Genomic DNA, 69,417 nt, shown 5'->3' on the forward strand with positions numbered 1-69,417 from the left:
TTCGCCTTAGCTGGGGCAGGGTTCGTAGGCGGGGCGGGTGGGCTTGAAGCCTGAGCGGGAGGGCTGGGTTTCCAGCTCGGCTACCTGGCTCGGGGTGCGCTCCTTCTGCTCGCCTCTGAGCCGCCACATCACCCGCGCCCCACCCCCACCCGGACGGACGGCCCAGGCCCCACGAACCATCTGCCTGGGAGCCCGTGCTACCTGGAGGAAGGGGTCACAGAGCCACCCGAACGCCCCCGCCCGGCAGCCCGTGGGGTCAGTGACTCAGGGACGGGGTGTTCATCTGCCTTCCAAGTGTCGTAGGTCAAACAAACTTGGCCGCTCCTGGGGAGAAGCCCCGAATCCCACCCCGTGCCCCGCACCTTCGCTTGCACCTGAGCCCAGGGCGGCGACAGCGGCGGGTACCCGCGGAGGGGTGAGTTGGGAGCCCCTCGGGGCGCTCACCTGTTGCAGGAAGAGGCTTAGATCACCCGGACGTCCGCGGGCCGGCCTGAGCTGGAGCGCGCGCACCGAAGCCGCGGGCCGCCCGTGCGTCTTGTTGGCTGGACGCCGCACCTGCTGCGGGGCGGGCCGCACGAGGGCACCGCCCAGCCGCGCAGGGGAGACCCCACCTCCAAGCCTCGCACGGCGCGCCTCCGGGTGTCCGGGGCCCGGGTCAAAGGCAGGGCCCCAGGGGAGGCGCCCGGCTTCCCGCGACGTCCTCCGCCAAGACCGTAGAGGATGTTCGGCGCCCACGTGATGGGGGCTCCAAATGGGTCACGTCTCTGTCCCCAAGTCTCCGAGACTTCACCGCGACGACAGGCCCGCTTCCCCACCCTGTGGAGGGCTGACCCCAGCTCCCTTGAAGTCTGTCTTGCTGGGTTTCTCTTCCGGCTGCCTCACCGCATTAGGTGGCAGTCGTTAAGAGCTGGGCTCTGGCTCCAGGGGCATCAGGTCCCTGTCATCGGCGAAGGCTGTGGAGGCCCCATGTCCACCGTTCCGCAGCCAGGCTTGCAGGCCTGTAGGGCTTTTCCCAGTCCCCTGGAGCCCTCTGCAGCTGTGACGCACCCTCCCTCCCTGCTGCTCAGGGGTTGGACCCACCTGCCTTCCGTGTGCAGTAGTCACTGTCCTAGACCCTCACCCCAGCCAGAGGACCCAGCTCTGTACCTTCCTGTAGGAAGGTACTGGTGCTGGAGCTCTCCCTCCAGAGGGATGCCCCTGCAGTCAGCCATGCTTGCGCGGGCCCTCGCGGACACACGGACACACACACACACACACAGGCGGCAGCAGTCCAGGAACACACTATCAGACCACGTCCCCTCCCCAGCAGTGCCCAGGCAAGGACACGAAGACCACGGCACAGGTACATTTTATTACTTAGTTTCCACAATCGATTGTCCTCAAGAAATTCAGACCCCTTCTACTCATTGATAATTTATATAGAACCAGCTAATGGGTTCCAGGTGCTTCGGCCGGGACCACCAGCCTTCCCAAAACGCCTGGGCATTCTGTCCCCCACCCCCAACATTCCTCCTCCTGACCCCTAAGCTCAGGGAAAGAACAAGGGCGGCCAAGAGGCTGTCCCACCTGGGTCTCCTTCTGAAAAAGGAAATGGGGGTCCTTCCCAAGGCCCCGCCTCCAGAGGCCAGATCCACTTGAAGACAACAAGGCACAGGTGTGAAGAGGAAGCAATGTCAAAAACCTGAGCTGAAGATGGGGCCCCTCACCTTTCCTTTCTCACAGACTCAGCCCCAGGCGGTTAGGTCTGGGGTCGGGGGGAAGGTGAGGAGCCGGGTGGTCCTAGCAAGAAGAGGCACACAGGGTCCCAGACCGAGCATCAGGGTTAAGGCCTCGTGGCTCCTGCCTCCTTCGCGGTGGTCCACAGGCCGGTCTGGCCCCTGAGCGGGGCGCCCCTGGGCCCTGCATCACGGTTCAGCTCCGGTAGGCTCTGAGCAGGTGCCCGGCGATCACCAGCCTCTGGATCTCGCTGGTGCCTTCGTAAATCTCGGTGATGCGCGCGTCGCGGTAGTGGCGCTCCGCTGGCATCTCTGTCACATAGCCCATGCCTCCCAGGATCTGGATGGCCTACCGGGGGCAGCGGGGTGTCAGGGGCAAGATCGGCCACACGGGGGACCAGCAGGGGAGGGGCCGCTGGCCCACTTCTTACCACTTAACCTTGGAGGCCCCCTTCACGCCCCCTTCGCGCACCAGGACGCTCACCTGGTGGCTGATGGCGGTTGCGGCCTCCGATGCAGCCAGTTTGGCCATGGCCGCTTCCTAAGCACAGGGGATGGTGGGGTCAGAAACGTCACTTCGGGGAGGAGCTGCCAGCACATGGCCCTACTGCAGGGCCTCCCCCTGCGGCAATAAACCCACAGGCCCAAGGAACTGGAACCCCAGCCACACTTCCCCCTCCGCACACCAAAGCTCCCGGCCGCACCTGAGGAGACCCTTCCCCACAGGCACCTTGGTGAAAGGCTTCTTATTATCCTTCAGCATTGCAGCACGCCAGGTCAGCAGCCGGGCACTCTCCAGGGCCAGGGCCATGTCCGCCAACTTGAACTGCAATGCCCCAAACCCCCGTGGCAGTCAGTGGCTGTCCCTCCCTCCCAGGAGAGGAGGGAAGAGGATGGAGAACCCAGGAGATCCAGAGAGGAAAGGGCGAGCTGCCCCCCTTCCAGCATCCGCGCAAGGCTCCCCTTGTTACCTGGATGCCTTGGAGCTTGGTGAGAGGCGCCCCAAAGGCCCTGCGATTCTCAGCGTAGTTCACGGCACAATCGAGGGCAGCCTGGGCGATGCCCAGGGCCTGGGAGGCGATGCCAATGCGCCCCATGTCCAGGGTTTGCTGTGCAGAAGGCCCCGGTCAGTGGCTGGCCAGCTGGGCCCCAGGGCCCAGGCCCCACTGCCAGGCTCACCATGGCTATCTTGAAGCCCATCCCAGGCTCGCCCAGCAGGCTGTCCTTGGGGATGCGACAGTCCTCAAAGATGAGGTTGGCCGTGGATGAGGCCCGGATGCCCAGCTTGTCCTCCTTCTTCCCCAGCGTGAGCCCAGGTGTCGGCATGGGGACCAGGAAGGCACTGATGCCCTAAAGGCCCAGACACGGGCAGTGACGTTATCAGAGACCAGCCTCGGTCACGCCCCTTACTCAAGGGCATCAGACCCAAACTAGACCCTTCCCACCACCTCCCTCAGCCCTCAGCCCAGGGCATCCTCTGCTGGCTGCCCGGGGGGAAGGTACAGATGGGCCTCAGACCACCAGCAGGCTAGAGAGGGAAAGGGGCAGCCCCAAGGGGTGTGAGAGCAGGAACAGCTCCCCTGAGCCATGGTGGGATTCACATCGAGAAACTTCGAAATGTCTACAGCCCAGAAGTCTCACCGACCCTCTCCCCAGGGACCCCACCTTGTTCTGCAAGGATCTGTCTGTGCTGGCGAAGACCACGGCGGCGGAGGCCTCCCAGGAATTGGTGATCCAGGCCTTGGTACCGTTCAGGACCCAAGAGTCCCCGTCTGCTCGGGCAGTGGTGGAGGCGGCTCCCGCGTCGCTGCCGTTCCCTGCCCCACAGCCAGATTCAGAATCCACTGCTTCCGCTCCCAAAGGGCGCTACTGCCCGCGAGCAGAGGACCAGCCCTCGCCCTCAACTACAGCACAAAGACCTTCTGACCTGGCCTCCAAGGAATGTGGCTCCCAAGAGCGAGCTCCTGGGCCACACCAGCTGCCAGAGCTCTGAGACTAGTCCAGTGGTGGGGGCGGGGGGGGGATATGCCACAGCGGGGCATCTTCACACCCAAGGGATCCCAGAGTCTTGAGGGGACCACGTGATCCTGGGTGCCACCGCCCCCATCGAGGGCCTGTGCCCTCATGTCACATGGCCCAGCTCCTGCCTCTGCCCCAGCTCCAACCCAGTCTGTCACTTTGATTCTGTGCTGGGGACAGGGGCCAACCATGGTTCCACGTGGTACCTGGTTCACTCAGTGCAAAGCAGCCAATTTTGTCGCCACCGGTAAAAGGGGTGATCCACTGTTGCTTCTGCTCCTTGGAGCCAAACTTCAGGATAGGCCCCAAGTAGAGGGACTGTGGAGGTGGGAGAAGGGGTAGGTGGCTGTTCAGAGGGGGCCTGCGGACCCCACTCCAAGACCTGTTCTCTCCAGGGCCCGACCTGAAAGAACTGAGCCCAGAGAGGTCGGGTCTAGGTGCCGTGCCTGAGACGCCGGGACACATGGCCTGAGTGCCCATCTGTCCCTGGGACCCTCCCTTCCACCTGTGAGTCCCGGGACCCAGGAGTGGGGACTCACGTTATTGACGCTCATGATGACTCCTGTCGAGGCACAGCCCCGGCTGATCTCCTCCATGGCAATGGCATAGGCCAGGTAATCGAGGCCGGCACCACTGAACTCCTCAGGCACATCCATGGCCAGAAGCCCCAGCTCGCCCATCTTCTTCACCTGGCCACAAGGACATCATGGCAAGGGTAGTTGGGGGCCAGTGTCCACCCCTCCCAAATCCAAACCCTCCTGCTCCTGAGCCAGTGCCTGCAGAAACTCAGGCCATGTAGCCCCATCCACCCACACCCTGAACCTCATGCAGACGCTGAAGCCCAGCCTCAGCTCAGGTCTGCATGATGCAGTGGGTATCCAAGCTGTTCTGGCACCACACTCCACACTGGCTCACCTCTGTGTCCACAGCCACAGCCAGCAAGCAGGCAGAAGTCACAGGAAAACTTCAGGGGCCCCCAGGGTAAGGAGCAGGACAGCACAACGTCATATACACCTTCTCTCAGCTCTACACACATACTCCTGCCTCCCCACCACAGGGCCTTTACACGTGCCATTTCCTGTCAATAATGCCCTTTATCAGCTAGTTGTGGTCTCCTTCCCTCCAGATCTCAGCTCAAACCTCACTTCTTGCAGCTGCTGTGTCCCTTAACCAGGCATTCTCCCAGAACCTGTGCCTTTCCAGCGCGGGGCTTATGTGACTGGAAGTTCACACCTATCACCCTGCTGGGTTTGGTTAAGATTCTCCTCCCTGACCATGAGGGCAGAGACTGGTTTTTGCTTGCTGCGATACTTGCAGTGCCCATGACTGAGTGAACAAATGCTAAAAGCTTGGAGTCTCTGATGTGGAATAGTAATAGTAATGGCCAGCCAGCAAGTGCCTACTGTGCACCCAGATCTGCATCGGAGTCTCTCCAGAGCCCAGACACATGGAGCAACCTGCTTGGGGCCAGAGCCTATGAATAACACCGCCAGACCGCAGCCCAGGCAGTGACTCTGGGGTCGCAACCAGCTCCGTCTCTCCAACCTGGGACAGCCTGCCTTCTGGGGGCCTGACACGGACCACCCAGAACATCCTGAGCTTCACAAAGAAGCAACTAAAACCAGCTGCCTTTGGGGAGCAGCAGGGGGCAGGGGGAGAAGGGTGCCGCAGCTCTCCGTGAGCCCCTCGTTGTCACTGGATTGCTGTCACTGTGTTCTTTCTTTTTTTTTTTTTAGATTTTATTTATTTATTTGACAGAGAGAGAAAGAGATCACAAGTAGGCAAAGAGGCAGGCAGAGGGAGAGGAGGAAGCAGGCTCCCCACTGAGCAGAGAGCCCGATGCCGGGCTCGATCCCAGGACCCCAGGATCATGACTAGAGCCGAAGGCAGAGGCTTAACCCACTGAGCCACCCAGGTGCCCCCTGGAACCGTGTTCTGACACAAGTTGACTTAAAAGAAACTAACATAAGAATGTTTGCAATATTTTCCATGCTTGCTGAAGGACGGAGAAAATATGTGCCGTGCAGAGCCCGGATGCCAGCGCAGTTGGGGTGGTCGGTGAGTCGCTCACGGTCAGTAAACGGCTGACCAGGGCTCACCGGGAAGACACTGACCGTGACAAGGAGCATGTCCATCGTGGTGTGCAGGCCCCTCTATGAAATTCTGAAATTCTTACCCTTAGCATCTCGGGGGGCGGGGCGTGGTACAGCCACCAACTGGCCAGGCCCGCAAGTGCCATGGCACCCTGCGGCCACAAGAGGGCAGATCCGGGTGCCTCTGCGGGGGAGATTAAGTTAAAGATCGGGGATTATCCAGGGGGACCCAGGGTCATCTCAAGGGTCCTTATGAGGGGAAGAGGGAGACAAGAGGAACGAGAGGTGACAATGGAAGCAGGGCTCAGAGCGACCAGAGTGCTGGCTGGAGGGGGGTCATGGGTGGGTAGCCCCGCAGGCCTCCACATGCTGGAAGGGGGAAGGCCTGGACCCTTCTCCAGGGCCGCCAGCACGCTAATTTCGGCCCCTCAAGACCCACTCTGGATTTCCAACCTCCAGGAATTGTTGGATAATACGCTCGTGTTTTAAGCCGCTAGTCTCTCGTCTGTGGTCATTTGTCACAACAGCAAGAGGAAACTGACAGAAATCGGCTGAGGTGGGACACCCGAGTGACTCAGTTGGTGAAGCGTCAGACTCTTGGTTTCAGCTCAGGTCATGATCTCAGGGTCATGGGATCAAGCCCTGAGTTGGGCCCCATGGTGGGCAAGGAGCCTGCTTAAGAATCTCCCCCCAAACTGGACCCCACCACCGGTCCCTAACACTCACGCTCTCTTAAAGAAAAAAGGCGGGGGACTCAGAGGTACCCCAGATGTGTCATTCTGAGGATCTCTAAAAAGCCAAACACTCCGTGGTGACCACAGCTGCAGCCGGAGAGGGTGGGCCTGCCAGAGACACGGCAGCGCCATGGGCAGAAAGCAACCCGGCCTGCAGGGGAGCCAAAATTCGAGTGGTCTACACAGCACCCTATCTCAGTCCACGCAGGGGTGCTCACGGGGCCCGGTGCCAGCAGGAGCATGGCCTCAAACCAGAACGGTCAGACCCACCCTTCAAGGCAGCCCACAAACACAGGCCAGGGAGACACAGCGTCTCCTCAGGGACTAGATGTAAAGCAGCAGAAACAGAAAGAACATGCGTGTCCCTCCCGTCGGGGGAATGTTGAGCAGGCACTTCGCAGAGAAATGCGTCTGTAAGGCACTTCCAGCGCTCACGCCGTCACAAAATCAAATTTATCCAGAGTTTGCGTAAGCTCAGCAGAGACAAAACTGATTCCCTTCAGAGACTCCAGTGCCCTCACTTACGGGAGACTTGCCTCTTATTCAAGGGAAAGAAGCCCCATCTGCAGCCGCCTCCAGTGTCCACTGGTGGCCAGCAAGTGCTACGTGTTGGGCCAGACCCGCCACGCAGGGCCACCTCGCCCCCCTGTTCAGTCAGCAACCCGCTGTTGACTGTTGGGCCACTTCCCAAGGGCACTGTATGTGCAGACAGGGACGTGCGGCAGGAACAGGAAGCTGAGTGCCAGTAACAGCACACAGCGACCTGCTGGGCACATAGCCACTGGGTCGTGGGTGAGGAACGGGCTGCTCCCGGGGCACACACAGATGAATTCGCTTGGGACAAATGGGAGGTGGCATTTGGATACATTTCCAGGGAGTAGTTAACAAGATTCAGCGGGTAGGAAGAAGAAAATGGGGTATGGTTCTAGAAGTTTCTATGCGGCTAACTGGATCAGGTAAGCACTATCACCAAAGAGAGGACATGAGGAGGAAGAGCAGGTCTTGCACCTGATCTAGGAAAGCTATTCAATAAACAGTCACTGAATGAAGAAACGTGGCTCAGTGTTTTGTTTTGTTTCGTTTTTAAAGTAGGCTCCACACCCAGGATGGGGCTCGAACTCATGACCCTGAGATCAAGAGTCGCATGCTCTACTAACTGAGCCAGCCCGAAGAAACGTGGCTCAGTGTTTTGTTTTGTTTCGTTTTTAAAGTAGGCTCCACACCCAGGATGGGGCTTGAACTCATGACCCTGAGATCAAGAGTCTCATGCTCTACTAACTGAGCCAGCCCCTCATGGGGCTCAGTTTTATACAGTAAATATACAGCCCCCACGTACTGAAGGCTGGTGAGTACAAGCTCAGTTGAATCACCATTTTATTTCTTATTTCCCTTTATTTATTTATTTATTTATTTTTTATTTATTTGACAGACAGATATCACAAGTAGGCAGAGAGGCAGGCAGAGAGAGAGAGAGGAGGAAGCAGGCTCTCCACCAAGCGGAGAGTCCGATGCGGGGCTCGATCCCAGGACCCTGGGATCATGACCTGAGCCAAAGGCAGAGGCTTTAACCCACTGAGCCACCCAGGCGCCCCTCTTATTTCCCTTTATAATAAAATAATATTATACACTTTCCGTAGTTTCCTTTCTTCTTTTTTTTTCTTTCTTTCTTTTTTTTTTTTTTTTTGTTTGAATACAGAAAAACTGAAGCTCAACTGAGGTCTCCAAACCAGCCAAGCAAGCAGAAATTGGTACTAGCCTTCCACCTAATTCTTGGCCTGCCTCCCTCAATTCTTCTCCCCTTGAATATTCCCCCCAAAACCCGCTTTTTCTGGGAGGAAGGGGTAGATAAAAAATTCTTCAGGGACGGGGCGCCTGGGTGACTCAGTGGGTTAAGCCTCTGCCTTTGGCTCAGGTCATGATCTCAGGGTCCTGGGATCGAGCCCATTGGGCTCTCTGCTCAGCGGGAGCCTGCTTCCCTCTCTCTCTCTCTCTCTCTCTCTCTGCCTGCCTCTCTGCCTACTTGTGATCTCTGTCAAATTAATAAATAAAATCTAAAAAAAAAAAAAATTCTTCAGGGAAGACTACTAGAAATCACTAACCAAGCACCTACTCTAGCCCAGGCAGGCCAACTAGGTGGCTATTGCACAAGAAACTTAACCTCTAGCTTCAGTTTCTTCATCTGAACACAGAAGATACTCTAACCTCCCCGAAGTGTAGTGCTAAAGACGGGATATTCGAGCACCCAGAATACAGCAGCCCCCAAATGACAGCTAGTCCTGTTCTTACTACCGCTGCACTGGGAAACCTAGGTGGTCTTATTATCGAGTTTGACGACCTGCCACATTAGCTGGTGTCGAGTTCTCTGACCCCTGTGCCAGCCGGAGCCCTGGACTCCCTTCTGAGCCTGGGCGCTCAGCTGCTACAAAGGAGGAACGGAGGCCAGGGTAAAAGCACAAACCCAGCAGGTTTCAGTCTGCTGGAAGGGACGAGGATTAACCTCTGGATCCCATCAGCCACTGAGACAAGAGTCCCGCGGTGGTGACAGGGATGGTGACAAGCTCAGAAGATGAGGCACGACTCCTCCCTAGGTCTACAGCCCAGGCAGTTCAAACAGGAGCTGCCTAAGGAAATGGGAAAGAAAAGCCAGAGGAGCAATCCCATCCCACAGGAAGAGGGGGTCGGGGGGCTGTCGCCACAGCCTTCGCCCTCCACACCTGTGTCTGCCATGGCTCCAAGGGGTAGCCTGCAAGTTCCCAAGCCCCAGGAAGCCCGAAGGAGAATATAAAGCCAAAGGACCAGTTCAAAGGAGCTTGGGGGAAGAAATATGCTTCTACTGCCAGCGTTCCTGCCCAGAGCAAATCTACGTCTGTCATCTGAGTAAGAATTTCAGGAAACACAGGAATAGCACAGGAAAAGTAAGTCAAGCCATCTGTCTTTTGGTAGGCAAGCCCCAACACACAGCCATGTCTCAGGCAACTGCTCCAGGGGCAACGTCTCGAAACTCATCCTGCTTTTCCATGGCCGCTCTGCTTAGTCCCATCCTCTGCTCACAAAGAGACCGAGTTTGGTCACATCTCCCTTAACGCACTGAACGATGATGGGAACGTGCCAGGTGGGGTCACGGAGGGTGGAAGGGCAGTTTAAGCCCTTGATGGGAAAATTCCCAACTAGAAGAGGCCTTCCCTGCCCACCAGCCGGGCTACTGGGCCAACCACGTGGAGAGTGGATGGAGAAGATGGTTCTGGAACCAGCCAGGCTTGGGATGTGCATGGGGATCAGATGTGCAGGTGAGGATGTCCTCAGGACCAGCCAGGATGATGCGTGGGGATAAGTGCTCCACACCCGGAAGGTACCAGCCGGTGTCAGTGCCCAGAGCGCCACCTGCCCACCTCACTCTGAGCTCCCCGTGTGTTGCCACACTCCCGGCACAGTCCCCAAGATGCTGTGAAACAACGCAGTATTTTCTAAGCTGGAAAAGGGGCCCCAGAGCCCAGGAGACATGAAATGGCAACCAGAAAATTCTGGAACTCCTTAGAAGGCAAGCAACTTGTAAGCTTAACCATGGCCACCAGCACGATGCCCAGCCACCCTTATTACTGTTATCGTGGAAATTAAAGCCCGGGCTATGGGCCTCATGCAGGATGAAGGAAACCTCCAGAGCATCTTCTGGGTTCCAGGACCCGCCTTAGGATTCCTGGCTGGGAGTCTCAGGGCCTCTAGCGGTGACTGTCACCGCCAATCCAGCAGCAGCAGGCAGACCACCCTAGGGGGCTGCTGCGGTTGGAACTCTCACCTGGGCCGTCGGGAAGCGATGCTCCTTGTCCACCTGGGCCGCAATGGGAACCAGCTCCTTCTCAGCAAATTCCCGGCAGGTCTGACGCAGCATCTGGTGCGTCTCAGGCAGCTCCACGGACTGGTAGATAGTATGTAACCGACGGCAGGCCCGAGGACGCAGGGCTGCCGGCAAGAAGAGCAGGTAGTAGTGAGAGGGGGATGCTGGAGGCCCTGCTGCATGATCAACATAATGGCCATCCCGTGACTCGGTGGGCCTCCCCCAGGGATGCTTTTGCTCCCCCCCCGCACTGGCCCCCACCCCCAGGACATCTGGCAGTGTCTGGAAACATTTCTGGTAGTTGCAGCTGAAGGGTGGAGTGCTGCTACTGTGGAGGGGGTAGAGGACAGGGATATTGCCTAACACCCTACAACGTACAGGGCAGACCCCACAACGAAGAATTATCGGTCCAAAATGTCAAGCACGCTATTTAGAAACCCACACCAGCTGAATGCTTCCTCGAATTGCAACACGCTTGCTCCACAACTCTCCCAACCCCATCTTCACACCCATGGTACTAAGACCACAGCTTTGCCACTTAGGCAAAGATCTTAACTTCACCGAGCCTCTGTGCCTAGAAAACCTGGCCGCCAGCAGTACTGAGCTCCTGGGGGTGGGTGGGTGGGTGGGAGATGCTGACCGAGGCACTCAGCACGGGGCCTGGCTGAGTGGGGGTCCCCTTACTGTTGTCCTGCAGGCAAAGGAAGCCCTGGCCACATGTGTCACTGCTGCTACCGCGGGAGAGAAATAAACGGGAAAGGTGTGACGGGAAATAACCAACGAGGCTTCACAGTTCTGAGCGCCATCTGACAAGCGCTGTGCTGAGTGTTTTACACAGTCTGGTCCTTGTAACAAGTCCACGAAAAGAGTGACACATCCTGGGACCATTTTACACACGGGCTAAATGAGGCGGACGGGCCGAGCGTCTCGCCCAAGGTCACAGACACCAAGTCTGGGTTCAGTCCCAGGCCTGGCTCAGGAGGAGGGGCGCCCCTGAGCCTCCAAGGGCCGGGAACTTGCAGGGGTGGGGTGTGAGGGGGCAGTGTGGATGCCTAGGAGAGAGCGGGGCGGTGGGCGCGAGTGGAGCGGGAGCCGGGGCCGCGCAAGCGTCAGCAGCGGCCCAAGTGGGGCAAAGGCCGCGCGTGCTCCAGGAAGGGGTGCCGCCCTGCCGCCGCTGCCGCCGCTGCCGCCGCAGGGGAGAACCCGGCCGCGGGGACTCGCTCCCGCTCGGCCAGCCCGGGCTGCCGCCGCCCCCCCAACCCCGGCTCTGCGGAGCCGGAGCGCACTCACCTCCGCGGCTAGGGCCGCAGGCCCGGGCGAGCAGCGCGGCGGCCATGGACGCGGACAAGGCGCGGGGATTCTGCTCGCCGACCTCCCGCGGGAGCGCACCCGTTCCGGGCCGCGGGGGCGGGGCAGGGGCGTGCCGTCACGCCCCCTAGCCCCGGGGGCGGGGCCCACCGCCGCTCCTCCCGGCCCTGCCTCCTTCCCGGGAGGGCAAACCGCGTTCTCCCCAGTTCGCTAGGTCTCCGCGGTCCGCCTTCATCCTTTCTCAAAACCCGCGGACGGTGGCCCATCTCTCCTAAAATCCAATTCCGCGACCTAAAATATGATCATATGACCAACTCGCACCTACCTCTCTTGCCCCAAGCCCACCGTCCCCTCGCTTTGCTCCAGCCGCAGAAGGCAGCTCCAACACCCTGGCTTGTTCCTGCCTCCGCGTCCGCGCAATCCCTGTTCTTCTACCTGGAATGCTCCTTCCCTCCATCCAGGTCTCACTCACTCTCGCTGAGGCCTGCCCTGACCACACATTCTCCATCCCAGCGTCTTACTTGTTCCAGCGTCTCACATCTTCTCGACTGCTCCCTGTAGTCTGTGAGCTCCAAGAAGTACAAGGTCTGCCCTGATGCTCACTATTCAGGCCCAGGGAACTGGGTTGCCTGGGATGGGATATCTTTCTCCAGAAGTTGTGCAGGTGGGGTGGAAGTGTCACCCTCATTCCACTGGAGTCCCATCTGTCCCCCCACCTGTGGGATAGAGCCTATTTGGAAGCACCAGGCACTGCCCCCAAGCATTTGGTCCTTGGCATCCTTGTCAAGACCCCTTCACCCTCCCCAGGAAACTGGAAACTCCGGTGCCCTGACAAGGGTCTTTCCTCAGCACAAGCCTGAGTCAGACTTCCCCACCCTAACAGGCATCCCTCTATCTCTGTCTTTATGCCTCTGTAGCTCAGCAACGCTCCTGTCCCCAGCACTGACACCCACGCCAAAATTTGTCTTCCAAGACCTTGCTCTCCTCCCCGAGATCAATAAAAAGATGCAGCAAAGCCCTTAATATGTTACCTCTCATTTTAAAAGAAAGCCTCTAAATCCACAGTACTTAAGACCCAAACAGATGGCTGTGGTTGGCTAATGCTCCCAAGGCTTTCCTTACCTCTCTGCTGCCCTGCCCCAAGCCCTGCAAGAAGGAAAAGGCAGAAGGGGAAATCAGGGAAAGGACACCAGCCAATGATTGCTTCCGCTGCCACAGACCATCCAAACCAGACTTACTTTAACAGTGTATTGTCACCCTACACAACAGTGTTAGTTTTATATTAAAAGTATGCCAATTTCCCCGTAGAGACAGAAACCAGATAATGGTTTCAAGGGAACTGGCCTTTGAGGGAACTTTGGGGGGTGAAACAACAGCCCTGGATCATGACCGTGATGGGGTAATAAAGCTGCATGCTTGTCCCGATGTAGCTTAAGCCAGGGGAGTTCTACCAGTAAATGGACACCTCAATAAACCTGTTAAAATTACGTATTTCTCAAAGCCCCCCGGCAAAACAAAGCAAAAAGGGGCACCTGGGTGGCTCAGTTGGTTAAGTGTCTGCCTTTGGCTCAGGTCATGGTCTCAGAGTCCTGGGATGGAGCCCCACATTGGGTTCCCTGCTCAGAGTAGGTCTGCTTCTCCCTCTCCCTCTCCCTCTGCCTGCTGTTCCCCTTGCTTGTGCTTACTTTCTCTCTGTCAAATAAATTTAAAAAAAAAAAAAAAACCAACAATATTAAACCTAGAGCCCAATACTGTTCCCTGATGATCCTACAAATCAGCTATATTCCTGATTTACAGAAAGGTCGTGTAAAGAAACTCGGAGCCCACCTCCACCCCACACCTGCTCCCCCCAGCAACCCACAGGGCCCAGATGACAAGAGAAGATGCACGTACTGTGAAAATCTTTTATTACTATCTCTTGTGGCAAAATAACATTTTGTACAAATAAGTCACCTAGTTTACTCTGGACACAAAGACAATACAAACTGGAATGAAGATCTTAGGTGAAGGGGAAAGAGGAGGGAGGACAGATCTGGTCATTGACATTTCTTATATTCTGTGAAAAATAGATTTACAGGGGAAAAAAATAGACTTTCACAACTTCAATGACTTTACATGATCCTTTGTAAAACAAGGGGTTAAATCCGCCTCCACCAGACCCTTCTTAGGGCACAGATGTTCTGTAACACGGAATGTGAAGAAACGATGAGCCGAGACGAGCAGGCACTCAGCAGGGACCGCAGCAGCCTCTGCATCCGGAATGCTCGGGCCCCGGCAAGGAATCCGTGCTGTGGTTCTGGGGACAGACTGTCTCCAGTCCCCAGACCTCACTGCCATCATGGTGACAAGAGCCACCAAAAGAAAGTGACTTGACAGAGAAAAAAAAGAGTACCCTGGCAGCCTCCTGGGGATGGCAGGACACACTAAGGCAAGACCCCCCCATCTTGTCTGTTACACACAGCCTCTTAAATCCAACCCAGAAACCAAATCCACTTCAACTGGAAAAGCTGACGATTTCCCGTCAATGCCATTTCAAAAATCACCAGTCTACGGTTAGCCCCACCTTCCCTAAATCACTGCCCCTGCTGGAGAACCAGACGTCCCGAAGGCTGGAGGTGTCTTCCTGGAGTTCTGTAGGCCCCCCAATGCTGCTTTCTCTCCAGGTACCACTGAGCTAACACATAAGGACAGGATGGCCTACTTTAGCCCACAACTACTTTTACTGGTTATTTCTTCTGTCAGCTCTTTAGGACAAAATGAAATCAACAGGGATCTTCTTTGGAGAAGCAAGAAGGGCATCACAGCCCAAAGGCTCCACAGGAAAAGAGAGATGCTCTTCCTGGAGATTCCAAGGCAGAGGGACAGGAGCAGGACCGCGGAACAAGAGGTGCAGGCACCCGGCCCCGTGGCACCGGGAGGGCCTGCCAGGCTGCTGGAACGTGTCCCTCCAGGACCTGCCCTCCAGGAGCTGCCACTCAGATGCCAGCTCCAAACAGGAGGCACGGTGTCCTGTGCAGTTCACCTTTCCCCTTCCCCCTGTAGCATCCCCAGACAACTACTCTCAACAGGCCCAATTCCTTACTAACATGGCCTCCGGATTCAACTTGTGACTGCTTCAGCTACTTTCAGAGAAAGGAGGACTTCCAAGTCTCTCCCCAGGTCAGGTCCAAAAGCTTGAATTCCAAACTCACCCTGGTTAACACCCCAGAGCAGTGATGCTTCTCGAGATTTCTTGAATACTGAGACACAAGAACCCAGACTACCAGGTACAGAACACCAGACAGACCTCCTGGACCCGAGGGCATATCACTGTCCTCCTGGGCAGAGAGGGAGCGCAAGGCCTCAAGATGGTCTCCAGGGAGACCAAGGCAAGCTAATGGGGAAGAGGACAGAGCACCGCTCAAGCCAGAATGCCTGTCTCCCCTGCCCTCCCCATAGCAACGGCGAACACTGCATGTAAGAGATGGCCCACTAGTCCACAAGACCGTGGTCTGCCCTGGGACACATTTCCAAAATACACGCTTATTGAGCAGAGCTCTGGACAGATCCGGAAACCACATCCTAGATAATTAAATGTCAAAGAGTAGCAAATCTCCCAATGAGGCTACTGTCCCACAGAGAGGGGGTGACTCTTAAGCTCAGTAAGCACAGACAAATCGGCTAGAGAAGAAGCCACAGGGAGACCCAGGGAAGGAGGCAATACTGATGTCCATCCATAGACGGGGAGGGAGGGAGGACAAGGCAGCTCTTCCCAGCAGCAAGCGGGGCAGAGCCACAGTAAGGCACCTGGATTTGTAGTTGACTCCAGTTCTGAGAGTCACCTGGTCTGGCGATGAGGAAAGCGTGCGCAGGGTGCCTGGTCTCTTCCCTCCCTCAGTGGCTGGATCCAGTGCCAGCACACAGGGGGAAGGGTTTTCCCAGCGAGAGAGCCGCCAGCACCTGGCACAGCCCAGACTCTGGCTGGGACACAGCACTGGGCCCAGGTTCAAGGCCACTCACACTCTAGAATCCAAAGAGGGAGCAACACTGGTTAGTGAATGCACGGGAGGCTTCTGCGGCCGAGCGCCGGCCCTTCTACCCTGGGCCCCGTGTGGCCTTTGTCCCCAGCACCTTGGGAGACTGCTCCCCTTCGGCTACTCTGATGCTTCACAGGGACTAGGACCACACACGCGGGCCCCTCCTATCAATGTGAAGCCCCGGCCACAGCAACAATCTTATCAGAGGGTCAGCCCCCCAGTCAGACAACTGGGAGGCGCGGAGGCGGTAAGAAGCCATCCAGGAAGGATATGAGGACAAAAGCAGCCCACAAGGAAGTGCGAGGAAGGTTTTCTGAGAACTCCTTCTGAGAGCCACCTTGGGCTATGTCGTCCACCCTTTCCAAACACCCGAAAGCATTCCCAGCTAGCAGTAGGAAGGATCGGAATATGCGTTACTGAGATCTGACCTGTCAGGATGGTCCCAGAAATTACTTCAGGAGAATGGCAGACAGGAAAATCCTCCTAAATAAGAAATCTACAGAGTTTCAGAGGCAAGTCTGCATCGAAAGCCAATCCTGGAGGCTCTCCTGTGTAGGGAAAATCAAATCCCTTCTTTAAGCAGCTGCTGGTCTGTAACTATCCCGGGCCCCAACATGAGCCAGATTAGCCCAGGAGCCTCTTTAATACTATCGGAAGTCTAACCACACAACACATATGCTGGGAACACCATGGTCCTCTTATAAAACCTCCCCAAAAGATGATTGGGGAAAAAACCAAAACACAAAATACAAGGCCTGCTGCGGCCTCAAAAGATCCTATTGTTCTAAGAGCACAAAACCGACGGTCTATTTCAGGAGATACTCGGAAGTTAGAGCCAGGACTAGCAGAGCAAACTCATCTGTCCTCCAAGATGGGCAACAGGAAGGCATGGCCAGGCTAAAACCTCGGCATGTCCCTAGGAGGGCTGGTAGAGGATCCTGGAAGTCCGACAGAGAAGCAGGCCTCACCACGACACAGACCTTTCAGTTTGGCACCCTAGCGGCCCCCAGCGCCCCCACTCTTGGTGCCCCTCCACCACCCTCTTTCTTTCCAGGTGCTGTAGAACTACACACAAGCTGAGGTCAGACTATGCTGACAGCAGCACTGTGAGAGGAGGAAGCGCCTAGAAGAGGCCCGGTTTCAGATTCTCGCTGAGCCCAGGATCCTAGAGAAGCTGCTGAGCCAGGAGGCGGCCAGAGCCTCCTCACCCTGACACAGCTACACCACAGGGACCCAGGCTCACCAGCACAACCAGCAGGCAGCTAGGACAACAGGAAAACAAACTTGCTTTTTTCTCTGGACTCCAGGAGACTGACCTTAATTCTTTACTCTAGTACCTCTGTGACCTATAGGGCAGGGAAAAGGGAAGAAAAAATACTGGGGAAGAAAACACAGCACTGCTTGGCACCTCTCTTGAGCGCAGGAAACTACCACCCCAGTCCTGGCTTCCTGGGACCAGGCTCCAGACGTGTGTTGAGGAACAGCAGGTTCAACCGCCTCCGTGTGCCAGGACCTTGGGCCACAGCAAAGCACCTCCCCGTCTGTTCCTGCAGCGGTCACTGGCCTCCGTTATAAGCATAGTCGGCCTTGTTGTGCATTATCAGCTTGTTGTCGACAAAGTAGAAGCTGTCAGAGCGGGTCTCATAGGGGTTTTCAATCATCAGACGAACTGCAAATCAAAGAAAGGGAAACAGCAAGAACACACGTGTGAGTCCGCCCCCTGGGCTAGGTGGAAAAACCAGAGTAATAATTCATGAGCCCGCCTTGGACAGCTGCAGAGAGCCACAGAGGCCCCCAAATGAAACACGATACCCACCTCAATGTAAGGATGCAAGCAACCCTGATGTGGCACTCCCGGGGCATCTCCGGCCCTTCGTCAGAACCCCAGGGAAACAGGATCGTGCTTTTGCCAACACGCACCATCGAAGACTGTTTACTCAGTACTTTGGTCTGTCCCCCACCTCTAGACATTCTGGTCCAAATTCCACAAGCTGTGCCTCATGGGGCCCCCTTCCTGGGGCTCTGCTGACAACCAAAGGAAGCCTAGGTGTGCATGAGTGTGGGGGGACCACAGGCAAGGAGCCTTTAACAGGCATGGCTCAGCATACTAAATCACAAATGATCCCTCGAAAGACCTGCTATCTTGGGATCCAGATTTAAATCTTCTGTTTGCTTAGGCAACTACCCAGACGTCTTCAGGCATAACAGATAGTCAAGACAATGAACAGTCACTACCTCTGATCGTTCTGAGTTAATGATCACGTGCTATTCTGGTTCCTCTGGAGGAAACACGCTTGTTTACCACAATTCTCAAAAGATGAAACAGATTGTTTAAAGTCCTTTGAACCCACTCAGGCTGATGTTATTTGGTTTATATCCAGATTATTGACCTCCACACTTTTTCAGCATATTTGGTTTCAAGAAGAAAAGTTCTACTGCCTTGGATAAAAACTGGAAACAATATACACGATCCTTTCTTGCAAGCTGTCTACAGCTCCTGGCCCAGTGTGGGGAGCAGGGTCAGCTGCAGTCATAAACAGCCGGCCCCACATCGGCAATCCTTGTTTTATCTGGAAACAGCACCATCAGTATGAGTGAAGAACATTCTGGTTCTCGAAATGTAACTGTTTTAAGGTTCTGGGATTCTGAGAAAACCAGTCAGTGTGTGTAGATCCTTCCCTACAACTCAGCCAAACTCCCCCCACTAATCACAGGATCCCGCTCACAGTCTCATTGTTCTGCAGCCATTTTCGCTGGTTACCAACGAGAATGCTGAGTGCGCTCCACCAGTCACAGGAATGATAAAGCCTGATCTTTCTCTCCATGAGTCCACCTCTTCCCTTTCTTCAGCTTCTCACTCTGATGCATCCCCAGTTTTTCCTCCCCAGAGCTACAGGATTAACTCTTCCTAAGACACAGCTTCCATCCGGTCACTCCTGCTGCTCCAAACTCCGTAATAATTCCCCATTCCCTGCAAATCTATTCTGACAGCAGAGGATGAGGAAGCCCTCTGATTCTGGTTAGCGCCCGGCTTCACTTCTCCCCCTGACGAAGGAGGAAGGGGAGGGCAAACAAAGAGTGCCAGGCAGGAGCGAATGACCAGAACACAGTGAAAAACCAGAGGCTTGGAGAGGTGCTCCAGCTAACCCTAGGCCCAGGGATGGTCAGGGGCCTCCCCTCCTCTCCCTCAGTCACCCCCTTTCCTGCAGCAGGCACCTAAAGCAAACAGCCTCCATTATTATTTTTTTTTTTCCACAGACAGTCCTTTTGATTCAGTGAATAATGTTTTCCCCTTTGGGGGCACGTATAAATGGATTTCCAACTGTTTTTTTTTTTAATTTTTTATTAACATGTACTATATTATTAGCCCCAGGGGTACAGGTCTGTGAATCGTCAGGCATACACACTTCACAGCACTCACCATAGCACATACCCACCCCAATGTCCACAACCCAACCGCCCTCTCCCTACCTGCCTCCCCTGGAAACCCTCAGTTTGTTTTATGAGATTAAGAGTTTCTTATGGTTTGTCTCCCTCCCGATCCCATCCTGTTTCATTTTTTCCTTCCCACCCCCCAACCCCCCACATTGCCTTTCAAATTCCTCATATCAGGAAGATCATATGATAACTGTCTTTCTCTCATTGACTTATTTCGCTCAGCACAATACCCTCTAGTTCCATCCACATCATTGCAAATGACAGCCTGCATTATTAAAACCCTCGACGCTCCCATACAGGCAGAGTTTGAAACCCTAGACAGGAGTGCTAGGGAATGAGAAGCCTGAGGTCAAATGCCTAGAGAGGCGTCTTGTCACCGCCTCCCTCCTCTGCCAAATGAGGACATTGGACCAGCTAGGACTCCAAGGTTTGTTCCTTCCAGCCCTAAGACTCTAGAATAATACAGAAATCAAGGGATACATACTGACATCCTCCGAAAGCTGGGGAAACTCATAGATATGTTCACAAGTGTTCCTACTGCTGGGGATGCAGAAGCCAAAATCGAAGTCAAAGTTTTTCAGCAAGTGTTCCCGGAAATAGTGCCGCTCGATCATCCGGAAGTTCGACACAGGTTTGTCTCCCACTGTGAACTCCACTCTGCAAAATACAACTTTGTGAGCCCCGCTTGGCCTCCTCCCTCCTTTCTCTAAAGCCAATCCAGAACCCATCCGAGAACATTCTTTGTGGAAAAGCAAGAGTTCTCCCCTCCAGAAATACTGGTACTCACGTCGCCCCAACTGTCCGGAGGCGGAGAAAGGCTGGTGTGAACTGATAGCGGACAAAACGTCCTGCGCTGATATCCACGTCTCTACCTTCGTCGTCCTCCTCCTCCTCTTGGTCTGAAAGAGAACACAGTGACTTGAGTGTACGGTCTCAGCACCACTGGTCCCAACAGCACAACCAACGGACGGAACTAACACCCACACCAGGACGGCCAATATCGACTGCGCCTTTGCTACAGACCAGGCCTTGTGCTGATCACTTCCCAGGATCCTCAGAACAACCCTGTGGGGTGTCATCATCATCTCCATGTTACAGATCAGGACGCAGAAGCTCAGAGACGTTAAGTCATATGTCCACAGTCTCCCAAATAGTAAAGGGAGGAAGCAGGGATTTGAACCCAGGGACTCGAAGCTTGATCTCTAACACTAAACTATTTACCTTTTATGTAGCTTAGGGGCCTGGGCCATATCCTAAGGCAGCCAGCCTGAAATACAAGCCAGGGGCTAGGCCCCTGGCATGGTGGACAGCATACAGATAGGTCTGCTGGTGACGAGGGGCACTGCTAGCTGCCAACCAGAAGAATAAGACTATAAAGGTTGAAACTCATCAAAAGGCCAATTCAAAGAATGCAAAAATTTCTGACAGGCAGCAAACAACCCCTAGAAATACTCTTGTCATTTAAGTGCAAGAAACTGGCCTCCAGACTTGGGATATCGTAAAGCCTGCTACAGGCCACGCCAGGTCTAACACCAACTACCTGGGAAAGAGCGAGGCTGATGGGCAATGGACCGAAATGCGGGACCTGAATGAGGGTGACTCTAGCCCATTCCGGATCCCAGAAACTGGGATACAGAACCAGAGAACCATTCTAATGTGAAAAACAAGTAGCAGCCATCCAGTGTCCAGCAAAAGTATTTTCTCCAGGTATAGGCTGAACGTGGGTGCAACTTATCTCTCTTTTAGTCCCAAACATCTCCGCCTATGACAACCCCAAGAGCATATGGGCAACACTGAGCAGGGGTTCAGAGCCAGCCCCTGGAGCATCCTAGTTCCAACAATGTGATTTGGAGAAAATCAGACCAAATCTTCTCAGGGATTCAAACTCCTCAGAATGAGTGCAGCAGGAGGTTACAATTTGGTGGGAGCATACTCTAAGTGAATCAAGTTCTTAAAGGTAAAGACTGGAAAAGTTGAAAATCAAGGATCTGTAGCTGACTGTCTTGAGACAGTTCAATTTTGTACTGAAATGACCACTATGGGCCCCGTCTAATCCAAGTCTACACACCTGAAGCGGCCCTGGGGTCCTTGAAACGTCCAAAGTGCTGAGACGTGTCACCCAGAGATGTGAACGCCACATCACCAGAACGAAGCTGGCTGGCCCTGATCCTCCCAACACCAGCTAAGTCCCCACCAGCTGGAGTCGTGGGGTGCCTTGGTCAGCTCTAGATTATGAGAGCATAAAGGATGCCAGATGGGGCTGGGGCTGCAGCCTTGGCTGTACAATGAACCTGAGCTGAGACCTTCCCAGGAAAGCCTTTTGACCCACGCAGGATACTAATACCTGCTTCACCAAATTTACAGGCTCTTTCTGAGCAGCAAGTCAGATGAGAAGAGCTTCACAAAAAAAATTATGAATACAGACTTCAGTGAATACTGAGTCATCTGTGCTGGTGTTCTAACAACGAACACCAGAGGGTGCTCCGTCTCTGGTGATGAGCTCTAAGACAAGACATGAGGTCCCTTGGCCAGGAATGAGTCACCCTGGGGCTACATCACAAGCACCGGAAGCATCTATTCAAAGCTAATTTAAGGAATCCCAAGTAGTTCATAGGTCTGGGCTTTCTAGTCATCCAGAAAATGGTGAAGATTAAAACCCAAACTATGGGTGGGAAGTTGGGGTACCAGGTGGTGGGTATTATAGAGGGCACAGCTTGCATGGAGCACTGGGTGTGGTGCAAAAATAATGAATAATGTTTTTCTGAAAATAAATAAATTGGAAATAAAACCCAAACTATACTTACAGGGAAACAGGAGGAAAGCGATGGAGAAGACGGGGAGCCTGGCCTGGGACTCTCAACATCATCCTTCCAGCATCCCCAGGAACCAAGGTTCAGGGGAATCTTTCCTCATTCTACTTTAATTCCAACGTTTCCTTTGCTAAGTGGAGGCAACATGGTAAGATGAACAAGCACAGGACCTTAGGAAAGTCACTTGGAAATTCTGGGCCTCAGTTTCCTTACCTGTAAAATGGGGAAAATAGCTCCTCCCAGAAATGGGAGGATTAGAGAGCCCAATGCAAACAGAAACACATGTACAACCAGCAGAGGGTACATACTCAACAAATACCAGCCTCTCAGTGCTTCTGATCAGCAGGGCCGATAGGCCAGGCTTCAGGAGGAGGCCTGGCAGCAGACATGCTGGAGTCCAAGCCGCTGGATGCAATGGCTCTCACAGATGGAAGCCGAGAGCCTCGGAGACATTCTCAAGGTGGGGCAACCATACTGAGGCCTACCTGAAACACAGGGTTTGGCGATCTCAAAGAGCACTGTCCCTGTCTCCAAGTCTCGAATTTTGAAACGAGTGAAATCAATACTGTAGATGTTATCCTCGGGTTTACATAAATAATCTGAAAATAAGAGACAAACGCTGTTAAATAACCTTCCAAAACTACCATTTCCTTCTTTCTTAAGTTTTGAAGCAAACTCAGGGTTTTTCTTCTTACACAATTCACTTAAAATACACCCCAAAGGGGCGCCTGGGTGGCTCAGTGGGTTAAGCCGCTGCCTTCGGCTCAGGTCATGATCTCAGGGTCCTGGGATCGAGTCCCGCATCGGGCTCTCTGCTCAGCAGGGAGCCTGCTTCCTCCTCTCTCTCTCTGCCTGCCTCTCTGCCTACTTGTGATCTCTATCTGTCAAATAAATAAATAAAATCTTTAAAAAAAAAAAAAATACACCCCAAAACTTCCTCTTATGTTATTAGCAAAAGTTGTGTGACAAGAGTAAGGGGACTGAAGAAAGAATAAAAGAGCATGGATTTGGATGGGATGAAAGAGTATCATAACACTTTCAGAGACAGGGACATTTAAGGGGGCTTCCTTTGGAAACACCCCCAAAAATGGCCTACAAAGCTTCCATGATCTATTAACTTTTTTTTAAGGACAGAATTTTTTTACAATTCCATTTGAAAACTTTATGCTGATCTAATGGCCAATATAGTGCCTGTCTGCCAGCTGCGAGTATCGCACAGCAGGTATCAGCAAAGTTTTCTGTAAAGGGCCACATCATAAATAATTTAGACCTTAGGGCCACACCGTCTCAGTCACAAGCACTGAACTCTGTCACTGTAGCAAAAAGCAGTTGCAGACAACCTGCAAATATAAATGAGTAGGGCTGTAGTCCAATAAAACTATTTATAGAAGCTGGAATATAAATTGCATATAACCACGTGTGCTGAGATCTTTTTTCCCCCTCTACTATTTAAAAATGTAAAAACCATTCTTAGCCTGTGGACTGCACAAAATCAGGCAGTGGACCATACCTACACGGGTGACAGGGCAGATCTGCTGGGAGGGCACTGGGCCAAAGTGCAGTGGAGCCCGTGACAACCTGAGCAGCTTATCAATATGATACCCATCATAGAAAACTTCCCTGATTTCTTTCTAAGACAACTCCTGATAGCATCTTCTCCACAACTCATATGAGCACTTTTTCTTACATTGTTCGCTTGTGTTAGCTGTTCCACATTTTACAAGCTGTCTCTACAGTAATATGGCAAACTTAAAAGCCGCTGATGATCTGTAAATCCTAAAAAGACTGAGATGGATACTGCACCTTTCGAGGGTATTCAATAAATAACTTGTTGAATGGAACAGACATGAACAAAATCCAGAGGTCACCGACTCTGACCTGTGGCTTTCTCCAGTAGGCTTCTGGGGTGAGTCTGAGCAAAAGTACCAACCCCAAGCTCCTACACCTGAGTGTCCACTGAGAATGCCACATAGGGCCAGGCATTAGAATGGCCTGATTCACCCTTGGTATCAGGAGAAAGCAGGAGGCTAGAATGCTGAGGCGCTGAGCACTTCCGGACCTTCAGAGCCCCAAATGAAAATGGGGACAGAACAGAATTAGCGTTTTCACAATGTTTCAATAAACTGATTAGCAAGACCTTCTAAAGATATACTCAGGCATGCAAAGGACAGGCCAAATCACAGGAACTGCCACCAGCTACCCCCGCCCCCCGCCCCAACAGCTAAAGCAAGCTGGGTTTAACCAGGGAGGGGGGAAATGGCAGCAAGGAAAAGGGCGGTAAGTCAGGGTTGGCTTGGGAGAGAACACGAATAGGGAGGAGAGCCCAGACAGGGGGTGGGCAATGTATTTCTTCCCAGCCTTCCTTATTATCAGTGAAACCCTGTGGGATGGTTGCATTTCGGGCAAGAAATGCATTTCTTAAACCCTGACACGTTCTTAATTTACTAGAACAGGTGTCAAAAGCCGGAGTCACACTTTGGACTGGGTACATAAACTGAAACTTCATTACATATTTTCTAATGTGGCAGTTTTCACTTTGCATGAAAGGCCATGGCAATATATTTGAGGAAGGAAAGGGCCCCCCACCCCTGCACACAAAGGGACAAGACTTGGGACCAAAGGAGTAAGGGGGCCAAGGAAGGCTGGAGAGGGGCCTGTCAGGGGACGGGGTGAAGGGAAAGGCAGAGAAAGCAGGTAGAGGTCTGGGCCGGCAGAGGCTGCACAGGCTGGGAGTGGGCAGGCTGAGGGAGCCTGGCTGAGCAGGAAGTTCGCTGGTACCTGTGGGTCTCCCAGGACGAGGGGGCAGCGGTCCCACTTAACCAGGTTCAGGAGGCTCCCCTTAAGCTAAGGGGGCTCCCTACCCAAAGGGATCCAGCTTAGGAGGAGAACGGCCCGGCCTGGAGGCCCAGCTGGGGCCCGCCCATGAGGAGCCTGGCGTGGTCGGACACAGGAGAGCGCGGTCAAGCTCAAGGCGAACCCCTTTCCAACCAGGTCTGGGTAAGAGTGGGGAGCACCGAGCTGGCCCGGCTGAGAGCCGGGCGACGCGGCCTGGCCGGCTGAGGGGGCCTGGGTGGTCCCCCGGGCCGGTCAGGTGGCGAGCGCCGGCTCCGCTGAAAACAAGGGGCCCGGGACCCGGTGCGAGGGTAGGGCGCGGTCGGGCCGGCACTCACTCTCGGTGACCCGGCTGAGGCGAAGGACGTGCTCGGGCCGGATGGTGTCGAGAGCCAACAGCTCCTGCTCCGTGACCGCCGCCCCGATGCCGTCCTCTGCCGCGTGGTGGGGCGCCTGCCGCCGCGCCTTGAGTCGGTTCAGGACGCCGCCGCCAGTCTTCTTCTTCTCTTCCTTGCCGGTCACCAGCCCCCCAGACCCAGCCGCCGACCCCGCGGCCGCAGCCTTGGGGTTCGACCCGCTCATCTCTCCGCCGCCAAGATGGCCGCCGCCTCCGCAGCGCCGTAACTATGGAGAGCGGGGGCGGGGCCCCGAGGGGCACCCGGGGGCGGGGAGGGGCGGGGCGGGGCGGGGCGGGGCGGGGCGGGGCCTCCGGGCAGGGGCCAGCCGCCTGCTCTGCCCACTCGGTCCCCGCCAGGTGTGAGCCCTACTGGCCGCGGGTGCCAACCCATCAGACTCCATCAGACCCCCAAGATCACCCCAAATGTCTTTAAAATATTTCATACAGTCAAATGACTTTGTCATGAAAACTAGACAAGGCATCTTGAGGAAATGTTTTCTGATCTTTAGCACAGAAGTTAAAACAAGTGCTTGCTATGCAACAGCGGCTTCCCAATTAGATTACCATTTCTAAACCCTACTGTGTCAGGCCTTGAGCTAGACATCAGGTTACACTACAAGAAATATGAGAATATGAACCAGGGCTGGGATTAGGTCCACCTTATTCACTATTGTATTCTGGCCATAGAGTTCATGTCTGACACAGTTGGTGCTCAATAGGACTGAATGAGTGAGTGAAGGAATGCCCCGCTATGAAGGAGCACCCCTTTGTTGGGGAAGACTGTGAAGTACAGATTTCATTATGTGGACACTCCTCTTGACCAGCCTAGCATGAATGAACTAGAAGATGAACCAGACTGCTAACTAACTGCTCTAACAGAGGTACAGCAATGGTGCAGAACACACAGGAGTGGTCTGGCCCAATCGAAGAGGCTTCACAGAGGTAACATCTGCACAGAACCCTGGAAGTTAATCACAATTTCACTAAGTGGAGTAGGTGGACCAGGGGGTTGGGCAGGCGGATGGAGGGTGGTTCAGGCTGCCCTCTCACACCCTAAGTGGCTCCTTCTCTAGACATTCTGGGTTAACAATCTTCTGTGTTAAAGACCTGGGTCCAAATGTTGTACTGCATCTGCTAGGTCAGGTATCACCTCTCAGCCAGACTGATCAGAGTGAAACTCCACCCCTTTCCCCTGAGACCAACTTCAAGACTTGGTTTTTGCCCAGCCTGGCTGAGTCCCTCTCACTTTATGTAAGGGGCTTGGGAGGGGCTGACAGGCCTAGCCCGGTTCCTGGACAAAATCCAAACCTGACTCCACCCAGGGTGGCCCAGCCTCGTGGAACAGTGTGAGGCCAAGTTCCTATCTAAATGCCACCCTATCTTAGAGAGATTACCACTGGGTGGCATTTACCAAACCATTCAGGAAAATTTTATTTATTTATTTATAAAGATTTTATTTATTTGAAAGAATGAGAGCTCACGAGCAGGGGGAGGGGTAGAGGGAGAAGCAGACTCCCCGCTGAGCAGGGAGCCCCCATGCGGACTCAATCCCAGGACCCTGTGATCATGACCAGAGCCAAAGGCAGACCCTTAACTGACTGAGCCACCCGGGAACCCAGTTCAGGAAAATTTTAATAGATGTGTACAAAGAATTAAAGTCCTTTCCTTTGCAAACAATTCTTTTTAAACCACTAATCAGTGAGTGGTTACTGAAGAATTTCCAGTACTTTTAATATGCTATTTAATTGTGAATCACTAGGAGGGAGGCTCAGCTTGCAGCCATTTCCCACACTCACTTGCTCACTAAAACTTTGTTCTCAGAACACTAGGAGTTGTTACCTGGATCCCCGCTTTCATTTCTAGGGATTATAACAAATGTATTACCCCCCCTTACCTGCAACTTCAGATCATTTAGCACAAAGATGTTTACCACAAGCCACATGTAACACTGAAAAATTACAATAAATTACAGTTGCATCCATTCATGTTATGCAGCTGTTAAAAAGAATGAGATCCATCTATGCCAGTATAGAGAACTTAAAGATATATTAAGTGGGGGGAAAACAAGGCACAGAATCCCACTTGTTTAAAAATAAAAAGGACATGGATATACAGATTTATATTTGTAACTGCAAAGGAAAAATTCTGGAAATGCACTAAAGTGTTAACTGGTTCCCTCTGAGGAGGAAAGCATTAGAAGGAACTCAAATGGAAATGTGGGGCACCTGGGTGGCTCAGAGGGTTAAGCCTCTGCCTTCAGCTCAGGTCATGGTCCCAGGGTCCTTGGATTAAGCCCCATATCGAGCTCTCCGCTCAATGGGGAGCCTGCTTCTCCCTCTCTCTCTGCCTGCTGTTCTGCCTACTTGTGCTCTCCCTCTCTGTCAAATAAATAAATAAAATCTTTAAAAATAAAAAAATAAAATGGGAATGTATTCACTTTTGACACGAGAGCTACTTATGTTCTGTTTTATCACAGCAGGCATAAGATCATGGGTTGCTCAAATATTTAAAAAAATATCTTAGAATCTCTTGAAGAAAATGCTAAGCCAAAGTAGCCTTAGCTTCTCTTAAAATTTAAAAGCAACTTAACATTTGATCACTTCTTTTCTTTTCAAAAGAAAGTTAAATAAAAAGTGTCATATAGGGGCGCCTGGGTGGCTCAGTCATTAGGCGTCTGCCTTCGGCTCGGGTCATGACCAGAGTCATGGGATCAAGCCTCGAATCTGGGCTCCCTGCTCAGCAGGAAGCCTGCTTTTCCCTCTCCTGCTCCCCCTGCTTGTGTTCCCTCTCTGACTGTCTCTCTCTGTGAAATAAATTTTTAAATCTTAAAAAAAAAAAAAAAAAAAAACCTGCCATATAAGGGAGTTAGGGCCTGTACTCTCTCCAGACGCCACCTATGAACTGTGATTAAAAGGAAAAGGCTAAAAAAAAAAAAAGGAAAAGGCTATCTTCAGAAAAGACACACAAAAATAATACATATATAATATAGTATATGTATTTTTTTTTAAGATTTTATTTATTTATTTGACAGACAGAGATCACAAGTAGGCAGAGCAGCAGGCAGAGAGAGAGGAGGAAGCAGGCTCCCCGCTGAGCAGAGAACCGGATGCGGGGCTCGATCCCAAGACCCTGGGATCATGACCTGAGCCGAAGGCAGAGGCTTTAACCCACTGAGCCACCCAGGCGCCCCTAGTATATGTATTATATATAATATATATAATAATATAGTGTTATGTATTTTATATATTATACATATATGGAAGGAGCAGGAAAAACAAGGGCTATAAACTCCAATCTACCTCTGCTTCTCTTCACCAAATCTTCCTGCGATATATCAAAAGGCTCTTTTAACAAAATTTTGGGAAGTACATAAACTAAAGCTGTATTTGGGGGAGAGAGGACAACCGAGACCTACTGCATTAAATAGTAACCCCAAGGTTTCCCTGGGCTAGATAAGTGAAGACTGGAGTGGAAAGAATGGCCTTCCTTTTACCGCAGCTCTGCAAGTCCCTCTCCTTCAGCTGGCTATTTTCCTCACTGTAAGAAGTGTGACAGGGACTGTTTTCCAGGGCAGCCCCAGGGTAACCAGGCAGTCTGCCTCAGATCAGACCAGGCAGGTGGGGCCTGGAGCTGGTGCAGTCAAGGTAAGCAAGACATCAAAGGGCTTTTTTCTGGCAAGATAGGGAAATTCAGTCCTCCTTCCTACTGCCTCCTAAAGGTGCCATGCCTCGAGTCAGTGGGTTAGGCTGCGGCTGCAGGCCGGCCTTGTGGTCTGGGACTGAGAGCTGATAATTTCCTAGTATCCAAGTCACCACTCTCCCTAGCTAAGTGTTGTTTTTACAAAGCATCAATTTATTATTTATAACCCACCTGTTTCTAAAAGGATATCTGGCCTATTCCCAAGTCATACAGTGCAAGATTGGTGAGTAAAAATTCATGGAGCCTCATGAAGGGTAGTACTTTCAAATTTGTAAATGCATGTACTGTTTAAACCCAGTAATTCCCTAATGGGAGTCTGAAGAAACACTTGCAAGTGTGCATAATATGTGAAAATATGTGCATAAGGACATATATAAAAAATACATATAAAAGGAAATATACACATTGGACTGTCACCTGTATTATCCTCTAGGGATTAGACAGGTAGATATGAGAATGATGGAGTTTTCACATTTTGCACCCCATGTAACTTTAAAAAATATATGTTTATGAATTTCCTGTATCAGTAAGTCTTAAAGGGTTACTTTCTTTTCCAGAGAAGGAATGATATGATAAACCTCCATGTAACCATCACCCAGCATCATTAGTTACCTTCCTTCAAACAATTCTTAAGGGACAGCCCGTGGCGGTGAGAAGTTCGACAGTCCCAGTCAGTCCTCACTCGGCCACTGACCAGCTGTGGGACTTCGCATGGGTCATCCATCTGAGCCTTCCTTTCCCCTCCTTTGCAAGTGGAGCCAGTCACACATCTCCCCGAGGACTGTTGTGAAGGGACGAAAAACCGCAACGAAAAGCACGACGCTGGTGTCAGGAAGTATGTCTCATGAACGGTCACTCTGCCAACCTATTTCAGGGCCCTTCTGCAGGACCCCTCTGCGGAGCATGTTGACTGGAAAGAGCTGGGGAGAAACGAGCTGGGGACCAGGTTTGAGAAAGTGACACGTGGACTCCAGAGGCAACAGCAAGAATCCGAGAAGAGCAAGTCTGAGCACAAGGCCAAGCGGAAAATCAAGTGGGGTTATTTTTTTTACTAACATACGCGTGGGCAGCAACACACAAAACTATGGCTCTTGGGCCCCGATTCCTGCAGTGAGGTGCCTTGCATCTCCGGTTGCTAGAGAGCAGAGGCAATCCTGCTCCAGAACCTCCCTGCTCCACATCCTCTCCGCCTTGACCCCTCACCACTAAAAGCAACAAGATTTCCAGTAAATATGGGGAAAACTCATCTCTCTTCCTCTGTAAAAGGTGGAGGGGGGCAGGGTACTAAAAATGGAGAAAGGTCCAGCACACCAACTCCAGCCAACCGGGAGCCTGATTTCCTTAGCGAGATTAAGATCTGGACCCAAGGAGTGGTTTAACCCAACCCCCCAGCACTTGGCCCAAGATCTTCTGTCAGTTTTCCTCCTGGAACTCCCTAGAGCAAGGTTTCTTCAGGTCTCTTCCCCCATTTGGCAGCTCATGGAAAACTGCCTGAAATAGTAACAGCTAGGTCTGAATTAGTAAAGAACTCTAGTTATGGGTGGGCTCGAGTTAAGAAAGAAGCTCCATGGGCCTCCTGGTTTATTTGGGCCCTGAGAACAGACTCCACCAACACTAGCCTCAGAATTCTTGAATTCTGCCCTTTAAGACCAAACTCTCCCGCCCTCTCTTCATACCAGCAACCTCCACAGCTGCTGGGGAAATTTAGCAGGTACGTTCTAGAGCCTGGAGCCAGTCGCATAGCATTGTGGGGTAAGCAGAGGTAATGAGAGTAGTAAGTGAGTAATGATCAGGAGCCAGAGTCTGGGTGTAAAACCCCAGCTCTGTCTTTTGCTGGCTGTATGGCCTTGGGCAAGTCACTTCACCTATGAAAGGCTCATACCAATTGGTGTGTTGAAGATTAAACAGGTGTTAACATCTGTGTACGTGCTTGGCATTTTGCCTCGTCCATTTCATATCCCATAAGGGATAGCTACAATTATCCTTATAGCCTTAGAAAGAACAGAGGCAGAGTTTGAAGCCTGCCTTGACTGTTTACTGACTAGCCTGCAGAAAATTACTTGAGTTTTTAAGAGCCTGCAGAAAATTACTTGAGTTTTTAAGTTTCATGTTCCTCAGCTGTAAAACAAGGTGGATAAATTACAGGAAAAACATCCTTTGGTCCTTCAGCCCCTTCCCAATGTATACTCAACACTCAACACGGACAACACACTAGAAAAAGAGAATGCAGTTAGGATACATGGGTGGCTCAGTTGGTTAAGCATCTGACTCTTGATGTTGGCTCAGGTTATGATCTCAAAGTTGTGAGACCGAATCCGGTGTTGAGCCCACGCCAAGCCTGCTCAAGATTCTCTCCCTCTCCCACTCCCACTGTTCACTCCCTACTCTAACCCCAAAGCATACGCTCTCGCTCCCTCAAAAAAAAAAAAAAAAAGAGAGAGAGAGGGAGTGAGAGAAACCTGTCCCAGGGCTTGATCTGTCCACAGGCTGTCACGGAAGCTGAGGGAAAAATGTGCACTGGGAGGGAGACAGTCATGTCCTGGTGTAGCGGTGAAATGGAAAACAAAACAACTGTTTATTTTTCCCTGAATGCACTGCTGGCTGAAATGGCCAGGCAGTTTTACAGAACTTCATTCCCTTAACCAAACATCCCAGCTAAAATGGGCAAAAGCCCTTAGACTCGTCACAGGAGAGCCCTTTGCAGCCAAGTGAGCCCTCTTGGTCTCCCCTTTCCCACCCCATCACTTCATCTCTCTGCAATCAAGTTCAAACTCAATCTCAACAGTGTCACTGCAAATTGTTTATTAAAACACAAAGCAATGGACAGTGAAAAACATCCTGATTTTTTTTACTTTTTGGTGGGAGTAGGGTGGGGCATGTAAAGGGTAGGGACAGATGGAGAAAGCCCAGAAGGAAAGACAGCTCTATCTACCCTTACTGCTTTCCCGGGCCAGCCAGGTTCAAGCCCCTCAGTCACATCTCACTGTGCTGCTGCAAATGCACGTTGTGGCTACAGATGAAGAGTTGGTTTGACCTCCGCAGGGAGAAGATGGGAATCTAGGAGCTACCAGGGCTACTAAGAACTTGACACTATTCTCCAGTACTTGGTACAGAATAGAGCAGCCAGGCCCGATCTGGAGGGGCGGGATGGGTTTCCTGACAAGTCAGGTTAGGTCAGTAATGGTTGAAGAGGCTGCTCTGAGCTCAGAATGGGCAGCTGGTCCTAGTGCGTGAGAACATGGTAGACGGAAAATCCAAGGAGGGGACTAATCCAGGGTCAAATTTCTTTTCATTCCCTGGATCATGACACACCAGGGAAGAGAAGAGTCAAAAACGCCTCATTCCTGGTTTGCCGTGAAGATCTCCCTGCCAATTCTCCCCTCCCACCTGGCAACTCAGCTCTCCTTTCCCGACAGTTGTCCTTTAAAAGGACGGAAAGCACACTTCAGTTTGTTGTTGTTTTCCCTCATACTGAAATAACGCACTGAAGCTCAAAATAGAGGTGAGAATGAAGTTCGGCTTCTCCTGGTGCTATGTGCCCCCATCTCACAAGCCTGCCTGGATGTTTGAGGTGCCAGGGCCCTCCCTGCCAAGTCGAACAGGACTGTTTCCCCGGCTACCAGCACAATCCTGGCTCCTTGTTTTTAAACTCCTGGGGGGCAGGGGGGTGAGGGGGAGTGGACTGTCCCAAGAGATCCATTCTGCTCTTTTCCTGCCAACCCAGCCAGTCCCCAAATCATCTGCTCTTATCAAAATGATTTGGCAACCAAAGGCAGGCTAGCCAAAAGGCAGCTGGGGAAGGACAAACTAGATCGGCAGCAAGCCACCCATGTACAAAGAAACCCGCCCTAGCTGGGCAGCTGACCCACTGATGCCAATCTGGTCTCCTAATAAAATGAGGAAATCTAGCCCTCTTGCCCCAGGAGAGGTCTAAATACAGAAAGAGTCCAAGCTCGGACGGATAGGGAAAAATTACTCTGATCTCTCTGAAGCATGAACATTAAGGCTTCTTTACAATTTTCTTAGAGCTCTCTGAACCCTAATTAGATCTTTCCATAGAAGAGAAGCAGACTTCTTCTAAGAGTTCTCAACACATCCCAGGTGTTTCTGGTTCTGCTTCTGCACTACCACTTAGCCTTACCCCAGGCTCCTTCCCTAGGGCCACAGAAGGAGGCGGCCCAAAGCATCTCCTCCTTCCCTCTTTTTGAACAGGAGCATCTGTTAAGTCTCTCACTTTGGAAAGCTCACCTGCTCTCCTAGGTCTTTTGAAGAGACATGGAGGACAATATTACATGTTGCCACTTGATGCCATTAAGGCTCCTCGAGGCTAGAAGACACTTGAATTAGGTCAGAGCCGGCCAGCAAAGGGTAAGGGGGGAGGGATGGGGAAGCAGCCCCACAGCAGGGACTGTAAGACCCCTGCCCAGACCTGAATCTAGAGGGAATGCCCACCCTGGCTCAGAGCAGGAGAGGAAAAGGCACTGTGCTGACCGGGGTGGGTCCTGCCCCAATCTCCAGGGAGGGTAGAGAACTTGTGGACTCTTTCCCTGGACTTCCCAAGGTGAGCCAATTTCTAGACAAAGGAGTCTATCTGCTAAGAAAGGGAAAATACTGCTGTTGTTTTCTGGAGTTCAACTGAGATTCTAGAAGCCTCATTCCTGGTTTGCCGGAAGGCCAGGCCTTCTCAGGAGAAAGCAGAGGCAGGATAAGAAGGAAGAGAAATTCCTTAAAACAGAAGCTTCTCCAAAAAGATAAAGAAGTCAAAACACAATTCTGAAACTGGATTAAACAGTTTCCAGGCACAGAAAGGGGGAGGTAAACTTAAACTTCACCTCATCTCTTCAAAGCTTAATTGACCTCTAATGTGATCCCCCAATTTCAGGCCAGTATCTCTTATGCAAACAGCGGGAAAAAGAGAACAAGGTCACACTCTCAAAACAGCCAGTGGCCCTGCAGGCCCTATGGCCCCCCTGGGAGTCTGACACCGCTGACACTTGAAGATAACTATCTTTCAAGTCACCAGAATTCAAGATATCCACTGAGCAGCTTCTCCTCCATAGCGGAGACTTTATGGGAAAATGGATCTGGTTTAGAGGACATGTGTCCCACAGATTATTTCCTGGCACAACGTTTCAGCCAGCATGAGTAAAACCCAAAATGGCCAGCTGGCCCCTGACCCAAATCAGAACTAGGCTCACACTCTCAGCCCATCCCAGAAGACATCTTGGTGTAGTCCACCCAGAAACTGAACCGAAAAAGGAGCTTCATCTTGGCCATCTGCTCTTGACTTTGGCCAGCTGGGGTCCGGGAAATCTAAAAACCTAGGAGAGCATAGATCCAGGAGAAGAGCCCAGATCTCCCTTTCTCCAGGCCTAAGTGGCATCCCTCACCACCTCCCCGACCCTAGATAGACTCCCTACAGCATAGCCGCCTGGTCCTAGCACTAGCTCAAAATATAGGCAGGGGAACAAACAGTGCAAAAAGCAAACGATGAACAGAGTAATTTGTGACACACACAATACAAAAATAAAAATAAAGAGTGCCCCACCCCACCCCTTTAACCTAAACTTCATGTACCTATATCATCTTGGAGGAGCCAAAAACAAAAAAACAAAAAAAAGCTTTCAAGTTCAGCATCATGGGCCAGTTGTGACTGGCCCTGGGCAGCTCTGTTAGCTGGGTGGGCTTGGCTCCAGGGGACTCTACCCCAGCCCCCACCATAATTCTTCCTGTTTCCTCACTTCTCCTTTAGTTTTTGTGAGCCATAGAGAGATGTTCCTTCCTTTCGGACACAAGTAGAGGAAAATGCCCATCCCTGTCCCAGAGCTGAGGGGAAAGGAGTGGGCTTGGAAACAGGGGTGGGCTTGGAAGCAAAGCTGCTTGGCTTACAGTACCATTAGGAAATGGCCCCAGGAGCCAGAGTTTCCTTCTGAGACTCTGAGTCACTGAAGGAATGGGATGAGGTGAGGAGGCGGGACCCCTCCTTCCTCAGAGACCCAGGCAAACTAACAAACAAGGCAAAATGGAGGCAGCCCGCCCTCCTTCCCCATCTCATCTACTCCACTGGCAGTGGCCTACAGCTGTGGGGAGTTCTGATGGAAGAGAAACCGATGCCACTGTCGGGAGCCCAATTAATCGTCAGGATGTCCATTGCCCCAGGCAGGGCGACCCCAGGACCAAGGCCACAGAGGTCATCCTTTAAAGCAGGGAGCTTTGTGAAGCACTTCAGAAGCGTTCCCCTTACCACAGCCTCAGGCCAGAGCCATCCAGATGCCTGACTCAATACCCTACTGCTGAGGCCTAAGTCACAGCTAAAATAAAGGGCTCCAACTCTAAGGACTAAATGCTGGCCCAGAGTAACTCATCAAGAGTCAAAACCCAGAACATGAGCCCAAAGGCTACTTAATTTGTCACATGACGAATAGTTCAAATATATGGAGCTCTTTAAAAACATTGAAGAAAAAAAAAAGACAAAATTACACACATTCTAAAGCGATGAGCCTTGTCTTGAGATTCTATGCTGCTCGAGCCCAAGCAGAAGCTAATCCTGCTGCCTTCCATTCACAGAATTCCTTGTAGCTTGGCTGGGTCCTCCCTCATTGCTGCCTAACTAGGAAAAGGGTAATGGTGACCAGAAAGGAAGGGAACAGGGAAGCTTCATTTCCTGCAGAAGTTTTTCCAGGGAATTTAAGACAGATGCTTAGATGCTAAGGTTGGCTTCAGAGCTGCCAGGACTATGGTGGACTATGGGTAGTATTTCAGCCCCGTCACACCAAGAACCCAAATGTAACTTGGATAGGGAGATGAAAGGGCACAGGGGTACACTATTAAGATCAGTGAGAGGCGCCCCTGGGCCAGATACAGACAATCGGTCTAGTTCTGTGGGACAGCCCTGGGCATGAATCAAAACTGGTTGACTTGTGCCACAGACACAAGATGGGAATAAATGTACATCAGGTACTAGACACTCTAAACAGTGGTCAGTCACTTAGTAGGGTTCAAGTCTCTGAGGTGGCTCTTAAGTTATGCTAACGTAAGCCTTTTCTAATCCAAAGACCAGAAAAGACTTTTAAGGTCAAGTGTTCTGTTGCTGCAGGCTGGAAAGCATCCCTGTCCCCTGGCAGCAAGACCCTACAGAGGGGCCAGTAAAAGAACTGCTGGGTCAGGTCCTCCTGGCTGCTGGCTCAGAGATCCAGGGAGGGAGGTACCAACAAGGTGAGGCGGTAGAGGATAAGACATTCAAGCAAAGGGAACCTCAGATCCCCATGTCTCCTTCCCTTCTTGGCAATAACTTAGCGGGATGACTGAGAGAGAGATTTCAAATGAGCCAGATTAAGGGGATGAAAACTGAGAGGAAATCAAGTCCCCGACAGGCACTGAAATCAAAATTTGTTGTGGTAACAAGTCAGAGGCAACTTGAGGACCTGACATAAACTAATCGTCTTGGATACCAGACAGTCCTCTAACTGGCACATGTCAGGGAGACAGGCAATGACAAAGCGCAAACATTGAAGGTGGAACCATCATTGGGCTGAAACCAGAAAGGCTTCCAAGTAAGGGAGTATCTACTTTTCTTTCTTGTTTTGTTTAATCCCCCTCTGTTTTCGTCTTTATCATACAAATTATACACCTTCACACGTACACAAAGCACACACACTTTCAATCCCAGGACATCTGAAAACTTATCTGGACATCACTTCAGAATACACCCAACTCCCAGTGCTGGTCTTCTCAGGTAATAAGATGACATTTCCCTGCTGTTAATTTCTAATCTAAAAAAAAAAAAAAAAAAGGAACCGTGTCTGCTCTGGGTTCAGAGTCCTTTCCACTAGGTGTGCAGACTAGGATCCTTGAACGTGTAGGATCCACTTTACCCTAAGTACCCTGGAGAGGAAAGAGACGGCTGGGGCCAGCCACAAAGAGAGCACAAGGACTGAAGCAGGGCTGGGACCAGTGGTGGATGAGGGCTGCTCTCTACCCACTCTGCCTCTTTTTTTCTCCTTTAATTTTTGTATGTGTTTTTTGTTTGTTTTGTTAATCACTGTGAAAAAATACAGAAACCAAAACCAGTATGTTTGGTTTCTTTCCCTCACCCCTCCACCCAGTTCAGGATGGTGTTTGTTCTCACAACCGGCAGAGGCAGAAGAGGGTTGGAATGAAGACTCCGAAGGCCACCAGGATGGGAAACATGAGGCTGCTGTTGTCTGAGGCATAGGGGTTGGGTGTGCGGGGGCCCGACTGCACCCGGTTCTTATTGGTCTGTCTTTTGAGATTAGACCCTTCATCGTATTCTTCTTCTTCCTCTTCCTCCTCTTTCTTCTCCAGTCCTGGATGAGGCTGCAGCTTTGGTACATCTGACACAAGAAAATAGACACCTGTTAGGTAAGACCCACAGCATTTAAGTGAGACCCTTAAGAGCCATAAATGAGCCACAATAAAGAGATGATGTGACCTAAGCGGGGTCCACAGGAAAAAAGAGAAGTAGCAGAAATAGCTGCTGACCTAGAGAGAATAGCAGATTGCTGCAAACAGTACTCTTCTTTAGATTTAACTAAAGCACAGTAAAAGCCCTATGTCCAGGGAGGCTCGCTATCTCCCCTTCCTGTCCTATATTTTCAGAACCACGGGAGAACCAGACTGAACAGAGACAATGACCCGACACCCAAAACTTAACCTTTTCAAATCCCTCCTGCAGCCTCCACAATGCCACATTCCCTTTCTGATCCACCCAGCAACTGAGGAAAGGCTGAGCCACAGAGCCTTGGGTTGTCAGCACACACTACCCCTCTGCTCTGCCTCCTCCTCAGGGACTCAAGCTACAAATCTGTCTTTGTGGCAGGACATCTGCCTAGATGTCAGAATGCCGCATCTGGGGACACATCAAGACAACAGGATGAGCTCCCTGGTGCATTCAGGAAGAGGTGGGAAAACATACAGAGGCGGAATGGAGGAGAAAAGTCACTAAGACACAAGCTTTCCCTGCAAAAAACCAGCCTGAGAAGCTGGCGGGCAGGATCATCACAACGCTGAGAAAGTGATACACCCTAAGGCTTGGTCCCAAGGACCAGGAGACATTGGTAATTGAACTCCTGTCTAGTACAGTCCAGCAATTCTGGACTCTCAGAGCATACCAAGACGCAAAAGGACACCTCCTTTTCCCTTTTTGCCCCCCAGGAAATAGAGGTCAAAGAAAGAGACTAAAGACATGTTTTAGGCAATTCCAAAAGACTACAAGGGTCAGTGCACACTAATAGATACCATTATTAGGCCAAATTTATAGTGAAGTTAAAGGAATTTGTCCCAAACCAAAGACCTGATTAAGTGGGAACAGCAAAATTTAAACAACAGAGCTTACTCCAAAGCTTATGGCCAGCACCACGCTGCACTTCATCCCCATCCAAACTCCCCACAGTTTGGCTTTAAGTGTTCTTGCAAGAGTGATCAGCTAAATTATTTCCCCAAGGGTTTCCTCAACTATATCCTTCACCCCAAGGGAAAAAGAAGGTTAAAGGTTAAAATGCCACTTACCATCCACTGTCCCAGCCATGATGTAGAGTGCACAAACTTTCGGATTATCATAGTACCCCTAGGAAACGGGAAACTATGGTCAGCACCACACGGCAATAAACATTCCCCTGCACCCATTCCCTTTAAACATTTACTCAGCCGGAGGGCAGAGGGAAGACATTACCTTAACAAACTCGATGTAAAGTTTCCCTGTGAAGGTGGACACCTCCCCTTGGACACTCAGCTTCCCCTTTCTGATGCTCATAGGGATGATTTCATCATGAGCTGTGCTGTGCCCAACACGATCAAAGATATCCAAGTCCTTCACCACGACATGGCCATTCAATCGCACATCAAATACCTCCCATGATTAAAAAAAGAGAGAGACAATGTCAAAACCATCAGCTTCATACCCCTTTAGCAGCTGGACATCATATACCTGCCTGGGCTTCAAGTTCAGAAATAATTTTTTAAATGACAGGGCTGGACACAGTCAAGGGTACAGATTTCTTTACATGAGCTAAATCAAAGCCATGTTCTTTCACTGTCCAGATCTCATACTGACCTTAGGGAACGAAGAATATAAACAAAAAGCTCGACATGGACAGAAGGAAATTCACAAGAAGAGACAGGAAAAAAATTAGGCCAAAATCAAGAAGGCGCTAACAATCGAGGACAATCGGGATCGGTTAATTGCCAAAAAAAAAACAAGATTCTGGCATTGCCTCTGTCACCAATCCCCAGGGCAGATGCAGCCTTGTGAGCTATGGGACATTGCTTCTCTAGGGGCAGAAGGAATCCAGCTTTTCCTCAAAGCTCACCTGTTCCTCCCTTCTGGGGAGGCTCTTACATTCTCTGGCCCATAGCAGGGGACTATCCAAGAGTGGCAATGTCCCACTGACCAGGCCTCACCTTCTGCTGGGACTGTGCAAAGTAGACCTCAGCAAATTTCAACACCAGCACGTAGTCCCCCTCTTCTTTAATGGGCACTTCATAGCCAAAAGTCTCCTCATTGTACCGCTCTGTTTGATACAGGATCTGGTCCTCCGGGTTGGAACGTAGGATTGGCAGTTTCATACCATAGTCAGAGGCTGGGGACAAAAAACAAAGAGAGACCACATCAGAGGCAAGGCACACAAAAAGAGCAGAGACCCTAGAACTGCCATTTCCAGGGCAATGCTAGTAACCCTCCCAGGGGAAAGGACCACCCCTTCTCTGCCTAGCTCTAAAGAGATCGGACACAAAGGCAAGAATCAGAGAGCCACTACCAAGGAAGAATAAAGTGAAAGAAACCAAACACTAATAATCCCACCAGCTCCCTAACCCTCAGAGCAAAACTTTTAAAAAGCCTATTAAAATGACTTTCCACAACTGCAGAGTGACAGGAAAACTACAGGCGATAGCTACAGCTCCTGACTCCCTGAAAACAGGAGCTTCAGAGAAACCTCATAAAACGGGGGGATGGCCAAGAACTCTGCAAGACGATTAAGTTCAAAAAATGTATTTTTTTTTTTTCAATTCAGAGAAGCGCAAGAGTCTAAAACAGTTTATGTTAGGAAAGTCACTTCTGCATTGTTTTTACTGTAAGTAAGATACAAGCTTAGTCGCTTTTTATAATTTTCATTCACAGAGTTCCAAGGCTGGTAAAGAAAAACATGCTCATAAAAAGAAGGGTGTGATGCTAATTTCCTTTACGTGTAAGCACCTAACTTCTCACAAACTCAAAAATACTCAACGTCACCTATTCTCTTTTGCACATTCCTCCAGTTAAACCTTTGGTTTAAGTTAAACCTTTTGAAGGAAAAAAGTTCCTATTGTGTCCCCAGCCCCTAACAAGGTGGCTGGCACATAAGCAGGAACCAGTATGATTTGCTGAACGAACAAACAACAACAAAGGAGGTGCCTGCGGACCAGTGATGCCACGCTATTCTCTGCACGGGGCTAGAGCCAGCCTAGCAAGAAAAAAATCTGCCAAGGTCCAATGGCACCTTTGGCCTAAGATGCCGAAGTCCTTGGGGAGCCACCTTTCCCATTTCACAGACTGACAAGGCTTATTGCAGGGTAAAAGTAAAAAAAAAAAAACGCCTGGGTGGCGCAGCTGGTAGAGCATGCAGCTCTTGATCTCAGAGTCATGAATATTCAAGCCCCATTTTGGGGATAGAGCTTACACTTAAAAAAAAAAAAAAAAAGGTAAAAAGTTACATACCTTGGGTCAGTCTCCCGCCCTGTAACAAAGTAGACTGGGGTCTTTCCTCAAACATAAGACACCAACCACACTCCAGCCCCAGAGATGAACACCTATGCTTCCTCCTTCCAAAAGTAGCTTCTCTGATTCCTTTATCATGTAAGCACAATGAGGCTTTCCAGTGCTCCATAAATCTACTTTCCAACTACAGACTTAGCAGTGATTTTGGTACAGGCTCAGTCGCTCCTCCAGCCTGGAATTAAGATTTCAAGACCACCTTCCAGTCTCACACAGGGACTCTGAAGACATTTGGCACCTAGATCCTTTGGGAGATGTCCACGAGCAGTCATCCCTGGAGCTTTATTTTCTGAACCACCAAAACTCCAAGGGGATCTTTTATCTCCAAGGGAGGTAAAAGAGTAACTAAAAGAGCCAGTGACTAAGGTCAAGCCCTCAAAAAAATAAACATAACTGTTAGTTCCTGTAAGTGAATAGTCAGCCATGACATCAGATGGACCTGATGAGACAATGCAACAGGAAACTCCTTGCACTTTTGTCTTCAGACTTTTCCTTCTTACTTCTTCTCAAGAAATCAAAGAAGGGTGCTAAGAAGCACTACAAAGGATGCACTGCCAACACGCCTCAGCTCTTTCCCAGGCTCAAACCATTACACAAGGGCACAAACCCATAAAGATTAAAAAACTGCTATTTCTCTTCCACTTGAGTTCTAAGAATTTCCTTCTTCCATGAGAACCATGATTTCTACAAATTTGAACATTAACCAGATTTGTTTTTTAGATACACACAAAATGCTGTGCATGTGTGGGGAATCTTCTTTTTTTTCCTGCCGAGTGGAAAAAGTGAAAAACTGACAGTATTGTAATCTGTAACAGCCTTAGTCTCACAACTAAGAAAACTCAGCCATGTGAGTAAAAACTACTTAACAATCTTGGAATTACCTTTAAATATTTTCCCTTTAAAACCCAAGTCGCTTTCCCAGGAGATCTGCCACATGTAAAGGTGCATTTGCCTAAGTCCCAAGAGACACAGCGGCAAAAAGGACATTTTTTTTTTCTTCCTTAGACTTTATGTATTCACAGCTAAACAGATTTCTCTAAAATACAGTGAAGTGTACATAATCACCATACTGCTGAAGCTGGCCCAATAGAATTCAGCCAGTTAACCAGAAAGGAAGGAGGCCAAAGGGCCTACATTTTGTCTGCTGCTACTTAGTTCAGGACAATAGAGGAGCCAGGCTGCTTGAAAAATTCAGCCTGTTTTCCTGTAAGACAGGCCTGGATCTGAATCCTGGCTCTGCTGCCTATGATGTGATCTGGAACAAAATTATTTTCTCCAGGTCTTTTATCACCTGTAAAATGGGGGATACCACCAATCTGAATTCTCTACCTATGAAATTCTGCTACTTGGAGGGCACTGCAGATGAAGCCTGCCTCTTAGGTGACAGTATTGGGAGAGAATTCTAAACAAATCCCAAGCCTTGAGCAAATCAGAAGGAGCAGTGACTCTCTCATCCACTTTTAAGTTCCATTCTCCCCAAAGCCAGATCCCTCCCCAGCCAAAAGGAAAGTTGCCCAGCAAAGGGTCTTCCTTAGGCTTGCTGAATTAGTAATCTGTTGGGCTCATGCTCTAAGCCACCCTTTTACTCCTCTGGAACTATGATGTCCCCTAGTTGTAACTTCATGCAAAAGGTCATCTCAAAAGAGACACTTGAACCTAAAGGACAGTTTTCAGATGGGGGCCACTGACTTCTAAAACAATGGTAAGTTATACTAGAAAAGGAAAACAAAACCCAGAGAGGTAAATCATGTTTTTCAAGGTCATACAAATGACCAGCAGGTATCTTTCTATGAAGAGGAAACAGCCTCTCCTAAAACCAAGCCAAGTTCTATGCTCTCAGGCCAAATAATGAAGTCTTTTCCTCCTCAGTCAGGAGGAACCCAGAATGAGCAAGTTGAAAAGAACCTAGAACATTCAGCATGCCAAAAAACCCAAGTTGAGCACTGCCGAAGCATAGTGGTACTCCCATCTGGTGAAGCACACAAGTTGAAAAAGCCTTCCCCAGGCTATAAGTATCTCCGATGAGCACTAGCTATTGTCAAGGCAGAATGAAACTGAATAAATACTATGGAGTGTCTATGAAAGCAAAAGCCACTAAGTGCCCTAGGCCATTCACAGTTACAAGAATGCTGAACTACAAAGACACTACAGAGAAACACCAAGTTCAAAAGCAGGCCAAACCCTTATCTGGATTAACTTGGCAACAAATACCTGAATTCAGTCAACATAAAATGAACTTTCTTCAGCACGCTAGAAGCAATACCACAGGCATGTGGTAAAGGAAATAAAACAGCAGTTCCTCCTGCAACCAGTGTAAAAAGCCGCATGAAGCAAGGGCCTCCAAGAACGTGGCACACCCCTCCTAACCAGTGCCAGAGAAGGGAAGGCAGAGTGAACAGCTACCCTTCCTTGGTGGTGCCAACTCCTTAGCACAGAAACAAATTAGAGAGCTGCCTCCTGAGAGTGGAAGCTGAATCACATTTCAGGCCCAGATCTAAGGCCATCAAAAATTACTCTCAGGAACCCAGTAAGCACAACGTTGCAATAGGCTGGTCCAAGCTGCAGCTGACGACGAGCCTCGAGCCTCTCTCTACTCCTGTCTATCCCTTCCTACTGCTACAATTCACGGTCCACGTTTGCCATACTCTGATGGAGTGGAGCAAGGAACCTCTCTGTTTATAGAGTGCCCCAAAGGCCGGGGTCCAAGATAGGGCTCCGTACACATGGGCTTGGGTAGGTCTCCTGTAATTTTACCTGCTACAATAAACTCCAAAGACTGCAACCATGAACCAATAACCTCAAGAATGTAGAGCCTAGCCTCACTGAATGCTGACCAGCACCAACACCTTCCCCTTCCCACCCCCAAAATCACCTACACCAGCAAATTAAAACCAGGATTTCCGAATAAGAGAAGCTGGGAACTAAACCTGTATTCTCAGCTTTTTCCTCCACACAATAAACCTAACAGGATAATGTAATCTACATGAAGCCTGGTATCTGTTAAGTGAAAGAAACCATCTGCACACCGTCCTCACCACTGCTATCTCAAGAGGCAAAGTCCACAAACGGTCTCGAGTTTCCTCAAGGGCTCCTTCCTCCCTGCCCACACCCATGAAGAAAGAGGAAGGGTCCAGGATGGAGATATAGTAATGACCTCCTGCTTCTGTGAAGTCTGGCTTTGGCTGCTGTTACAGCTTGCTAAAGACTGGAGCCCTGACTCAGCTGAACCCAGGCTACTGAGACCTACATGCCAGGGCTAACTAAATTCCAAGACAAACATAGAACTTCAGAAAACAGCCCTGTGTCCCAACACTCTCACATGTATGGAAGCAATAAACTCACTAATAGAACAAACTCCAGGACACTGCAATTATCTTGGAAGAACGAAGTTAAACCCTTTCCTAAAAGCAAGCGCCAAATCTGGGCATCGTGGAAAGAATGAGAGAAAGTCTGTCTCTTGGTTTTCTGGAGATGGCATACTGCCAATCTGGCAGCCTCTGAACCCAGCATACAACATAAATCTCCTTCCAACACATGAAGCAAGGAGCTTCCCTCTTAAACTGTTGTCCAATCCCACTTACAGAAGATAGAGAGTCTAGAGCAGATTTTTTCCCAAAGTCTGGTCTGGGGATGACCAACATCAAAAGCTCCTGGTGCAGAAACGTGGGTTTAATCTATCAGGCCCAGAATTTACATTTTTAACCAGTTCCGCCGGCTATTCTTACACTAGCTTTGAGAACTGCGCAGCTCTCTAAAAACTGCTGTTGCTCCTCAGTTGAGTCAAAATCATTTTTCCCATATACTGGAATCCTACCTTTCAAGGCCGCTCAGGACAGGATCTACACACTGTGGGACACAATACTCAAGATCTTACACTGGCGGACTGGCTGACACACTTAATCAGCCTCACGTGCAGGATGGCTTCAATACAACCACCCTCTGAGGGGCCTCAACTTCCACCTTTAAGCACACAGATTCCCAGCTCTAAAGGGGAGGGGGGCGCGGAGGAGACTACAATCAAACTTTCCTGGCCCATTCTCTTCGAAGATTCCTTTCTAGGCTAAGAATCAAGCCCCGCTCCTGCAGAAGGAGTAAGGAAAGTGGCTGGTTTCTGGGATGGCAGGAATCTACCAGGAACCATCTTGATAGGAGAGCAAAACCATCCCAGCCTGGGACTCCGGTAACCGACAACCCGTGAGGCCTCGAGGTAGCAGGAGGCCGCCCTCGACTTTACTTTCCCAGATCGGGTGGAAGTGAGGGGTTAAGAAAATGCAGGATGTGAGGTCCAAATATAACTTCTCGCCAACTCTGCCTCAATCGTTCTTCGCAGCTTCGAGTCAGCGCCAGGCTCTGAGCTCGGACCGGGTCCCTGAGCAAACTGCAGAGAGACTTGGCTCCAGAGACGTGGCCCCAGGGTCGAGGAAGGAGCTCAGGGCCCGCAGCCCTCAACCGGCTGCGTCCAGCACGACAGGCCCTGATCCCACGGCTCGGCTGAGGGGCTCTCACCTCGGCCCACCCGGCCTTCCAAAGGGTCCTTGCGGAAGTGGATCCCGTGCACGTCCACATGCGCCTCGCCGCCCGCGTTGACCGCCCAAATGACGCTCTCGGGGAGCCCGGCCCCCGCCGAGCCGACCACGCCGAGCCCCGGCCCCGGGAGCGCCGGCAGCAGCAGCAGCAGTAGCAGTCGCAGGAGCGCCACGGCGGCTCCCTCAACCGCCCGGGCCCCCAGCATGGCGGCCACCACAGCGAGGGCAGCCTCCGCCGACCCTCGTCCTCAGCCGGCCGCCAGGCCGCCCCGACTCAGAAAAACAGCGCCACGAGCCGCTCTGCCTCAGCCGCCGGGGACATGTCGCTCTCAGGCCTCCTTCTCAGCCACGGGTGCCGCCTCCCACCTCAGGAACAACCTACCCCGTCGCCCAGCCCCCGGCCACGATCCTGCAGCCAATCAGCGCCCGACCCTCATTAATTACCCATCACCCCGCCGGGAAACGCCCGTCCATTGGCTGCCAGGCGAGGGGAAGGGCGTGGCTACTCCCAGGCGCCGGCCCAACCATCAGACTCGAGAGGGAGCGCGCGCAGAGGTTGGGAGTTCGGTTGAAGCGGCGGTTCAATGCGGAAGTGGCGGGGTGCAGCGCCCAGGCGGCCCCGGAATCCGCAGCTGAATAGGAAAGGTGGCCTAGGAGGGAAGGTTTAGAGTAGGGCGCACTGACACGTCGCCAACACTTCCGGTGCTCCAGATCTTGGGACCGAATGGGCTCCGGAGGGGGCGTTGCTGACTTTTCCGCCCCCTCTTCCTTTCTCAGGGAGAGGAATGAACATAAGCTCTAGTAGGAGTAGCAGTGGACACTCTTCCGACCTGAGCCTCGGTCTTTTTCTCCTTGTGAGGCAGAAAACCCATCCTCCCTAGAGAGGCCACAAGCACAGGTCTTCAGGGAACAGGTCCCACGAGGACAACACCCTGCCCCCACCCCTTAGGGGGCTCAGGGCCGGTGGTAGCGTCCGGGAGGCCCTCCAATCAGAAGGCTCCAACGCAGCGGAAATGCGTGGCCTTGTGGGGGAGGGGCTCTCCAGGCTACCAGTGTATCCATGGCGACAGCCTCGGGCCCGCCCCAGCGACTCAGGGGCGGGATCGGGGCTTCCCCTGCCTTGCTGTTGGGAGTCGTACGCGGTGCGCAGTCCGGGGATGTTTGCTCCACCGGAGCTCTTTCTCTGCTCTTTGGCAGTTCACCCAGCACTTTGCTGCATTGGCGATCCCTGCACTGTGGTCGCTGTCCGAACTACCCCCTTTTCAGACAGAGAAAGCAAGGCCCAGAGAGGGTCGCAGCGTTGGCCAAACGGTCACACCACAAGTTTAGGGCACAGCCAGGGCAAATTCTGCAAACACTTTTCGCGATCCTACTACTATGGTTGGCAGATTTAACAGATAAAATACAGGAAGTGCAGTTCAGTTTGAATTTTAGATGAACAAGCGGGACATAAATGAAAAAATAATTCCTATTTTGTTTAAAATCCAAATTTAACTGGGATTTTTGCATTTTATGGGACAGCCTTACCTACTACGTGCCAGGCAATGAGTTTTGTGCGGCAGCGAACAAAACACACCCATGGTCCTGAGTGAGAATTGCAGACTTTGAACCACCCACTGCTCAATTATTTAGTTAGAACAAAAAGGAACAAAATGGGATATCAAAATGGAGAGTATCAGTGAGGGATTTAAGTGCCTCATAATTCCTTCCCCAGCCCCTAGGGTCAGATCCTACAAGGGCAACTTTTAGAGTATCCCTTCTTGGTTCCACTTCCTCCCTGTATCCAGCAAGGATCTGGACTGGGTTGCTGCCACAAACATGTTTCCCTCCTCAAGGCACCTCTGGAGTCCTGTACTAGGATGTCTTATCCTACTCCCCATTCTCAAAACTCTTTGGGGGAACCTGATAAGTCAGCACTTGACTAGCCCTCAGAGCAGGGTATGGCGTAAATGGGGATCACAGGTACAAAGAGGTGATGGGGGCTTCCTCCCTCCCAGGCAGTTGACCTGCAGAGCCCATGTTCTAGCCACATACTACCTCCAGGAGCTCATGTTTATTTTATTCTTAAGGCAGCCTCGTCCAGGAGAAACTATCACAAAAATGGATTGAATCTTTGGGGATGCTTCAAAAGACCTAACCTTGGGCCTCCTCTCTGTTCCCCAGATCCTTGGTCACCCCACAAGATGAATAAGATACTTAGCTAATCCCCGGTTGGGCTCCTCAGATTCCATTCCGGCTGGGTTACCTGTGAACAGAGGAGCCTGGCCCAGTTTTTTGAGACTCAGTAGCTGATGGATTATACTACCTCTTTAGTAAAACACAAGTTCAGAGACCCAGAGGCATGATGAGCATGGAATCTGAGCTAGATGGCCTGGGTTCCAAGCCCTGCTCCACCATTTACTTACTGTGTAGCCTTGGGCAAGTGAAATACACCTGAGTTTTAATTTGCTCAACAGCAAAAGTAGTTAGTTCCTACTTTGAAGGTCAATCTGAGGCTTATAGAAGGTAATGAAACCCTTTGACCAAGCAAGTTCACTCCATTTCACCCAAAAAATGAAAACATGTGTCCACACAAAAACTTGTATACGAATGTTCATAGCAGCAAAAGTGGAAGCAACCCAAGAGTCCATCAACTGATGAATGGATAAACAAAATGTGGTCTACCTATACAATAAATTATTGTTGAACCAGAAAAAGCAATGAAATACTAATATACTTACAACATGGATGAACCTTGAAAATACTACACTGAATGAAAGAAGCTAAACATAAAAGGCCACAAACTGTATTACTGAACTTATATAAAATGTTCAGAATAGGTAGATCTATAGAGACAGAATTTACCTAAAGTTATTTTAATAATTTACTTGAAGCACCCTCTCAGGATGGAGAACTTGCCCTCCATGGAGGGACAGGAACTGAGATTTTGGAGTCAGACAGAACTGAGTTCAGTTCCTTTCTTAGTGGCTTCCCAACTAGATCTGTTACTCCTTTTCTCTGTAATCACCTCTCTTCTAAAATGCATATAAGATCATCTACCTAACAGTTGTTGTAAGGATTAACAATATTTTAACTCTGAATTATCTGAAAAAGAAATAAAGAAATCAATTCTATTTGCAACAGCATCAAAAACAATAAAGGAGCACCTGGGTGGCTCAGTCAGTTAAGCATCCGACTCTTAGTTTCAGCTCAGGTCATAATCTCAGGGTTCTGAGATACAGCCCTGCCTCTGGCCCTATGCTCAGGGGGAGTCTGCTTAGGATTCTTTCCCTCCGTCTCCCTCTGCTTCTCCCTCTTGTGCACACACAATATCTCAATAAATCAATCTTGGGGGGGGAATGAAATACTTGGGGATAAACTTAACTAAGTGAAAGATCTCTGAAAACTATTAAGACATCAGTGAAAGAAATTGAAGAAGACACAAATAAATGGAAAGATATTCCATGTTCATGGATTGGAAGAACTAACATTGTTAAAATGTCAATACTACCAAAAGCCATCTTTTTCAATCAGTTCAATCCCTGTGAAAATTCCAACGGCGTTTTTGTACAGAAGTAGAAAAAACACTCCTAAAATCACAAAAGATCCCAAATAGCCAAAGAAATTTTGAGAAAGAATAATAAAACAGGAAGCATCACAATTCCTGATTTCAAGCCATCCTATAAAGCTATAGTCATTGAAAAAAATTGGTGTCCATCAATCAATTCCCACTAAAACTGGAAAAATACAAATTTTTATAGACTTTTTTTTGTTTGTGGAAGAAAAACACACTTTTTGTGGAAAATATAGACAACTCGGAAGGGAATTTTAAAAAGATAAAATTCATTATAATTCACCAAAAATGGGGTAAAGCCTGTGAACCCGGGCCCTGATAGACATTTTCTGTATAACCATTAGTTCCCACCCACTTATTCTCACAACCACCAAAAGAAGTTGGGAAAATAATGTCCAGCATTTTGCAGATGCAAAGCTAAATTTCAGAAGGGTTAGGTGACTTGCCCACACAATGAGGGCCAAAATCTGTTTGGTTTTTTGTTGTTGTTGTTGTTGTTGTTGTTTCTCTTCTAGTACTAAGCCTCTGAACCAGGCTACCTCTCAGATACCACTTGGTGCAAATCACAGCTCTGCCATTAAATACTGTGTGACTTCGGGTAAATTAATTCACCTCTTTGAGCCTCAGTTTCCTCATCTGTGAAATGGATAGAATAATTGTACATAGCTTGTAGAATTATGAAAACTAAGAAGACATGTTTTAAACAAGAAAACCAAAAGGGACATGCTTTACAAGCTAGCTTGGTGGGCCCCGGAAGTCCATAGTTAAATTCTCAATAAATATTAGTCATGGGTGTTTGGGGGCATATAGCCCTGGATTTGAAGCCTAGCTCTACTTTTTTAAAGCTTTGTGGCCTCAGGAAAGTCATTTCTCCTCTCGGGCCTTGGTTGCCTCATCTGCACAATGGAAATAATTAGAAGAAGCACCATACTAGGGTGATAGGACCCCTTAACAGAATGCCTGGCCCATAGTAGGTCCTCAGTGCACAGTAGCTATTAATTACATTAGAAGAAATAATTATAACATATTAATACTGGCAACTGAATAAATAGAAAAGGTCTTGGCTAAAAAGTTGGGAAAACCCCTCCCACACACAGGAGAGGGGAAAAACCAAAGGGAACCAGTGTTCAAAAGTGGAAAATGGAGCAGCTGCTGGTAAGCCCCCCAGAGGCAGTTTCACCTTGACCCACAAAACTGAAAAGAGGTGTGTCTTCCTGAACAGATAAGGATCAGAAGAACAAAGCATGCTATTAATTAAGTCTTGCCTATTTTAAGTTTATGGAATATTCTTTCCCTTCAAGATAAGCTCACAATTAAAGTTCAAAAGGTAAACACAGAAAGGGGGTGGAGGCTAGTCCTGCCTTCTGCTCAGCAGCCCCTGCCAACCCTTGGATTCAGAAGTGGGTGGTCTGGTCCCAAAGCCAAGTTTCCTTACCCAGGGCCTCTAGCCATCAGACAGCAGGGGAACCAGATATACCCAGAGAGCCTGGGAACCAGTCCCTGGTGTCTCCTGGCCCTGGCTCCCAGCAAGCAACTAGAATTGAACTTCAGGGGAGGGAGAATGGACTCGGCTTTTCCTCACTTCCCCCAGGAGGATATGAGTCATGGGGAAGAAGCCAGGCAGGACTGGAGTTGCCTAGGATGTGGACAGAAAAAGCAAGCGCCTTCCCATCTGGGTGGCCTTGGGCAAGTCACTTCCCTCCTGCATCTGGGTTTTCTCACCTATAAATGAGGTGATAACAACCTTCAGCCTCCTAAGGTTGGAATGAGCATTATAGAAAGTAGAATTCGGGAGAGTGACTTCCATGGCCATCGGAAGTGCTCCACATAACCTAAATGTTATTATCTCCCAAATTCTTTTTATTGTGTTGAGGACACAGTTTATGGAGCCAGGAACATCAGGGAGTATTTCCTGTCTACTCTAGGTGTGAGGTTGGCAAGTCACATCCCCTCCTTGAACCTTAGTCCCCTCATCTGTAAAACAAGGTGACTGTAAAGATGAGTGAATTGATGAATTTAAAAAAAACTTAACCTATATCCAGCAATACCACATAAATAAATAAAGCCCTGCTTTTTCCTTTCTGTTCTCTCCCCCAGAGCTGGGCAAATTAGGGAGGTGATAAGAAATATGATAGCCAGTGCTCACACATTGGCTTGTAAGCGGCTAGTTTAATTGTCAGCGATCCCTTTATATCAGAACTTTCTATCATGATGGAAGTGTACTACATTTGCCCCATTTAGAACAGTAGCCACTAGCCACCTATGGCTATGGAACATCTGAAAAGTGGCTGGTTTATGTGCAGTACTAAATTTTTTTTAAGGGAATTTTTTTTTTAAAGATTGTATTTATTTATTTGGCAGAGAGAGATCACAAGTAGGCACAAGAGAGGCAGGTGGCAGGGGGCGGGGGGAGCAGACTCCCTGCTGAGCAGAGAGCCTGATGCGGGGCTCAATCCCAGGACCTTGGGATCATGACCTGAGCTGAAGGCAGAGGCTTTAACCCACTGAGCCATCTAGGCGCTCCTAATTAATTTAAATTTAAATAGCCACCTGTAGCTAGTGACTACCATGCTGGACAGTACAGTTTGGATTATAAGCTCCATGAAACCAGTCTAAATCTGTCTTTTTGTCTTTCTATCCCAAATACCCAACAGAGGACCTGGCACATAGTATATGCTCAGTGTATATTTGCTGACTGAAAGAATTGCCAGAAATACACACACACACACACACACACACACACACACACTGGAATATTATGCAGCCATCAAAAAAACCCTCAAATCTTGCCATTTGCAGTGACATGGATAAAACTAGAGGGTATTATGCTAAATGAAATAAGTCAATTAGAGAAAGACAATTATCATATGATCTCACTGATATGAGGAATTTGAGATATAAGACAGAGGATCATAGGGGAAGGGAGGGAAAAATGAAACAAGATGAAACCAGAGAGGGAGACAAACCATAAGAGTCTCTTAATCTCAAGGAACAGACTGAGGGTTGCTGGAGAGGAGAAGGGTGGGAGGGATGCTGTGGCTGGGTGATGGACATGGGGTTAGGCTATGTGCTATGGTGAGTGCTATGAATTGTGTAAGACTGATGAATCACAGCCCTGTACCCTCGAAAAAATACATTATATGTTAATTAATTAAAAAAAAAAGAATTACCAGAAGCAGGAACTGACAAACATTCCAAGATTTGTTTCCTTCTTTCTGCAGTTTCCAAGACTTACCTGTAAAATGGGGATAATAGGAGTTTCTCTCTCCTAGAGTTATAATGAGAATTCACAAGTTAATATTTGTAAAGGGCTTGCTAGAATGTCAGCAATAGAGCTGGTGTTGTACAAGAGTTTGTTAATTAAAATAAAACCCATCTAGGGGTGCCTGAGTGGGCTCAGTCCGTTAAGCCTCCGACTCTTGATTTCAGCTCAGGTCCTGATGTCAGGGTGGTGAAATCAAGCGAGCCTGGAGTCCCAGCTTTGTGCTCAGCGGGTAGTCTGCTCTCCTTCACCCTCTGCCTCTGCTCTCCACACCCCTCCCCCCACCCCAGCTCAGGTTCTCTCCCTCTCTCAAATAAATAAATCTTAAAAAAAAAAATCTAGCCCAAGTGAATTTGTCTTTTACAGAATGTATCCATTATATTTAAATGTGGTCACAAATGAAAGAAACTTTCAAAGGGATAATGGCTTAAAAGACACACCTTTTTTTCCTCTGGTAAAGGGCTCTGGAGGGGGTCTCCTAAAAGTTGTTAGGGACTCAGCCTCCTTCTATATTGGTGTTGCACTGACTCCACCTCAGTATTGGCTTCTTCCTCATGGTCCAAGATGGCTGCTCAGGCTCCAAGCCTCGAGGCCACATTCCAGCTACCAAGGAGGAAGAAAGGCAAAAGAACCCAGGTCTTCCTTTTAAGGACACTTCCTGGAAACTGCACACACTTCTATCCCATCAACCAGAACGTGGGCACAGGCCACAACAAGCTGCAAAGGAGGCTGGGAAATGTAGTCTTGATCCTGAACATCACAAAAATTGAGAGTTTTATTACTAAGGAAGATTAAGAGACCAATGTTGATGGACACCCAGCAGCATCCCCCCAGAATTTGAATTTCACCCTAGGATTTGGTTTTCAATGGCTGTTTTCAGAAGCCTCTGTAGCTACTAATGTACATGTGTATGGGACTCTTCAACCCACATTGGGCTTTCATGCCTGCTACCTGATCTGACCACTAAAACCCTTCCAGGCAAACATGCTGTTATTGTTGCTATGGTTATTATTTGGAACAGATGAGAAAACGGAAGCCTCACCAACTAGCTCCAGGTCCCAGAGATTGTACAAGATAGGTCAAGGACAAGAATCTAGGTCTGTCCAGCTCCCAATCATGGTCTGTTTCCCATTCCACAGCACATGCCTTCACAACTTCACTGCCCCCACAGCACAGGAAATGACCCCAAAAGACCCGACACTGGAGTAGATCAAGACCTGAGGTCAGGAGAATCACCGGGGATGGGGTCTAGAGCCCTTCCTGCATCTGAGGGCAGCAGTGACAAATGCCGCCCTTTGGACCCCACGCTTACATCCATCTGACAAGTATTTACTGGGCGTGCAGTACACACCTGGCCAAGCGTAAGGGGTTCAGGAGACCCAGTGGAGAATGGGTCAGATAAGATCCAGCACATTCGTCCCTCACACACCAGCCTGGGAAAACAGGTGATAGAGGAGCAAACAAATATATTTATTTATATATTCATGGATTTTGTCCATTTATTCAATAAATAATTGCTTAAATATCTCCTTGACTGGAGGTACTGCAGTGAACAAGGCGCAGTTGGTCTCTGCCAGGACAGAGCGTCCTTTCTCATGAAGGGTAAGGGGGTGTCACACAATAAGCAGAAAACAAAAAATGTGTTGTAATAAAATAAACATAATATGTCAGGTCATGAATTTCATCTCTCTCTAAATAGTATAAATGGGATACAGCCATGGCTTCTTACCTTCCTTCAATAGGGAAGTCAAGGAGATATTGAAGCACAGTTCTCCCCTCACCCAAACGAGAAGGGCCCAGCTATTGGAAGAAGTGCAGGGAAAAGCATTCTAGGCAGAAAGAACAGCATGTGTGAGGGTCTTGAGCCAGGCCTACCACTGAACATTGTACAGGGATGGTCTTTACCACCACCCCACCAGGCACATGCAATTATTATTGTTAATAATAGATAATGAGGCTCAGAGAGGAAGACGGACTTCTTGAAAACATACAACTCTTTTTTTTTTAAGATTTTTATTTATTTATTTGACAGAGAGCACAAGCAGGCAGAGAGGCACACAGAGAGAGAAGGAGGGGAAGCCCGCTGAGCAGAGAGCCTGATCCCAAGACCGTGAGATCATGACCTGAGCTAAAAGCAAAGGCTTAACCCACTGAGCCACCCAGGCATCCTGAAAACATACAACTCTTAACTCCCTTACATGGTAAAGCTGGGTTGCAAACCCAGGTTCACGTTACCACTGAAGCCCATGCCTCCACCGTGAGACTCAGCTCCTCTGAACTCTCTCTAAAAAAGACAGGCATTAGAGGAGCATGGGAGCAGGTGGCAGGCAGCTCCAGAGGGGGTGAAGAGATACTCTGGTTCTGCAGCCTCGGCCACAGGCACAGCCAACACCATCAAGGCCACTTGGCAGGACCACGCTGTGCGGACAGTCACTCCCTGGTCATAGAGCCAGATCCCCAGTTTAAGCTGATTATCTCGTCACTGTCCACAAAGAGGCTCTGCCACAGCAGTTACAGAATACCATAGCTGGCTCTCTTTCCCCCTTTCCTTGAGAGAGAATCATGGAAGCATGAGGACATACGGGAGAGATGGGTAGGGAAATGGGGAATAACAACACGACAATAATAGCAAAAATTTTTATAATGCTTCTGGTGCTAGGTACTGTCCCAAGCGCTTCCTTTATGCTAACTTGCTTAATCTTAGAAACGAACCTCTAACACCATTTTACAGGTAAGGAAACTGAGGCCCAGAGGGTCTTACCACTTACCTAAGATGACACAGCTGATAACCGGCAGAGCAGGGGTTTGAACCCAGGCGGCTGACTCTGGAACTCACACTTCCCTTAGCCTTTTTTTTTTTTTTTAAAGATTTTATTTATTTATTTGACAGAGAGAAATCACAAGTAGATGGAGAGGCAGGCAGAGAGAGAGAGAGGGAAGCAGGCTCCCTGCTGAGCAGAGAGCCCGATGGGGGACTTGATCCCAGGACCCTGAGATCATGACCTGAGCCAAAGGCAGCAGCTTAACCCACTGAGCCACCCAGGTGCCCTCCCTTAGCCTTTTTATTACAAAAGAAGACAAACAGAAAAACACACAGAACAAATGTATAACCTTGTGAATTCTTATAAGACGAACACCCTGTAAGCAGCAACACAGATCAAGAAATAGAACTTTGCCAGAAACCCCGGAAGCCCGTCTGTGCTCCCCTCCCAGGCACAGTCCCTTCCTGCCCCCTCTCTAAAGTCAACCATAATTGGGATTTTTATAGGAAGGTTTGTTGTTTTTTTGTTGTTTTGGTTTTTTAAGGAAGAATTCCCTGTGTTTCTCTACAGTTTTCTCGCCTGAGTGTATATCCCTAGCCACTGGTGGTTAGTCAGCCCCATCTTTAAATTTGGTACCTTTTAAGTCTCTTTCAATCTACATGTTCTCCCTGCATCCCTCTCTTTCTCTTGTAATTTATTTATGGCTGTGGAGTTTCCCAGCCTGGATTTTGCTGGTGGAATACTCACGGTACAACTCAGCATGTTACTCTGTCCTCTGAGTTTTCTGCCAACTGCCCGCTGGATCTAGAGGCATGCCAGACTCAGGTTCTATCCTTTCTGGCAAGGGGGGAGGCGGGGCAGGGCACGTATTCTTCCATCAGGGGCATGGAATGTCTCTTTTCCTCCGTCTTTGATCAGGGCCCATGCTATTAACCGCATTGCTATAGAGATGCTTCCCCGGTGTCCTCAGCTGCTCCATGATTTACTCCACCCCCTGGACATATCTGTCTCCAAAAGCGAGCCTTTTATAGGCACCACTGATTCTGCTGCCATGGGGCTGGCTGACACTTGAAAGCAGCCCTTCAGAGGTCCCACCTGAGCTTCTCCACACTCTGGGGGCTGTGCTGGATGGGGCCCTGCCTCCCAGATGAGCGTCATCTCTGTCTGCTCCTCCCTCCAGCCCCGTTCACCAGGCAGATGGAATTCCACTTCCAAGAGACCCACGTTCTCCCTGACCGCTGGGCCTTTGCTGATGCTGTTGCCTCAACCAGAAACACTCTTCCCCTGCTCTCCTCTGACCAAGCACGGCTGATCCTTCTGGTCCTAGCACATCTGTCCTTCCCACTCTATCCCCACCCTGCCAGATTACCTTTTACACAGCCCCTCTTCTCCCCAGCTAACCTGGTAAGTAGCCTAGTAAGCGGCAACAGTAACATTACACTATACCTGCTTGTTTTCTTAACCGTTTTCCCTGCTAGAGGCAGGGACCCTCTAACATCACAGGACCTGGCATAGAGTAGGGGGCACAGTGAATGTCTGCCCAATGCATGCTTGCACCAAAGAATCACATGGAGGCAAATCTAGGCTCCGACCGAAGGAGCCTTCAGACCCTGAGAGCCCTTCTAAGATGACACACACCTAGTAACCCCCTCCACCCACCCCCTGCCCAGGGTGGGTAGTTAAGCAGCTGTGCAGATCACAGAAAGAACTCTCACCTGGGTGGCTCAGTCAGTTAAACAACTGACTTCAGCTCAGGTCCTGATCCCAGGGTTCTGAGATTGAGCCCCGTGTTTGCCTCCCTGTTTGGTGGGGAGTCTGTTTCTCTTTCCCATTCCTAGCTCCTGCTCTCTCTCTCTCTCAAATTAATAAAATCTTTAAAAAAAAAAAAAAGAATTCCCACCTGAGATAGAGTCCATCCAGAAAAATGAGTCTTGGTTCTTGGAACACAGAAGAATCTCCTCTTCAAACAATCTTACTAAGAACCACTAAATAAAAGACAAGTTCAAGAGGAGGAGTCTGCATTTCAGCACTGGAGGAGGCAGAGGCCCAGCCCCTGGGCTTTCCCTTGTCCTGAGCACTAGGGTTTCTCTGAACAGTGGCCTGGGCTTATTTTCAAGTCGCTTTACCGTAGCCACTGTGTCTGCGATTAGGAGGTTACCACACTGGGGAAAGACGCATCCCAGCTGACAGCCTACCTCCACCACAGGGGTTCATCCCATCAGCTGACGGGGTGCCCACAGAAGCCCTCTTTCTATGAAGTAAGTTCTCCTCTGGCCCTCCAAGGCCATTGCATTTCTGAAACCATGTAGATCGGAGGGCTCTGGGCCAGAGAGGAGCAGGCAGAGCTGCAGGCCTGCCTTTCGGGGCGCAGAGCCAAGGGCTTAGTCTCGGAATTGGATTATGAGAGTGAATTTGGAACTCCCAGGCCCCCTTCCGCCCCGCCTGGCCTCAGGACACAGGGATTACCCAGGCCTCTGGCCAGGGGTCCTCAGTCCTTCCCACATTCCCTGCCAAGTCTGAGAACAAGAATCCTGCCTCTGCACAGGGAGTTGTCTGCCTACCACCCACTTCCAGCCTTTAGCCCACAGCCTCCCCCAACCCCCACCCTGCTCTGGGAACACACCTGCCTCCCACGTGTCTGGGATGATTTGTGGTATTTAAATCGTAGCCCAGCAGTTAGAAGGACTCACTTCAGTGCCCTTTCCTGGGGATAAGGCTTTTGTTCCACGAGAATCTACCGCCTGCCTCTAGAGCCACGGCTGTGGAATTCAGTGCTTTGGTGAAATTCATATTCTATGTTCTCTGGCAAAACTATTCATTATGCTTATGTCATGGGCACTCTTGATTTGTTGAGGCTTTTATTTTTTTTAAAGATTTTATTTATTCATTTGACAGAGAGAGATCACAAGTAGATGGAGAGGCAGGCAGAGAGAGAGAGGGAAGCAGGCTCCCCGCTGAGCAGAGCGCCCGATGCGGGACTCGATCCCAGGACCCCGAGATCATGACCTGAGCCGAAGGCAGTGGCTTAACCCACTGAGCCACCCAGGCGCCCTTGTTGAGGCTTTTAAAAACCAAAGTGTGGTCCTCGGCTGGCAGCAAGAACACTCCCTGGGATCCTGTTAGAGATGCAAGTTCACGGGCCCTGAATCAGAATCAGAATCACTAGGGTGGGGCCCAGATCCAAGGTTGAACAAAAATCTCCAGGTGACTGTCACATGCTGAAGTTTGAGAGCCACAGGCTTGGAGTACACAGATCCGTCCTACACACCTGTCTGCTTTCGCCTTAACCCTGTCAACGATTCTGGGCAACTTCTAACCACTAACATCTCCCTTAGACTCCTTCAACCCTTCACTGACGGAAATTAGTGACAGTGATGACAAACGGGTCCTCTTTAAGACTGCCTTGCCGGGCTGTTCTGTGAATGGCGGCCCTTGGAGAGGAGCAATGCGATGCCCTTCCCGGGGATTTTATTAGCCTTTATTATTCCCCTACTACACATGGGGCTCAGAGAGGGGACATGACTGGCCCAAAGTCACACAGCAAATAAACCCAGGGCCTAACCGCTCTGCTCTCCTGCGCCCCACTCTGCCAAGCAGGGGGAGCTGTTAGGACATCTGTTTCACACACACCCTGGGATTTCCTCCGTGGCAAACACCTTGTCATGGCTTCCTCTGCTGACCTCCCCAGAGGACGCCAGGCCTCCTTTTTAGAGCCAACCACAGGTCCCTGCAATTTTCCCTCAGAAAAGCATCACAATTTGACCCACGTATTGAAGTACTTCGTGTCTGTCTTCCCGCCAGGAAGACAGGAAGTGGGCAGACCCTGCTGAATGCTCACCCAGGATCTATTCTCCTTTTCTTAAAGAGCCTGACTTTGCTTGGGGCAGCTAGGTACCCAGCCAGATCACTAGCTCCCCCAGGGTCCCCTCCAGTTAGAGAGGTACGGAGGCTCTGGCTTCAGAGATGACAGGGGTCCCTAACAGTGCTCAGTAAATGCACGTTGAATGCAGGACTACAGGCCGGCTCTGGGCTCAGAGTTGGCACTCAGGAAATACGCATCGTCTGACCAGACCCAAGAAGCAAAAGACCCCCACAGCTGCCCTTGCCTTGGAAATACTTTTATTGGTTCTGAGAGAACGGGGCTGTGGCGAGCTGGGACGGGCACGGAGCAAAGGAGGGCGGCGAGAGGCTTTGCCCTGGGGCGGACATGCTGTGTGGGGGCTGCTGGCGGGCTCCCTGGCCCGCCCCGCCAGCAGCGGCTGGGTCCATGGCACTTGGCACCCGGCGTCACCTCTGCCGGCTTGGCACGGTGGCCTCCTCAGCGGCGGGCGCCCCCCCTTTCCAGTTGTAGGAATTGTGAGTCTTTCACAGTGCGGAGGGGTGGGGGTCCGGGGTGGGCACCTCCCCGGGGTGCAGGCAGGCCCCGTCCGCCAGTCCATCCTGGGCTCTCGGCGGCTGCGGCGGGGTGAGGCGCACTCCGGCTCCTCTTCTCCCACCGGGGAGCTTGGCAGTCCTGGAGGGGCCCTTGCGGCCTCAGCGGGACATCATCCGGACAAACTCTGCGAGGGCACAGGACCAGGTGGGGAGAAAACAGCAGAGTCAGGCCCAGCTCAGGCTGCCCCTTCCAGGTCTTCTCGGGATCTGAGCCCCCCCCCCATCACCACTGCCCCGCTGGGCCCCTCCAGCCATTCGGCTTCTTCCAATCCATCTTGTGCACAGCAGCTGGCGGGGGCCTGTCTTCTCTACCTGGCCCCTCTGAAACCTCTCAGGGCTCCCCGTGGGAAATTGTCCAATATCCTGTTGCTGACCTCAAGGCCCTCCATGCTGTGGCCCCAGCTGATGTCTCTCTCTCTCACAGTTCATTCCCCCCCGCCAACACCCCACCCCTGCCCCGTGCTCCAACCACGCTGATCTCCCTGTCAGGGCAGCTGGCACACTCACTCTCCCTCTGCCTCTCAGCTTGCCTACAACCTGTCTCTTCTCTCTCCTTTTCCTTTTAACTAGACTTGATTATTTGGAACAGTTTTAGGTTCCCGGCAAAATGATGCAGAAAGTACAGAGTTCCCATTCACAGGGGGCATGCCCCACCCATGTACAGCCTCCCCTACCATCACCACCCCGCACCAGAAAGGGACAGGTGTTACAATCAATGAACTGACACGGATGTGTCATTACCCAGAGGCCACAGTAACACTCAGCTTCCCCCTCGATGCTGTCCATTCTGTCGGCTGCGGCAAATGCCTAAGGATGCGTATCCACCACCACAGGGTCCTACAGAACGGCCTCACAGCCCTAAAACTCCTCTGTGCTCCACCAGCTCAGCCCTCCTTCCCCCTAAACCCCTGGCAACCACTGATCTTTTCATCGTCTCCATAGTTTTGTCTTTTCGAGAATGTCATACAGTTGGAATCACGCACGATGTAGCCCTTTCAGATTGGCTTCTTTCACTTAGCGATATGCACTTAAGATTTCTCTGTGTCTTTTCGTGGTTTGATAGCTCATTTCATTTTAGTGTGAATAATACTCCATTGTCACAGTTTACTATCCACTCACCAGCTGAAGGACACCTTGGTTACTTCCAGGTTTTGGCAACTGTAAATAAAGCTGCTATAAACATCCATGTGCAGGTTTCCGTGTGGACGTAAGTTTCAGTTCATTTGGGTGAATATCCCTTCCTTCTTTTTCACCTGGTTGGTCCTACTCATCCCTTAGGGTTCTACTGATTTATAGCCCCCTCCAGGAAGCCTTCCTTAATTCCCCCACCAGTTTGGCACAGATGCCGCCTCTGTGCCCCATAGTTTGCTGTATTTCCCCCAAAACAGTATGCACTATACTGTTGGCTTCTGTTTTCCTTGCTGGTCTTGGGCTCCTCAAGGTGGATCTCGGCATATGGTAGGTGTACAATACAAGCTAGAAGAATAAATGGGGGATGCTGGGCTTGTACGGAAGGGCCATTGTCTGTGGGGGGGGGCACTACCATGACACGGGATGACCTGGAATTTTCAGATCTGGTGGCAGCAAAGCCTCCTTTCCATGTAGCCACACTGTCTTCGAACTTGGAGTCTACCTGCTCCTCAAGAAAGACACCCCAACCTTTGTGTTCTGGATACACTCACACTCCAGTGCATGCTTATCTTGACTTTCTGCTCAGAATGCCAGTTCCTGGAGTAGAGAGTCAATGTTTTACCATATTTTTGCCCTGCATCCCATAGTTGTCCTGAATGGCGTCATGCAGTGTGACATAGGTGGTGGTTGAGATTCCAGGCCTGGCATAAGATCCAGCTCTGCGTCTTAATAGTGAGGCGATCTCAAGCAAGTTGTATGACTTCTCTGAGCCTTAGAGTCCTCCTCTGCATCATGAGGCAATAAGAGTGCAATCCAGAGAGTTGTTGTGAGAATAAAACGGGATAATATATGGAAGTGTACTTAGTACAGTGACTGGTACATAACATGTATACAATAAATGATAACTATTGGGGTTATTACTGATTTATTAAAAAAATACTTTTACTGAGCATTAACTATGGCCAGGTCCTGAATTATGAGGAAATACAGAGATCAGAGATAAAATGTTCTTCTCCAGAAGTTCTGTCAAGAGGAGATACAGCTAGCACTTGAGGGACAGTGTGAAGAACGAGAGAGAGCCTGAGGTGTTATAAAAGCCCAGAAAAGAGGAATTCAGCCTAGAACCAGTGATGAAGTTCCAGAGGAAGACCCACTGCTGAGTCTTGAGGGGTTAAGAGAATTTAGTCCAGGCGAAGAACAGAATAAAAAGCATCCTGACCAAAAGGACAGAGCATCCAAACGAGAGCTTGGCAGGATCATGGACCACAGGGTTTGGCTTTAAGGTGGAGAGTGAGTGAAGAAACAGCAGGATCTGCGACTGGGGAGGTGAGCTGTGGCCAATCTCAGGGGGCCTGGGTGTCAGACTAAGGAATGGCGTGTTCCAAAAGTAGCGTGGATGGAGGGAGGAGTAAGTGGACAGATAATGCGTAGAGATGGATGGGGTCAGTAGACACAAGGATGGATGGATCGATTGATTGCTTGATCAATGAGAAGATGGATGTAGATGGGGAAATGACTACAGACAAATCAACAGAAGTGTGGGTAGAGGCATAGATGGATGGAGATACACGAACGTATGAACAGAGACGCAGAAGTATAGATGTATGGACAGACAGTACATGGGTGACTGGATACCCGGAAGAATGTGCAGAAGAATGAACAGATGCATAGACAGATCTATAAATGCATGAATGAACAGTAGTATGGATAACTGTTTAGAGACAGATGAGTGGATAGACACCTGGACACACAAAGAGATGGATGAATGAACATATGCAGAGAGAGATTTGGCAAGATGGACCAATGGATGGGGGTAGGAATGAATGGGAAGGTGGATTACAGGGATTCGTGGATGGAGGAGTAAGAGAATGGAAGGGTAGGAGCATGGACAGTTGGAATCTTGATGGATACACAGCTGGGAGTCTCCATGGATCATCACTACTGCCTTGGCTTCTCTTCCACATTCAAGCCCCACTTACCTTCGAAGTCTACTCGTCCATCCCCGTTGAGGTCCACGTCTCGGATAATTTCCTCTATGTCTCGGTGTCCCACCTGATGACCCAGGAGTTTCCTCATGGCCTCTCGCAACTCACTGGTGCTTATCTCCCCATCACCATTGGTATCAAACTAGAGAGGGCAGAGAGGAGAGAGGAATAGCTACAACGTGGGGAATGTAGAATCAGATCCCAATGTTGGGCTCCTTTTCCAGCCTCGTTGTCCCCCCTTCCCCCAAAGACCCTTCTCTGTCCAAGCTCCTTCCCCTAGAATGCGATCCAGGGCTTGGATTTCCCTTGAAGTAACCATGCTGGGGTCGGAATTCTAACAACCCCTGCACTCCTGCCTGTCCAGTGTCCATTACTCACCTCTCGGAAAGCATCTCGCAGTTCCTTCACTCCAATCATATCTGCTGTTTCTGCTAGGAGTTTAGGTCCCATTAGTTCTACGAAGTCATCAAAATCCACATGGCCACCCACTGGAGACAGAGGAAAGGGCTAGGTTATCCATCCAACCACTCCCCATGTCTAGGCAATGGAAGGCACTGTGAACCCCTCCTTGACCTATCTAGTGCCAAGTCCAGGGTACAACCAAAGGCCAAATGAGGACAGAGAGGTGACGATGGACAGGTGGTCTGTCAAAGAATGGCTCAGGGGAGTGGCCAGGGTTAGGCCAAGGAAACCAGTCAGGAGGTGGACAGAGGTAGATACAGATATAAGAAACAAACACTGGGGTAGAGAGACGGGCAAAGAATTTCAGAGACAGAGAGCCAAAGACATACAAACAGAAAGGCAGAGAAAGGAGAAGTTAGGAGCACCTGGCTCACTTGTCCCAAGCTTTACTCTTGTTGTGCCAATGGAAAGTCAACTCCAAGACCCCCCAGCAGGTAGGAGTGCTGGAGAACTGACTCCCCTCGCCCCCCACCCAAAACATCTTTCAGCCAATGACTTAATACCTGGCTAGGAAGGTGAGAGCCCTAAGTTCAGGGCGCGCACGCTGCACAGACTCCAGGAGCTGCCTAGTAAATGAGACTCGGCACTCTCCGTGCTAGCTGGCTTGAAAGACCACTCGCTATGGCCTCCATCTCTTCATGGTCTCACCTCCCTGCTCCCTCCTGACGCTTCCCTTCACCTTCACATAAACTGCTCGCACTCAAACCCTTGCTTCTGGGAGAACCCACACTGAGACAGAGAGCAATATAGGAGAATAATAGAGGAATAATATGCCTTCTGCTTAACAATCCCCGTGTGCCGCCCACATGTGGGACTGTTTGGCAGATATTCCCTCACAGACTTCCTGTGCTCCTCTCATTTTACAGTTTACACCAGAGAAAAGAGGCTCAGAGAGGCTAAGTGGTTTGCCCCAGTTCACAGAGCCCAGAAGAGATGGGCCCAGAACCGAGCCATGGGGCCGTGTGACTGCAGAGGATGGGAGTGGCGGGACGGGAAGGGAAGGATATGCACCGGGGAAGGACTCACGGTTCATGTTGATCTGCTGGGACAGCTCGATGAGCTCCATCTCGGTGGGCATGTAGCCCATGGTCCGCATGCAGTTGCCCAGGTCCCGACAGTTGATGTAGCCATCCTTGTCCTTGTCAAATTCTCGGAAGGCCTCTCGGAGCTCTGAGGAAAAGAATAAAAATGGGCATGGTTGAATGAAAGAAGAAAAGTGGGATCCCACAGAGCCTCTGGGCAGAGGTGGCCTGAGTGCCCACTGGCCAGGACAGCCAGACCCTGGAGCCGCTGGGACTGCCCTGCTCTGACCCCTGGCCCCATAGAGAATGCCCAGCCCTGGATCAGGCCATGTCCCCAGGAGGCCAAGATGTCTCTGCCTCTCTTCCCAGCAATCTCCCTTCCCTCACCTTTCTGGACTGCTGAGCAACCCTTTCGCCTTAGGGGCTGGGTCTTACCTTCGATCTCTTCTGGCCGCAGTGATCTGTCCTGAAACAAAAGAACATGTTCTGTTAGCAGCTGTGAGGTGCCTGGACATCACAAAATGCCCAACCTGGGGACCATCCAAGCGACACCAACCACCGGGTGGGGAGAGTGCCTGGACCATGTCTTTGAGGGAGAAAGGTACAGCCTCACATCTCCCACAGACACAGGAGATAACCAGGGACCCCAGAGCCCCATCTGTGTCCCCATTCCAGACACAAGAATGTTGTCAGGGAACAGAGTTGGTCTGGAGACAAAAAACCTGTAAATAAAGCAGGGTAGGCGGGTTGTTGTGGCCACAAAAGAGAAAAAGTCTGCAAGATAACGGGAGAAGGGCTGGAGGAACAGAAAGCTGGGACCAGACAGGATGCCCAAGAGGGAAGAAGAGGAGGAGGAGGAGGAGCCACGGGTGTGGAGGCAGAATTAGGGCTGTGCCCTGCTTCTTGGGCATGGCCCACCTTCTCCAACCTGACCCCATCCTATACCTTGCCCCGTACTGGGACACAGCATAGGACCCTGGGGGCTGCCAGAGCTGATGGCTGCCACCGGGGTCCAAAGCACACATCTCCAGCTTTGAGCCGTGCCTAGGTCTCCTTGGGGACTCCAGGAAGCCCTGGGTCTAGGCATCTGAACAGATGGCAGAAAAGTCTCCAAAGAGCAGCCCGGAGGATGCCCCGGGGTAGGCTCTGGCTGGTGAGGTGCCAGCTACCCCAGGCCTTCCCAGGAGGCAGGCAGACTAGCACGAACTGCATGCCTACCAGCAGGACCTGTTCCATAGGCTCCAAAACTGGTGCCCAGGGCTCATCCGTCCCATGCGTCACAGCTCTATGACTTTGGGTGAGAGGAACGTGGGACAGGCTGTGCCCGGGTGAGGAAGCACATGCCAGCTGGGGGCACACCTATCGTGAACACAGACACGCAGGTGGGCCCCCAGCATCTCAGCTGTGCCTGAGGCATCTCAGCTGTGCACACAGACAGACCCTGACCCAACAGGGTCAAGGCAGGCAAGAGACAACTTCTGCCCACCCATTGTAAACTGGCCCCAGAGCAAGAGATGCCAGCTCCGGAAACTCTCAGATCTTCTAGAAAGGGGCCACTGAGGGACGCCTGGGTGGTTAGGTCAGTTTAAGCGTCTGCCTTTGGCTCCGGTCATGATCCCAGGGTCCTGGGATCAAGTCCTGCATCAGGCTCCTTGCTCAGTAGGGAGCCTGCTTCTCCCTCTGCCAGCTGTTCCCCCTGCTTGTTCTCTCCCTCTCTGACAAGTAAATAAAAAATTTTTAAAAGGTGGGGGGTGCTGATGAGCAACATCTTGGGTGGCCAGAAAGGATGGTTTTTGCAATGCCCCATACTCCCAGCAAGGGAAGTGAGCAAGTAGACAAGTGTATGCGTGCATACACCCTAGGACAAGTCATCAGACCTGAGTCCTTTCCCACCCTTCAAGCCTCAAGCCACCTCCCACTTCTCTAAGACCTGGCTCTGCAGGACAGGAGAAGAACAGGTGCTGCTGACCCCCACTGCAGCCCCCTCCCCTTCTTGCATAGCCGGAGCCAGGGAGCAGGAAAGCATTGCTCCGTGTGCCTCTGGCAGAGCTGTTCCGGTGGAGCCCAGGCGGCTGGCCCTTGGATCACCCACTCCCCTCGTGGAGCAGTGGGGGTATGTGCAGTAGAGCTGGGGATGTCCATCAGTGTGACAGGGAAACCATGAGCACCATTCCCAGGGGTCAGATGGGAAGAGAGCACACGCACGCTTCTTTCTTCCCAACATCTGTGGTCTGGGAGAAGAGGTTGACCTCTAGAGTCAAACACAAGCTCAAAGTCCAGATCTGATACTTCCTAGCTGTGGGGCCTTGAGCAGGTCACTTGACCTCTGTGAGCCACAGTCTCCTCATCTGTAAAACAGGTTAATGCCAGTACCCATGTCACAGGGCCTTTGAGAGCATCTCATCCCCTGAGACAAGATATGTAAAGCGTTTCCCATGTGGCATTCAGTAAGTAGAACCTGCAAATGTTTGTGTCTGTAACAACATCATTATTACCCTCCTCCCTGTGACTGTTCAGACATATAGAAGAGGCTGCACGGACATAGTAGCCACGTGTGGCTATTGAGATTAGAACCAGAAAGCAATGAAATGAACAATTCACTTAAATTGCAATAGCCACATTGCAAGTGCTCAATAGCCATGTGTACCTGGTGGCTACTGTATTGGGCAACACAGATCATAGACTGTTTCCCCCACTGTAGGATGGGCAGGCCTGTGTACTCAGTACTGCTGTTAAGAGAACAGGAAGCCTTGGAGTCAGACTCCCCAGAGTCAGACCACCCACTAATTGTTATCTTGAGCATATTTGCCTCTCCAACTCATTTTCCTCATCTGTAAAATGGGGATGATAATAGGACTTACCTCTCGGAGTTGCTCTGAACCTTACAAGAGGCGATGCAAAGCTCTTAGCACAGAGCCTCGCACAGAGTATGTGCTCAAAAAAACAAGCAAGCAAGAAAACAATGTCACCTGTTCGTTACTTCTTGCCAGTGGACGTGGACTCACCACTGCTTTGCAACCATGGGTGGGAAATTTGGAAAGGGGGTCAGGTTCGCAAGTTGAGGGCTTAGGAACTATCCATGAGGGCACACGCTTTGTTGCGGACAGAGCCCCTCTTCTTCCCAGCACCTCCTCATGCCCTCTGAAGCCAAGCTCGCTGCGGCTCCACGGGGGCCAACTTACGTACAGGCTGTCTGTTCTCAGCGAAGCCCTTGCGCAGGAAGATGCAGGCAGGGCCCAGCAGGTTGTGCATAACGGCACAGTTCTGGGCCAGCATCAGGAGCGGTCCTGGGAGCTCACTGCTGGCTGCAAGCCCCTCCTCACTCGTCTGCACCACCGCATAGCTGCTCTTCTCCTCCTGGCGCATCTTCAGCCAGCACCCAGCAAATACAAAAGAGAGGCAGGGGTCATCACCCTGTCCCACTGACCCTCCTGGCCTCAGCCTGGCTCCGGGTCCTAGAAGGTGCTCTCCTCAGGAAGAGACCCTTGAGAGTCAAACAGCGGGGTTCAGAGAGCTCTCAGGATGCACGGCAGGAGTCAAATCGGTTCAACAGATGGAGTCTCATCCTTGACTGCCACAGACGCTCCGGGGAGAGCTGGGGGGGGGGCACCCGCTGTGTGGCACATGGGCACACACATGCTCATGACACACACGCACAGGCTCACACACTCACATGCACGTGGAAGCTTACAGAGAGAAGGGGGTGCAGGGGGGCTTCTGCTCCAGCCAATGGGAAGTGCTCACTCAGAGACTAATGAGTACCGGCCTTGGCCAAGATGCTCTTAAACAGATTTGCTGCCCTGCCCCCGCTGGACCCGACTGGAAGACAGTGAGGACAGTCCGAGCTGGGACCACGCAGAGCAGGCTCACGTAGGCTGCTGGACTGAAAGGGGCCAACACAGGGGCCTCGCTGATGGAACCAAGCAGGCAGGGGAAGAGGGAAGCCTGGGGCAAAATGGAGGCTGTCAGTCCCCTCTGAAGGGGCAGCGCTATTTAACTCAGTCCAGTGTTTCCTTCTGATTTAAAGCACTGGCTGGGCCAGGCAAAGCCCATCTGTGGGTCACATTCTTCCCAGTTTGCAGCCTCAAGACTAGACACTGTCTGCCCCCAGCAGCTCTCCTTCTTCCCCCTCCCGTCTGTCTCTGGCTCTCCGCCCAGCTTGCCCGACCTCTAGAGGCTGAGGCAGGGGCCCTCTCTGCTTACCGAATATAGCTGTGCTCCCAGGCCCTGGCCCTCCCCTCCTCCTCTGTGATGGTTCCCATGCAGCTATAACAAGTCAGCACTGCCCACAGACCGTCCCCTTAGGACAACTGCAGCATCCAGACACAACATTCTATTCCACGCTGGCCTCCCCAGGATGCCCAAGGCCCCCCAGCATCTAGGACAGGGCACTTTGCCTTCAGTCCTGAGCTCGGATGCCTCCCTTCAGTGTGAGGACTTGGAGGCAAACCTTCCCAAGAAGAAACAGAGCAGCTAAACCTTGGAGGGCTGTCTTTGTCCTTGAACTCCAGGGGTGCAGACCCTACCCTTCCATCCTGCTGCCGGGATCCTCCAGCTCACAGAAGGTCATGCCCAGGAGAAGATCCTGGGACCGAGGGGGTAGCCTGTCCTCCAAGGCTGAGAAGAAGAACCAGCTCCCTGCCAGCTTACCTCGTCCTCCCCCTCCTCTCGTGCCTCTTCTCCTCAAAGACCCACACTCTGGGGCTACAGCCTAGACTCCCTTCCAGTTTCCCAAGCCTCTTTTAGGCCTAGAGAGGGAGGAGTAGTATCCTGGTTCAGACCCTAAGTGAAGGTCCTCAGTGCAAAGCCCGAGTTCAATGAATGCAATAAGGGTGGGTCTTCAGTGGTCTAAGAACCTGAGAGAGGTCAGAGAGACCAAGGGCCATTCTGATTTGACGTCTAAAAGAGTTCAGAGCCTCGTTGACACTCGCACAGGCTTCCAGGACCCAGGCTAGAGTGAGGGCAGAACCAGAGAGACTTTCCCAACTGGGAGGCTGGCTAAGAGGAAGCCCGGGAGTAGAGAGCGGCTGGACCCCAAGAGGCAATCTCCTGAGATGTGCGTAGAGAATCAGCCTTTTTGCTTCTGGCTGAGTCTCGCACACTTGGCTCAGAGCGAACACAAGGCAGGAGGGAGGAGGCAGCAGGCAGCAAAGAACTCTGAAAGGCCACTTAGTACACTGGCTTTGGTCTCCAACAGTCTTGGGGACAAATTCTGGCTCTGCCGCTTCCTTGCTATGTGACCTTGGACAGGTAACTTCACCTCTCTGTGTTCTAGTTTCCTTCTCTGCCCAGCGGGGAACAACGTGGCCACTTGCAGGATTCTTGTGAGAAATAAGTGAGCTACTGCATAGTGCCTGGAGCGTGGTTAGAGCCGAACACATGGAGTTGCCATGGGAATGACAATGACGGTGATGACGATGGTGGAGATGCAACATGAAAGATGCTGGGAGCCAGAAGGCATTTACTGCTGGCTCCAGAGGAAGTGGGAGAATATTTGCCAATCAGGGAAGAACTGAAAAGGGATGGAGAAGAACGTGTTCCCACGAAGGAGGCACCAGTGGTGGCTGGGGAATTTCCACTGCGTCTCTTGATCATAATACCGCCTGGCACCAAGTTG

General features: G+C 50.8%; 4 protein-coding genes across 6 annotated transcripts in view; all 4 read right to left on the bottom strand.

Annotated features, from left to right (window-relative positions):
• Positions 1–1,332: 1,332 nt before the first annotated feature.
• Positions 1,333–11,783, bottom strand: ACADS (acyl-CoA dehydrogenase short chain). The gene is made up of 10 exons (XM_044244132.1): positions 11,684–11,783; positions 10,355–10,518; positions 4,274–4,423; positions 3,941–4,052; positions 3,381–3,532; positions 2,895–3,065; positions 2,687–2,824; positions 2,446–2,541; positions 2,200–2,256; positions 1,333–2,064 (listed from the first exon to the last, which is right to left on the bottom strand). Exons 1-10 carry the CDS (start codon positions 11,727–11,729, stop codon positions 1,912–1,914), a joined length of 1,239 nt encoding a protein of 412 aa, XP_044100067.1. The 5' UTR covers positions 11,730–11,783; the 3' UTR covers positions 1,333–1,911.
• Positions 11,784–13,591: 1,808 nt separating this feature from the next.
• On the bottom strand, positions 13,592–25,394 carry UNC119B (unc-119 lipid binding chaperone B). Its single transcript, XM_044244133.1, has 5 exons — positions 25,136–25,394; positions 22,451–22,564; positions 19,943–20,054; positions 19,640–19,812; positions 13,592–17,386 (listed from the first exon to the last, which is right to left on the bottom strand). The coding sequence occupies exons 1-5, from the start codon at positions 25,377–25,379 to the stop codon at positions 17,274–17,276; spliced, it is 756 nt and encodes a 251-aa protein (XP_044100068.1). The 5' UTR covers positions 25,380–25,394; the 3' UTR covers positions 13,592–17,273.
• Positions 25,395–36,921: 11,527 nt separating this feature from the next.
• MLEC (malectin) lies at positions 36,922–45,543 on the bottom strand. The gene is made up of 5 exons (XM_044244134.1): positions 45,170–45,543; positions 39,313–39,491; positions 38,585–38,761; positions 38,422–38,479; positions 36,922–37,247 (listed from the first exon to the last, which is right to left on the bottom strand). The coding sequence occupies exons 1-5, from the start codon at positions 45,393–45,395 to the stop codon at positions 37,018–37,020; spliced, it is 870 nt and encodes a 289-aa protein (XP_044100069.1). The 5' UTR covers positions 45,396–45,543; the 3' UTR covers positions 36,922–37,017.
• A 13,552-nt stretch (positions 45,544–59,095) lies between these two features.
• Positions 59,096–69,417, bottom strand: part of CABP1 (calcium binding protein 1) — a 20,803-nt gene continuing 10,481 nt past the window's right edge. Inside the window, exons 2-7 of one of the 3 annotated variants that reach the window (XM_044244137.1) lie at positions 66,987–67,166; positions 64,236–64,266; positions 63,805–63,948; positions 62,695–62,804; positions 62,311–62,458; positions 59,102–59,325 (exon numbers count right to left, since the gene is read on the bottom strand). In XM_044244137.1, coding sequence (XP_044100072.1) covers positions 59,300–59,325; positions 62,311–62,458; positions 62,695–62,804; positions 63,805–63,948; positions 64,236–64,266; positions 66,987–67,166 — 639 coding nt within the window. In that variant the 3' untranslated portion in view covers positions 59,102–59,299. Of the gene's footprint in view, positions 59,326–62,310; positions 62,459–62,694; positions 62,805–63,804; positions 63,949–64,235; positions 64,267–66,986; positions 67,167–69,417 lie in introns of all 3 variants that reach the window. The other 2 variants (XM_044244135.1, XM_044244138.1) reach the window with 2 other exon arrangements.

This window comes from Neovison vison, chromosome 3 (genome assembly GCF_020171115.1).
Source record: "Neovison vison isolate M4711 chromosome 3, ASM_NN_V1, whole genome shotgun sequence".
In the NCBI taxonomy this organism is placed as follows: Eukaryota; Metazoa; Chordata; class Mammalia; order Carnivora; family Mustelidae; genus Neogale; species Neogale vison.

Coding starts and splice junctions, on each gene's coding strand:
- ACADS (XM_044244132.1), bottom strand. CDS start 11,729: ATGGCCGCCGCGCTGCTCGCCCGGGCCTGCGGCCCTAGCCGCGGAG. Junction 4,424..10,354: donor ATCGCTTCCCGACGGCCCAG/GTGAGAGTTCCA, acceptor CCTTGTGGCCAG/GTGAAGAAGATGGGCGAGCT. Junction 2,257..2,445: donor ATAAGAAGCCTTTCACCAAG/GTGCCTGTGGGG, acceptor CCCTGTGCTTAG/GAAGCGGCCATGGCCAAACT.
- UNC119B (XM_044244133.1), bottom strand. CDS start 25,379: ATGAGCGGGTCGAACCCCAAGGCTGCGGCCGCGGGGTCGGCGGCTGGG. Junction 20,055..22,450: donor CGCCAAACCCTGTGTTTCAG/GTAGGCCTCAGT, acceptor GTTCTCTTTCAG/ACCAAGAGGAGGAGGAGGAC. Junction 17,387..19,639: donor CCAGCTTTCGGAGGATGTCA/GTATGTATCCCT, acceptor TTTGATTTGCAG/TTCGTCTGATGATTGAAAAC.
- MLEC (XM_044244134.1), bottom strand. CDS start 45,395: ATGCTGGGGGCCCGGGCGGTTGAGGGAGCCGCCGTGGCGCTCCTGCGA. Junction 39,492..45,169: donor GGAAGGCCGGGTGGGCCGAG/GTGAGAGCCCCT, acceptor TTTTGTCCCCAG/CCTCTGACTATGGTATGAAA. Junction 37,248..38,421: donor CATGGCTGGGACAGTGGATG/GTAAGTGGCATT, acceptor TTCTTGTGTCAG/ATGTACCAAAGCTGCAGCCT.